Genomic DNA, 72,089 nt, shown 5'->3' on the forward strand with positions numbered 1-72,089 from the left:
TCCGACAGAGCTTCGCCAAGCACGTACGGAGGAGGAGAGGTGTTGGGGAGGGGAGGGGCTGCGCCTTGGCTTGTGTTTTTCTGTGTGCAGCCCTCCCCTCACCCCTCTATATATAGGAGGAGAGGGGCAGGGGAACGGCCCTCTAGGGGAAACCCTAGAGGGGGGCGGCGGCCAAAGGGAGAGGGAAAAAGGGGTGGCTTGCCCCCCAAGCTAGGGGGGCGCCCCCTTTAGGGTTTCCCCTCCCCTTGCCCTAGCCGCATGGGCCTAGGTGGGGAGGCACGCCCAGCCCACTAGGGGCTGGCTCCCTCTCCCACACAGCCCATGTGGCCCCCCGGGAGGGGTGGCCCCACCCGGTGGACCCCCGGAACCCTTCCGGTGGCCCCGGTACAATACCGGTATGCCACCGAAACTTTCCGGTGTCCGTTTAACAACTTTCCTTATATAAATCATTACCTCCGGACCATTCCGGAACTCCTCGTGACATCCGGGATCTCATCCGGGACTCCGAACAACATTCGGTAATCACATACTTGTCTTCCTGATAACCCTAGTGTCACCGAACCTTAAGTGTGTAGACCCTACGGGTTCGGGAGACATGCAGACATGACCGAGACGACCTCAGGTCAATAACCAACAGCGGGATCTGGATACCCATGTTGGCTCCCACATGCTCCTCGATGTTGTCATCGGATGAACCACGATGTCGAGGATTCGATCAAACCCCGTACGCAATTCCCTTTGCCAATCGGTACATTACATGCCCGAGACTCGATCGGTATCCCAATACCTCGTTCAGTCTCGTTACCGGCAAGTCACTTTACTCGTACCTCAATGCATGATCCCGTGATCAAACACTTGGTCACCTTGAGCTCATTATGATGATGCATTAACGAGTGGGCCCAGAGATACCTCTCCATCATACGGAGTGACAAATCCCAGTCTCGATCCGTGTCAACCCAACAGACACTTTCGGAGATACCTGTAATGCACCTTTATAGTCACCAGTTACGTTGTGACGTTTGGTACACCCAAAGCACTCCTACGGTATCCGGGAGTTACACGATCTCATGGTCTAAGGAAGAGATACTTGACATTGGAAAAGCTCTAGCAAATGAACTAACCGACCTTTGTGCTATGCTTAGGATTAGGTCTTGTCCATCACATCATTCTCCTAATGATGTGATCCCGTTATCAACGACATCCAATGTCCATAGCCAGGAAACCATGACTATCTGTTGATCACAACGAGCTAGTTAACTAGAGGCTCACTAGGGACATATTGTGGTCTATGTATTCACACGTGTATAACGATTTCCGGATAAAAGACTATTATCATGAACAAAGAAATATAATAATAACACTTTTATTATTGCCTCTAGGGCATATTTCCAACAGTGTCCTCTCATCAGCCTTCAATGCTGACCCTTGCAGGAGCCATGGTTCATCCTTCGTACGGTAAACTAGAGAAACCTCATTACACGTTTCATTGTCATGCATGGCAGCGGAATTTACTAGATATAGACCACATCCACTACGCTGCAATGGATGGCTACCTTTGCTTCAATATCTACAAGGGTTGGATTAAGAGCAACAGCCAAGTGTGCGGTTCAAGCAAAGAAGTATCGGCCAAGAGGAAGAGGGACAAGGACGAAGTCAAGGACATGGATGAGGACTCCGAGTAAGGTGGCAGTGTCGTTGCTCATGGTGGTTCTAATGCAGTGTCTACCAGAATAGTTGCACAGTTTAATTTCAGGTGTGCTTAATTTAATTTGAGGGGTGTGTTGTGCTGAGCCCCTAGCAGAACTATGTAATGTTTCTTCTCATTACTTTAACTCTTCAATACGTACATACTAGTATTTCTTACATTTCATCTTTTAGTTGGTATAGTACTACCACTCGTTTCTTCACATTATATACGTACAATATATATGGACAACATCATATAGCCAGCAGTTTAGTTGTCAATGAATTTCAGGGTGCTTAGTTTTGTCAAAGAATTTCAGGGTTCTTAGCTTGGATCCAAGGGACTTATTTTAGTCTGACTAAAAATAATCTCTTTAAGAGGCTAAAGTTCCAAGCACCCCTGACTAAAGAGAGGCTAAAACTAGTCTTGAGACTAAATTTTTTTAGTCAGGGGTACCCCTACTAAAATGTGGATTAGTTCTCTCTCTACTCATTTAACTCCTCTCCTTTAACACAGGCGAGTTCTGGATTGGAGGGTTTGGAGGATAATAAATGTTCATTAACTTGATTTTAGCCTTTTTAGTATTTGGATCCAAGCATGGATGAGGCTAGCATGTTTTAGTCCCACTACTTTTAGTCATGGGACTAAAACGTATCCAAGCACCCTCTTAGTTTTATTTGAGGGGTGGGTTCTGCTGGACACCATTATTGTGACTAGCCTTTTTAATAGTACTATATGCATAATTTGGCGACGAGCGCTCTCTATATGTACCACCTTTTTTTAATTTCAAGTTTTGCTCCATGGTGCAATCCATCGATACTACTGTTGAACAAAAGTATAATTTTTTTAAAAGGCTAGAGGGCGGGGCAGTCTAGCTTGGTCGGTTTCACGAGAGGCGAGGGCCTTTGTGATTTGGCGGCTCATTACTGCTGGAAGGCGGGGCCTTGTGATTTGACTGCTCGTATAAATGCACCGACGACCTGATCGAGGAGGAGCAAAGAACCGTGCGGTATACTCAAGTTTTCCACTGGAGTAGTACTGCGATGGAGGAGCACGAAACAAGGCAGCCCAGTGCCATATGGCGATAAAAATGATCTAATTTGCTAGTCGTCTCATTGTTAGCATTGTTCTATTCATTCCCTCAAAAAAACATTGTTCTATTCATGCCTCACAGAGAACGTGACACGTGCGGCAAAACACCCGAAGCAAAAGATGAAACACAGGAGCAAAAGAAGAAGGAAGATTATCAACCCAAATGATCTAATTCGCCGCGGAGTAGTAACTGCTTCTTCATCGCCTCCACGACCTCCATCTCCTTGTGCGTCTCCTCCGCCAACTTCATCATTGTGTCCATGACGCGGCATTTCTCGACGCGAGCCTTCATCATCTATTCCACGGCCATATTACGTACCTTGACAGCAGCCGGGTGCTCGATGCGGATCTTCGCCAACTCTTCCTTCTGTTCCATGGTGAGGGCCTGCAACATCTTCATCGAGGAACTACTATTCTCATGCAGTTTCTTCCAGCCGGTGTTCTTCTCCTTCAACAGGTCGATCTCGTGACAGAGCTTCGCATTGTCCCCCCAAAGTCGCAGGATTTCGCCGGTCGCCTTGTTCTCCGAGGCAATGCTCTTCTTCAGCAGCATCACCAAGCCGGTGGTCAACTTCCCCTGCTGATTGAGCTCAGCGGGCATGTCGTCGAAGCTCTCCTTCAGCAACTCCATCAAGCCTTGGATGAACTCCTTCTGCTTATTGAGCTGATCGGGCATGCCGTCGAGGGATAACGACTCCAGCTCCGCCGGCTCGGCATGTTCGCCTCCGCGGCTAAGGCACTCCTGGGAGCCATCGCCTGCCCGTGAGAGATCTTTTGAGGTCTCTGCGAGGAGGCGAGCCCTCTCTTTTTTTCCATAGCCTTGGTTGCCGCTCCCTTGTTACGAGTAGTTCTCGACCTAGAGCTCTGCTCACCGGCCATGGCAACGACGGACGAAGAAGAAGCACTTATGAGGAGGAAAGGTAGAGTGATTTTTGGTTAGGTAGTTCCCCTTTTTATAACATAAGTACTAGCACTAGTACTAATACCTGCATAGTGGGAACACGTTCAGGTTTGGTACGTACTACTAGTAGGTGTGAGCAGGCTTTCCGATGTGATGGGAACAAGGTAAAGATTAATTGATGGTTTTGGTTTCGAGGCCCGAAATGGCTCCCGATGAGTTTAGCGGAACATAAATTTCAAGTACTACACTACTCAAATGCGTAAATATTATGTTACTATCAAAAATTGGCACAAAATACGAAGGAGACCAATGGAAGTACTACTAGCAACCCACGATTTAACTACTCGCATGCGCGCAGTGGAGTAATAATGTCTTCCTACCGCCCTCACGTCCACTCAATTTGCATGCACTGTATTAATTGACCATCAATGAAGTGAACGACTTTACACGTGTCAAATTATCACATGGGGTGGATCTTGGTAAAAAATTGTGTCCGCCCGTGTACTCGCGCGTGCGTGCAAGGAATGAGTGCGTGCATGGCGTGCGTGCACATCTTCGCTTCGTGCATGTACCGCCAGTATGGTCTAGGGAGGACGAGTACATTCTTCTGGAACCAGCAGCACGTCACTGTGATCAATCCACGCAAGGAGGTCACGAAAACGCCTACACATGTGCCATGTGGCTTCATGAACTGTAAGAGAGACACTGTGTAGCGTGCCATTGGTATTCTAATTTACGTGTTTTGCACATACTCGAAGTACTAGTAAGGTACACGTGCATTGCACGCATCAGATTTTGCAACCAAATTATGAATAAATACCACAATATAGCATGTAAGCTCTGAGTCATATATGCCTGATGTAGCCCTTCGTTTAATTCTTATAGTTCATCTCATTCAAAATCAATTAGTTTTTATAAAAAAGCTAAGAATGCGGGAATAGGAAAAACATGGGATTATAGTGGAATGTCATCTTGAATCCTACAGGATTGTACGAGTGTTTGATTGTGCATAGAACAAATGCAGAATTCTTTGAAAGAGGTTTGAGTGGATGGGATGCTTCCTATGAAATCTAGTGCAAATGAATCATATGGAAAAATTCCTATGGTTTACAGTCCTACCAATCAAACAAATAAGATAGGAAAAATTCCTAATGATTAGAATCCTCCAAAATTCCTTTGAGAATCCTTTGAATCAAAGAAGCCCTCAATCTATTTTATCATTCATGGAATTGTCCATTGTAAAGCATAAAGTAAAAACAAATAATTGCAATTCAACTAGAAAAAAGTTTGGGTGGTTATGTTACGGAAGATTCTACAACAAAAGAGAACCACTGTTGTTTTGAGGTTTGTGCATTATGCTTAAGTTCAACCATGGAGTCTGCTAGATTGTACATGTGGCAAAATCCGGTGGGGGGCTGGTGCGAGGGGCCGAGTGGAGGGAGACTATGAAGGAATGCACAAGTGCGAGAACGATATTTAGAGAGAGGGGGCGAACACGTGCGCTGATGCGCGCAGTGGCAGATCCATGAAAAATAAATGAGCTAGGAGGCCAAGCATTGCTAATCCTTTATGAGGAGGGTCAATTCATGAACTTAAACCATTTTTAGCAGCAATTGTCTAATGATCACATTCATATTAGCCTTGATATATAGTGATGTTAGGGGGGAGGGGGCAGGGCCCTTACTGCCCCCTGTCTTCGCCATTGTGCACGTGTCTGAGAGATGAAGTGGAAGGCATGGATGATGAGAAGGGGACGTTGGATACATAATTAATGTGGGTTTATTAGTTATATATGTTAATCCTATATAGAGAGGTATAGAGTGATCGATGTGGATGTGGGAAAGAGGGTGAGACCTCACTGGATATATCGATTGATCGGTTTGTGTGGAAAACTATGAAAGACCTAGCTATATACACACGTACATAGAGGAACATCGATCGTTGCGCATGCACGCCTGAGAGATAAAGAATGCCCGATATGATGGAGAGGGGGTGTGTGTTGGTGTGTGCCTTCATGGGAGACCGACCTGAAGAAAAAGATTGCATGTATGTGATGGATAATGCCGACTGGTACTGTGTGTGCATGCATGCACGAGAGAAAGCTAGTGGTACAATTATAAAGAGAAGATTACTGTGTGGGTGTAAAAGAATAGCTGGATAGGTGAGGTCACAATCAATGTAAAGTTGAATTCAAATATTTGAATAAGAGATCCTGATGTTTGAAACCCATGCATGCATGAATATAATGGAGATCTGCGCAGTGTGGTTTGGAAACGAGCATGTTGTAATGTATACACATTGAACAAGGTCAGACTGGTTTGAATTTGAGATACCGATGGCATACATCATTTGGCCATGTCGCATCCGTGCATGGACACACTATTCTAATTGGAGATGATGGGCGGCTTTTGCATCACATATCTATATCTATACCCCTATATATATATATTATATTTTATATTTTTTTATTGCGTGCACGTAACTTTAACTTTGAAAGATGGTCGTTGGATGAGGCGAATCCGATGGTCCAAAGATGGCAAATTTGAGCACGACCGGCCATTGGATATCATCTACATTCCACCAGATTTCGCCACATGTATAGTCTAGAAGACTCCATGGTTGAACTAAGCATAATGCACAAACATCAAAACACAAGCACTTCTTATTTGTTCTAGAATCTTCCGTATCAGAATTGCCCAAATGTTTTTCTACATGATTTGCCATTATTTGTTTTTACTTTATGTCTTACGACGCACAATTCCATGAATCTTAAAATAGATTAGCTTTCTTATAAAAACTAGATGATTTTGAATGAAATGAACTATAAGAATTAAATGAACATCTACATCACGCATATATGACTCAAAGCTTGCATGCTATAATGTGGTATTTATTCATAATTTGGTTGCCAAATCCCATTGCACGCGTACCTTACTCTATACCAAATGGTGTTTGTGTGTGTGTTGTGCGTGTTGAGGTGCAAATTGTCTTTTTTTGGGTACACATTAAGCTTATTCTTCCGAAATTTCAAGCAGCGCCTTGTTATGCCGAAAATTCAAGCTAGCGTCTCTGTCTATCGTGCTGCCAAAATCCCGCCTCTTCAACCCGCGCCTTGTTAGCCAGAAATATTTAAGATATATCTTTGTCTCGTTGTGCTGCGACAACTCCCTCCATCTCAACCCGCGCCTTGTTATTCCGAAATTACAACACGCGTGAAAACTCCCACCTCCTGTGAAATCCCGACATGCGAAATGCCTGTGGTACCCCTGAACCGAAAGAACCGCCTGAAATCGGTGGGGGTACTTTCGTAACTTACCCCACATTTCGGACAAGCACGTATCTAAGCCATGTTTCCCCACTGCCATCCCATCCACCCACCTATTCGTACACCGAGGCCGCGAAAACCCGCGACGAAACCTCACACCCTGCTCCGTCCACCACCCAGCCGGAGCCTCTTCCCCGACGACGTCGTCCACAGCAACACCTCGACGTCCCTCATCCACCGTACCGGATGAGGATCCATCGTCGATCTCATCGTCCTGCCGGTTCAGCCACCCCATCCTCCACCTCCAAGGTGCTGCCCCGACGTTCCCCTCGTATTTCGCACCACCTCCATTCCCACATCACCGTCTTCACCTGCACCACCGGAAGAGCATCATCATCACCGTTTCCTCGGATGAAGCTGAGGCCTAATTGGTGCCACCAAAGATGTTGTACACTAATCGCCGCATTTTCTTCTTGATTCGATCTCACAGTGCTGCCGGCGCTCGGTACTGAGCCGACACGGCGCGGCTCCATCCACGGCGGCGTTGCCGGCCACTTTCTCCATGGCGTCGCTCCCTCAGCGGCGGCGTCCACATCAGTAGGACCTGCTGCTGCTTTAGCTCTCGCTCGCGTTGCTGCTCTACTCTTGCTCTCGGTCCCCTGCCTGGTCTGCTCTTGCTATTGCTCTTGCTCACGCTGCTGCTCTCGCTCTTGCTCTTGCTTGCGATGATGCTCCAATTTAGCTACACTGCAGTCCAATGCCGACAGGGTGAAGGAAGAACCAGCCGCAGTGGGGAGGGGGCCTCGCCAGAGAGGTACCCCACTATCTATCCTAGGGTTCAGGATGGGGGCGGTGGTCGCCGGTGGTGGCGGGGCGTTGGCGGGGCGGTGGCCTTGGGATCGCCGAAGAAAAATCTCGGCACGGGGGGGGGGCTAGAGGGATGGCCGGGGCGGCGGCGGACCGGCGGTGGGGAGTATTTTCGGGGCGGCGCACCGCGATCGCGGGCGGCGGGGGGCTGCTGTTTGGCCGGCTTATAGGGGTGGAGGTTGAAGATGAACCGTAGGCCCTTGATTTCGTATCCAACGGCTGCAAAATCGAGTGACTAGAGATGAAAAAGGCAGTCGACCGACATGTAGCCTCACCTTTCTAGTGCGTTCAGTTTCAACAGCAAAATTCAGTTTCGACAGTAAAATTCAGTTTCGACAGTTAAGTACAGTTTCGACAGTTAAGTTCAGTTTCGACAGTTAAGTTCAGTTTCGACAGTTAAGTTCAGAGATGAGCGGCTGATGTATTTTACATCTAGCACTTTGTGGTTATGTATTTTACGTCATGTATTGGAGATGCTATTAGAATTCCACTCAGGTTAACGTTGTTCGTTGTCTCTCTTGTCCTGCTTCAGCCTCGGCGTCGTACAACTCCCCGGAGCTGCTCCAACGGCGAAACCCTCCTTCACAGCGGAGCAGTACCTTGGGCTCCATCTCCAGACGCCTAAGATCTTCTTCCCCTCCTCCGACAGCCAAGTCAGCCAGAGTATCCTCACCAGCCAACCCAATCACGCTGAGATCGACATGGCTTCGCCAAAGAGGTTGTACACTTGTTGCATCTCTTTTTTACTCTACATGTTATATATATTGTCCACTGAGCACTCATAGTAACGGGAAATACGATTATTTTATCCTACTATATGACAAGTAGTGAGGTACCAAGCAACTTAGCTATCCGTGATGGACTCTCTTGAACGTCATCATTATTTATCTCTGCGTGTTTCAGCTATGCATTTGTCGATGGGCCTGGGAGTTAAGCTAGTATGGTAGTGGCCTGGGTCCAAAGTAATAGAAGTAGCACAAAAACATTTTTTTAGTGTAGGATTTTCCTTGCTCAAGCCTGCCTACTAGAATCGCCAGTGCTTGAAAGGAAAAGTGAATGAAAAACATCGGAATTGGAAAGTTTTCTATGGTACTACTTTTCATGAATTTGGTGCAAAGGAATGGAGTAAAGGAAAACTGTAGGATTTGGTCCTTTAGTGTCTCCTTGAAAGAAAAACCGTAGGAATTCTAATTTCCACTTCTCCTCCTTTTCATATTCCTATTCATCAAGCACAAGACTAAGAGATAGTAGCATAATAGCATTATAACCGTGCATTTTCTTGTGGTTTTACTTAACCTCACCATGCTTTTTTGCATCCTGTGATCTTCCAATTGTTGTGAATCAAACACCCAGATTGGCAGAAATCCTGTGTTTTTAAATTCTCTATTTTGCACGTGCATTCCTATCCTATTCCTGTCTATTTCCTATCCCTGCATTGTTAGAATCCTCAAATTCAAACAAGCCCTTACTCAATTACTTCTGTTACAGATATGTATCAAAGAAAACCTTGTGTGGTTTGTCCTGCTCCTGCGGCGCTGTGTTCCACCCCAGCTCAGCTGCTCCAACGACGGAAGGGTTCACCACAGTAGGGATCCGCTCTCAAAACTGTCTTTCGCCGCCTCAGATCCTCTTCCCCGCCGCCGGCAGCCACGACAACTGCATTACCATCATCAACTGAGCAGATGACCTTGAGGACTACATGGGTCCGCAAGAGAGGTCGCACTCTTCCGTGTCTGCTTACGTTATGCATCACTTAATATGATGACATGCTAGATTATCTTCGTGTTCACCTATTAGACTCTGAGTCAGGTCCAAACTAATGCTGAAACTTGAGTTTTTAAATGGTTGTGGGGTGCAAACAAACATTAAAGGAGCCATTATCTGTATATTTTAAATGGTTAATCTCTGGTGTCTTCTATGAGTTTCATGTTGGGTGCAAACAAACATTAAAGGATCCATTATCTGTATTTTTTAACTAAAGCTATTATCTGCCTACTATCATTGGTTTTGGGTCTATCCACAGTTTGCTACCATCACTCTAGATTTGTGCATGCACTCCTTACATAATCTCACTATGTTTTATTCCTATGCATGCCAGTTTTTGTACACAATGGAACTAATCATGTATAGCAAAAGAGACGAGCCTTGCGTGGCAATAAAATTTCATGCAGACGTCGTTCCATGGTGGGCGCAAAGGCAGCCCCCCACCACCCATTTTAGATCATAATCAAGAGGAAGATAACTGTTATGAGGGGGATTCAGAAGGAGAAGAGCACTCCTATTTACCCCATGAGGTCTTCGCTCTAACTTGGCATGCTGATGATGGTAATATCATGTATATGGTGCCTTGCATTGCCTACTGTATACATTAAAGATGTCATCTGCTTAGTTTAGACATGCTTTGTGTCAATGCCATCTGTTTAGTTTCTTTATCATATATGTGAAGCATGCAATGCCATCTTGTCTAGCCAGGCATCATATATGTGAATTTTGCAACGCCACCCTGGTTAGCCAGTCATCTTATATGTGAATTATATCATTCCATCATTTTTTTATTACGTGTTAAATTTGTCTACAATTTTAGTACATTCAATTACTCTTCCTGTGCATCAGCCATTTGGCACGGTCATGGAAAAATCTGTAGTGGAAACAAGGTCTTCAGAGCAGACAATGCTATCTGACGAAGCGCATGTCTTGCTGGTTACCGATAGCTCCTCAGAGGAGGATTCAAAGACAGATGACCAGTCATATTTCCCCCCGAGGTGCATGCCCTAACTTGGCAGGGTTATGTTGCTCATATCGTGCATATGGTATCTTGCATTTCTATGTCATTTTCTTAGTTTAGACATGCTTTGTGTGAATGCCACCTGTTTAGTGTCTAATTACCATATATGTGAATTATGCAATGCCATCTTGTTGCAAGACATTATATATGTGAATTATGCAATGTTATCTCGTTGCAAGGCATTATGTATGTGAATTATGCAATGCCATGTTGTTTAGGCGAGCGTCATATATGTGAATTATATCATGCCGTCCTTTTTTTGTATTTCTCATTGCTTTTTTCGACAATGTTTGTATATTCAACTGCTCTTTCTTAGCATCAGCCATTTGAATTGGTGATGGAGAAATCTAGAGTGAAAACAAGGTCTTCAGAGCAGACAATGCTACCTGCTGAAGTAGATATCTTGCTGGTTACAGATAGCTCTTCAGAGGAGGATTCAGAGGCAGGTGACCAGTCCTATTATCCCCCTGAGGTGTATGCTCAAACTTGGCAGGGTTATATTACTCATATAATGCATATGTTGTATTGCAATGCTTAGTTTTTACATCATATACACAAGATTGAATGCCATCTCCTTAGTTGACACATCATATATGCGATTGCCCTCTGCTCACTTCCTTAGTATATAAATCATATATTTGAATTATGTCATGCCATGATGTTTACGTAGACATCATGTATCTGAATTATGGCATCCCAACCCATTTTCTAAAGACATAATATAGTTATATCACCTCATCCTGTTTACATAGTCATCATATATGAATTATGTCATTCTATCCGTGAATTATATCATGCCATCATGTTTCCATCGACGGCATGTTTGTGATTTATGGCATGCCAACCACTTTAATAGACACATCGTATAGTTATATCATGTCATCATGTTTACATAGTCATCATATTTTGAAGTACGTCATTCTATCCTTTTTAGTTAGCCATCATACATGTGAAATTGTGTCATGCTATCCTGTTTAACTAGACATCATATATGTGAAATTATTTCATGCCCTGTTTTCTCCCTACTATCCATTGCACCTGTCTATCTTACAATGTCTGTACATTCAATTACTTTTCTTGTTTATCAGCCATTTCAATTGGAGGGAGTGATGGCAGTATCTGTGGGAGTAAAAACACGGTCTTCGGAAAAGATCGTGCTACCTGTCGATGCAGTTAGAACCATAGTTGTACTTTCCCAAGAACCAGCCCCACCACACATAACCCACACTCATGCAGATTGTACCCCTACTCAGTTGGACAGAGAACCAGCTACACCCCTTCTAACCCCAACCCCAGTAGATAGACACCTAGTTCCCGTTGACACAGCACCGTCTCCACCACAGAGCACCCAAACACGAGCAATTAGTAAGGCAACAACACATGTATGACTATCTTGATTCTGTCATAAATTTGTCATGGATGTACATGCATGACAAAAAACGCGACCTACTGTGACAAACACGTATCATCACGGAAGTGTATTTTTTTGTAGTGTTCATACCCATAAGTATTGCGTGAGTGTTAGCAATTGTGAAAGACTAAATGATAGTTGAGTATTTGGACTTGCTGAAAGCTCTTATATTGACTCTTTCCGATGTTATGATAAATTGCAATTGCTTCAATGACTGAGATTATAGTGTGCTAGCTTTCAATGAAGTTTCTGATTCATACTTGACATTGTGAATAGATTATTACTTTAGCATAAGAAATCAAATGACAATATATATATGTTGTTCTAAGAATGATCATGATGCCCTCATGTCCATATTTTATTTTATCGACACCTCTATATCTAAACATGTGGACATATTTTCCTATATCGGCTTCCGCTTGAAGACAAGCAAGGTCTAAGCTTGGGGGAGTTGATACGTCCATTTTGCATCATGCTTTTATATCAATATTTATTGCATTATGGGCTGTTATTGAAGGAAATATGCCCTAGAGGCAATAATAAAGTTGTTATATATATTTCCTTATATCATGATAAATGTTTATTATTCATGCTAGAATTGTATTAACTGGAAACTTAGTACATGTGTGAATACATAAACAAACAAAGTGTCACTAGTATGCCTCTACTTGACTAGCTCATTAATCAAAGATGGTTAAGTTTCTTAGCCATGGACAAAGAGTTGTCATTTGATAAGCGGGATCACATCAGTAGAGAATGATGTGATTGACTTGTCCCATCCGTTAGCTTAGCACGATGATCGTTATAGTTTCATTGCTACTTCTTTCTTCATGACTAATACATGTTCCTCGCACTATGAGATTATGCAATTCCCGAATACCGGAGCAACATCTTGTGTGCTATCAAAGTCACAACGTAACTAGGTGATTATAAAAATGCTCTACAGGTGTCGCCGATGATGTTTGCTGAGTTGGCATAGATCAAGATTAGGATTTGTTACTCCGAGTATTGGAGAGGTATCTGTGGGCTCTCTCGGTAATGCACATCACTATAAGCCTTGCAAGAAATGTGACTAATGAGTTAGTTACGGGATGATGCATTACGGAACGAGTAAAGAGACTTGACGGGAACGAGATTGAACTAGTTATTGAGATACCAACGATCGAATCTCGGGCAAGTAACATACCATGACAAAGGGAACAACAACTATCGTTATGCGGTTTGACTGATAAAGATCTTTGTAGAATATGTAACCAATATGAGAATCCAGGTTCCACTATTAGTTATTGACTGGAGATGAGTCTCGGTCACGTCTACATAGTTCTCGAACCCGTAGGGTCCGCACGCTTAACGTTCTTTGACGATTTGTATTATGAGTTTTGTGATTTGATGACCGAAGTTTGTTCGGAGTCCCGGATGAGATCGGGGACATGACGAGGAGTCTCGAAATGCCGAGACGTAAAGTTCGATTTGTTGGAAGGCTATATTCGAACATCGGAAAGGTATCGAATGATTCGGGTATTTTTCGGAGTACCAGAGAGTTACAGGAATTCGTATTGGACCTTAATGGGCCATACGGGAAAGGAGAGAAAGGCCTCAAGTGTGGCCGCGCCCCTTCCCCATGGACTGGTCCGAATTGGACTAGGGAAAGGGGGCGTCCCCTTCCTTCTCCTTCTCCCTTCCCTTTTCCTATTCCATGTGGGAGGTGGAATCGTACTAGGACTAGGGAGTCCTAGTAGAACTCCACACTTTGGGCGCGCCCTATGAGGGCCGGCCACCTCCTCACTCCATCCTTTATATACGTGGCCAGGGGGCACCCCATAGACACACAAGTTGATCATTGTTCTCTTAGCTGTGTGCGGTGCCCCCCTCCACCCTAATCCACTTAGGTCATGTCGTAGCGGTGCTTAGGAGAAGCCATGTTCCGGTAGCATCATCATCACCGTCATCACGCCGTCGTGCGGGCAAAGCTCTCCCTCAACACTCTGCTAGATCATGAGTTCGTGGGACGTCACCGAGCCAAACATGTGCAGATCGCGGAGGTACCATACTTTCGGTACTAGGATCGGTCGATCATGAAGACGTATGACTACATCAACCACGTTGTCATAACGTTTCTGCTTGTGATCTATGAGGGTACATAGACAACACTCTCCCCTCTTGTTGCTATGCATCACCATGATCTTGCGTGTGCGTAGGAATTTTTTTGGAATTACTGCGTTCCCCCAATAGTGGCATCCGAACTAAGTCTATGCGTAGATGTTATATGCACGAGTAGAACACAAAGGAGTTGTGGGCGTTGGTACATACATATTGCTTGTCGTTACTAGTTGATTCTTGATTCAGCGGTATTGTTGGATGAAGCAGCTCAGACCGACATTACGCGTACGCTTATGCGAGACTGGTTCTACCGACGTGCTTCGCACACAGGTGGCTAGTGGGTGTCTGTTTCTCCAACTTTAGTTGAATCAGATTCAATGAACAGGGTTCTTTCTGAAGGTCAAAAAGAAATCACTATACCGCGTTGTGGTTTTGGATGCGTAGGTAAGAACGGTTCTTGCTCAGCCCATAGCAGCCACGTAAAACTTGCAACAATAAAGAGAGGATGTCTAACTTGTTTTTGCAGGGCTTGTTGTGATGTGATATGGTCAAAACGTGATGAGATATAAGTTGTTGTATGAGATGATCATGTTTTGTTGAAGTTATCGACAACTGGCAGAAGCCTTATGGTGGTCTCTTTATTGCATAAGATGCAAGCGCCAAATAATTGCTTTACTTTAACGCTATGCGATAGCAATAGTTGCAAGAGCAATAGTTTGCGAGACGACCTTGTGATGACACGTTGATAGAGATCAAGATGATGGAGATCAAGGTGTCATGCCGGTGAAGATAGAGATCATGCGGTACATTGGAGATGGATATCAAAGGCGCAAGATGATCATGGCCATATCATGTCACATATTTTGATTGCATGTGATGTTTATCCTTTATGCATCTTATTTTGCTTAGTTCGGCGGTAGCATTACAAGATGATCTCCGATACGTCTCCAACGTATCTATAATTTTTTTTGTTCCATGCTATTATATTATCTATTTTCGATGTTAATGGGCTTATTTTACACTTTTATATTATTTTTGGGACTAACCTATTAACCTAAGGCCGAGTCAAATTGCTGTTTTTTTGCCTATTTTAGTGTTTCGCAGAAAAGGAATATCAAACGGAGTCCAAACGGACTGAAACCTTCGGTAGCATGATTTTTGGAACAAACGTGATCGAGAGGACTTGGAGTGGACGTCAAGCAACCAACGAGGTGGCCACGAGGCAGGGGGCGCACCGACCCCTCCCCCTCGTGGGCCCCTCGTGGCTCAACCGACCTACTTCTTCCTCCTATATATGTTCACACACCCCGAAAACATCCAGGAGCACCACGAAACCCTATTTCCACCGTCGCAACCTTCTGTACCATGAGATCCCATCTTGGGGCCATTTCCGGCACTCCGCCGGAGGGGGCATTGATCTAGGAGGGCCTCTACATCAACTCCATGGCCCCTCCGATGATGTGTGAGTAGTTTACTTCAGACCTTCGGGTCCATAGTTATTAGCTAGATGGCTTCTTCTCTCTCTTCGGATCTCAATACAAAGTTCTCCTCGATTCTCTTGGAGATCTATTAGATGTAATCTTCCTTTGCGGTGTGTTTAACGAGATCCGATGAATTGTGGGTTTACGATCAAGATTAACTATGAACAATATTTGAATCTTCTCTGAATTCTTTTATGTATGATTGGTTATCTTTGCAAGTCACTTCGAATTATCAGTTTGGTTTGGCCTACAAGATTGATCTTTCTTGCAATGGGAGAAGTGCTTAGCTTTGGTTTCAATCTTGCGGTGCTCGATCCCAGTGATAGTAGGGGAAACAACACGTATTGTATTGTTGCCATCAACGATAAGAAATGGGGTTTATATCATATTGCATGAGTTTATCCCTCTACATCATGTCATCTTTCTTAAAGCGTTACTCCGTTCTTATGAACTTAATACTCTAGATGCATGTTGGATAGTGGTCAATGTGTGGAGTAATAGTAGTAGATGCAGGCAGGAGTCGTTCTACTTTGTCACGGATGTGATGCATGTATACATGATCATACCTAGATATTCTCATAACTATGCTCAATTCTATCAATTGCTCGACAGTAATTTGTTCACCCACCATAATACTTATGCTATCTTGAGAGAAGCCACTAGTGAAACCTATGGCCCCGGGTCTATTTTCCATCATACAAGTTTCCAATCTATTTTATTTTGCAATCTTTACTTTCAATTTATATCAGAAAAATAACAAAAATATTTATCTTATTATTATTATCTCTATCAGATCTCACTCTTACAAGTGGCCGTGAAGGGATTGACAACACCTTTATCGCGTTGGTTGCGAGGTTCTTACTTGTTTGTGTAGGTACGAGGTGACTCGCGCGTGGTCTCCTACTGGATTGATACCTTGGTTCTCAAAAACTGAGGGAAATACTTACACTGCTTTGCCGTGTCACCCTTTCCTCTTCAAGGGAAAACCAATGCATGCTCAAGGGTAGCTATCTCTCACTAAATTTCAAGGTATAATTGTTCTCCCTGAGTATGCACCGTTGCGAGAGTTCGTCATGCCGAGACACCATGTGGTGATCGGGTGTGATAAGATCTACGTTCACATACAACGGGTGGAAGCCAGTTTTGCACACGCCCAATACTCGGATTAAACTTGACGAGCCTAGCATATGCAGATATGGCTTCAGAACACTGGAGACCCGAAGGTCGGGTGAGGGAGTCCTGGATTAGGGGGTCTCCGGACAGCCGGACTATCTCCATTGGCCGGACTATTGGACTATGAAGATACAAGATTGAAGACTTCATCTCGTGTCCGGATGGGACTCTACTTGGCGTGGAAGGCAAGCTAGGAAATACGGATATGGGTACCTCCTCCTTTGTAACTGACCTTGTGTAACCCTAACCCTCTCTGGTGTCTATATAAACTGAAGGGTTTTAGTCCGTAGGACAACAACGACAACATACAATCATACCATAGGCTAGCTTCTAAGGTTTAGCCTCTCTGATCTCATGGTAGATCTACTGTTGTACTACCCATATCATCAATATTAATCAAGCAGGACGTAGGGTTTTACCTCCATCAAGAGGGCCCGAACCTGGGTAAAACATCGTGTCCCCTGCCTGCTGTTACCATCCGGCCTAGATGCACAGTTCGGGACCCCCTACCCGAGATCCGCCGGTTTTGACACCGACATTGGTGCTTTCATTGAGAGTCCCGCTATGCCGCCACCAGGAAGGATGTCTCATCCCATCTTTAAAGACGGCACTATTGCTGAGGGAGCTTTGGCTATCGGCCAAACTGTCCAGCTAGGTGGTTTTCTTATGACTGCCTGTTCAGCCGCTACGCCGATGATGACTTCTCGGGTCATCGAACTTCACGTCAACTCGGAACTCAACGAGCGGTTAGATCCAATGGAGCTCTCTTCCCTGAATGAGCTCCTGGAGCGCATCGCCGCCCTAGGAGTCACTACAGACTACGATCAGATTGGGCCTAAACCCGATCTGAGAGAGATCAACTCTCCCCAGGTCACCCATCACGTTACAGTGGTGGAGGAACAATGCGGCAACCCTTCATCTATCTTAAGGACTAGCTATGTCCGGATTCCTGATCCCTCCAAGCCGGATACCCGCAGAGGGGAGGACGTCACTCAAGGCCTGAACCCAGAATCAGGCAGCGGGCTAGATTTATCGGAAAACATCAAAGAATCCAAACTTCCGAGTTCAGAAACTACTTGGCCCCTGAGTCTCAGATTGGGTGAGGATTCGGATTCAAGTCCACCCACCCACCCAAACATACGCGATCTATCCCAAATTAGGCAAGAGCCGGAAGAAATAGTACACCATTACTGGGCCAGATTCCTCCTAGTCATGAACAAGATAAAGGACTGCCGCGAGGAAGACGCAATTTCATTCTTCTGCAATAATTGCATGGACAAGGGAATCCTCAACGCCATAAGTCGTCTTGAAATTACACGCTTTGCCGACTTGGTGTCTATAGTACAAAAGTACTGTGCGATGGAAAGCGCCTGGAAAACCGAAATAAAATTTTGGGATAATCCAGCCCTGAGTACAAACCCAGTCTGAAATAAAAGGGTGCATTATCACAATACACCTGGGTTAACTACCAAAAAGCAAAAGCCCTCTACGGGGAAAGGAACCGTACTGGAGGGATGGCTCAACGGAACCTGCAAAATTCATAGTACAGTGGATCCAATACCAATGCACAGCCTTAGAGCATGTTGGATACTCCGGCAGGTGGCCAAGAGTGGTGAGGATCTACTCCTCCCAAAGACAACAGAGCATCATCCCGTGGACAACAATCCGGTGTTAACGGTCTTTGAGACCTTCGCGTCAAATAATAGACGCAAGCAAACACTCTGCGGCATGGCCGAAATCTGCCACATAGCAGAAATAAATCCTTGGAGTGACACGGCTATTACCTTCAATGCCAGTGACGAACCTAAATTCTGAACAGCCCGAGCACCAGCCACACTGGTCCTCAGTCCAATCGTGGACGGCTTTCGACTCACCAAGGTACTCATCGACGGTGGCAGCAGATTAAACCTCATCTATGAGGAAACTCTTCAAAAGATGGAAATAGACTGGAGCCGCATTGAGCAAAGTAGCACAACCTTTAGAGGAATAATCCCCAGTCGGGAAGCATGCTGTGCTGGAAAAATCAGACTAGACGTGGTATTCGGCACGCTGGATAATTACAGGTCCGAAGAAATTACATTCCAAGTTGCCCCGTTCAGCAGCGGATACCACGCTCTATTAGGGCGAGAGGCGTTTACAATCATCCAAGCCATACCCATTACGGGTACATGAAGCTCAAAATGCCCGGGCCCAACGGAATCATCACTCTTGCTAGTGATCCGAACATAGCACTCCGTGCTGAAAATAAGACAACTACATTGGCCCTTGAGGCACTATCCGAAGCCCTAGCGGCCGAGGAACTAACTGCGCTATGCACCACGGTGAACAGGGACGACGTGATACTCGATAAAAGATCCAAGTCCACCTCCTTTAAAACGGCGGACGAAATAGTCAAATTCCAAGTCCATCCAATGGACCCTACAAAAACAGCTTCCATCGGGGCACAATTAAACCCTGATGTCGACGCTGCACTGCGAGAGTTCCTACGCGAGAACTGGGACATTTTTCCCTGGCACCCTTCAGACATGACAGGAATCCCACGCAGGCTAGCCGAGCACATCCTAAATATCCTAAAAGGATTTAAGCCAGTCAAGCAGGCTCTTCGACATTTCTCCGAACCTAAGAGACAAGCCATGGGAGAGGAACTAGCCTAGCTATTGGAGGCCGGATTCATCAGAGACATAAAACATCCGGACTGGCTAGCAAACCTGGTGATGGTACCAAAGAAGGACAAATCCTGGCGCTTGTGCGTCGATTTTAAGGACCTTAACAAGGCCTGCCCAAAGGATCCCTTCCCCCTCCCCCGCATCGATCAAATCATCAATGCTACCGCAGGACACGATTCATTGTGTTTCCTCGACGCATACTCCGGCTACCATCAAATTAAAATGGCAGAGCCAGACCAAGCCGCAACGGCATTCATCACACCATACGGCCCATTCTGCTTCAACACAATGCCCTTCGGGCTCAAAAATGCCGGCGCAACATATCAGCGCATGATTCAGACATGTCTGGCAAACCAGATCGGCAAAACAGTGGAGGCATACGTAGATGACGTGGTCGTTAAAACCAAGCATGTCGAAACTCTAGTAGACGACTTGAGGCTCACATTCGACAACCTCCGAACATATGACATCAAGCTCAATCCGGAAAAATGCATTTTCGGCGTACCAGCCGGAAAGCTCCTGGGATTCATTGTCTCCAGTAGAGGTATTGAAGCTAATCCGGCCAAAATCCGAGCGTTGTCACAGTTGGCTACCCCAACAGACCTCAAACAAATACAAAAATTGACTGGATGTGTGGCGGCTCTAAGCCGCTTTATCTCCCGCTTGGGAGAAAAGGCATTACCCCTTTATCGCCTCCTCCGGCGCACCGAACACTTCGAGTGGACGGATGCCGCCACGGCCGGACTCAACGAAATAAAAGCCATATTGGCAACAAACCCAGTCCTGGCCGCGCCAAACATTGGCGAACCAATGCTATTATACATTGCGGCAACTCATCAAGTAGTAAGCGCAGTGCTCGTCGTCGAGCGAGAAGTGGACGGACACAAATTCCCCCTTCAAAAGCCGGTTTACTATGTGTCCACTGTCCTTACTCCATGCAAATCACGGTACCCGCATTATCAAAAGATAGCGTACGCGGTATTTATGGCATCCCGGAAGCTGCGACACTACTTTCAAGAGTGTTCGATAACGGTAGCCTCGGAAGTACCACTTAACGATATTATAAACAACCGCGACGCGACGGGCCGGATTGCCAAATGGGCCATTGAGCTCCTCCCGTTCGACATAACTTACAAGCCACGGCGAGCTATTAAGTCGCAAGTTTTGGCTGACTTCGTCGCTGAGTGGACGGAAGCCGAACTCCCTAAAGAGTACGACACATATTCAAACTGGATCATGCACTTCGACGGCTCCAAAATGTTGGCTGGTCTGGGGGCTGGCGTCGTTTTGACATCCCCAACAGGAGATACCGTTCAATACATACTACAGATAATGTATACGGACTCCAACAACGCAGCCGAATATGAGGCCCTTCTACATGGTCTCCGGATGGCAGTATCCATGGGCATTCAACGCCTAGAGGTGCGCGGGGATTCGAACCTCGCGATATCCCAAATAAATGGAGACTTTGATGCCAAGGATCCGAAAATGGCAGCTTATCGCAATGCCGTCCTAAAAATGTCAGCTCGGTTCGAGGGGCTCGAATTTCACCATGTGGCTCGGGAAAACAATCAGGCGGCGGATATCCTCGCCCGCATCGGCACAAAACGCGACGTGGTACCTCCCAACATATTTCTAGAATGGCTCTTCAAGCCATCCGTAGCATGGGAAGGGGACACCGGCAACAATAGTCCGGACCCGGCCAAAATACCCGATACCGAACTCTCTGACACAATCGGAGGCTCCGCCACCGAAATAACACATTCAGCCCACGAAATAATGGCCATTATTGCCCTGTGGACAGAACCATTCCTGGCCTACCTAACTAGACAGGAACTTCCGGAGGACCAAAATGAGGCACGCTGCATAGTGCGGCGATCCAAGGCCTACAGGGTCCATGAGGGAGAATTGTACAAAAAAAGCGCTACCGGAGTCCTTCAAAGGTGCATCTCCAAAGAGGAAGGGCGGAACCTTTTGGTAGAAATTCACGCCGGACTCGGCGGTCATCACACCGCAGCCCGAGCTCTTGTAAGCAAGGCCTTCCGTACAGGATTCTATTGGCCAATGGCATGGGCAGATGTATAGGACTTGGTCCAACGTTGCGTCGGTTGCCAACTCTTTTTAAATCAAAGCCACATGCCACCCACCGCCCTCCAAACAATCCCCATTACATGGCCCTTCACGGTCTAGGGGCTTGACATGGTTGGACCCCTTAAAGGGGGAACCAACAAGAAAAAATACTTATTGGTCATGGTGGATAAATTCACCAAATGGACAGAGGCCAAACCGGTTAAAACAGTCGAATCCGGAACGGTGATGATTTCATATCCGGGGTTGTACACCATTACGGCGTCCCCCACAGCATCATCACTAATAACGACACGAACTTCACGGCTGATGAGGTAAAACTCTGGTGCAGCAAAATGGACATCAAGCTCGATTATTCTTTAGTCTATCACCCACATACCAACGGTCAAGTCGAACGAGCAAATGGTCTTATAATGAGCGGCATTAAACCTAGATTAGTGTGCTCCTTAATGGAGTTTGACACGCACTGGGTAGAGGAGCTCGACTCCGTACTCTGGGGCCTGCGGACCATGCCGAATCGTAGTACCGGATATACACCGTTTTTATGGTGTACGGCGCAGAGGCAGTCCTGCCCTGTGACATAATTCATGACTCACCTTGAGTGCGCATGTACGAAGAAAGAGAAGTCGAGCTCGATCGGCAGGGCAGTTTGGACACCTTGGAGGAAGAGCGCGACGTAGCCAAAGGCCGTTCCGCATTTTACCAACAATAGGCTCGCAGATAACAGAGCAGAGAAGTACGGGCCAAAACTTATAACGTTGGCAAACTAGTTCTATGACTGACAGATAAGAAAAAGAACAAGCTCGAGCCCAAATGGGAAGCTCCCTTCATTATCGACCAAGTTCTGACCGGTGGAGCGTACCGACTGTGGGATGTATTGACTAGTCGACTCAAGCCGAATGCATGGAACGCAGCCAGGCTTCAAAGATTCTATGCCTAGCACCGGACTCTATGTCAGTCCCCTCCCTTTGTCCATTTTCTGCATATGCATCATTTGTCTTGTTTCCCTTTCTTTCTTTTATTTCTCTAGGCCTTCAAGGGTCACCTTGTGCCTCACTCATACATTACAGATGCGCTAGCCGCACTCTTCATACCTGGGGGCTTCTTTCACAGAAGCTTAATTATTTACCTGGGCCTCACGCCCAACACATGTGTTATACTTCCGCATGTACCTTTTTTCACCATTATATGCATCGATATGACTTAAGTTTTGGCCAAGCTGGGTTGCCTGGCTCTTGTATTTATGCCCTACGTTCCCGTTAATTCGGCTAGGGCATAAGGGGAGCACCTCTGCGATTGTTACCGCCGGGTCAGCCGGACGTGTACCTCAGACTGGGTGAAGCCGAAAGCTAGCGTTCTTAAGGGAATATTCGGTCGGTGAACAAAAGATGACTTTTATTTATTATCCATATCTGCCCCCAGATGCTTTTTCTGCGCTTCTTGTCGCAGTTCGGACATGCACTTTAGGGCATGCTTACCCAGGGAAAGGAACCCTTAACGAACTATTCTCCCTGGAAGATGTTTCTTACTACCCATGTAATATAACATAACTAGTTGGGCACTTGTCTGATAAAGCACTAATGACCCCTACGCCTGGTCTCCACGCATGCCCCGGTTTTACATAACCGATAGGGTATTCGGATGCACTCCGGACTGTCGGGTCCCGAGGTTGAAGCAAAAAGGTCCGCCACGACAAACGATCTACAATCCGGCTAGAAGGCATTATACATGTCACTTTAAAATTACATAGTCAATTTGACTGGTTGAATTCCTCTTCAATACCATCCAATAAGTTGTCTAGTCTACAGTCCTGTTGGGAATACTTTGCGGCCAATTCTACTTGGCCGTACACTAAGCTCATAGGGATCTCCTTCCCATCAGGCCCCACAGGTCCGACTTCGGCCATGTGGTTCGGGTCAGCCTTCGTGTACCGTGTCTTCACCATTGCCCAGGCTTCCCTGGCACCCTGACGACAGGCCGATATCTTCCATAATCGGAGGCGCCGCCATGCCCCCTTCAGCTTTTCTGCAAGCTCTCCAAGGCCTTCGGGTATGGAGACGGATGGACACAAGGCCTGGGCGACGCCTTGCATCACCTGCCAAACTCGTTCGTGCAGCTACGAGAGCTTGGGAAGAAAATCACCCGTTGAACCGGGCATCTCCTCGGCATGACGACCTGTCAGTATACCTACAGACATAACTCTGTCAGCCAGCTTCCTTGCCGAACTCTTTTTCAAAGTTCGTTCAAGCACTTACTAAATATGTTGCATCGAAGCCACCGATTCTCCTTAACAGAGTCCGACAGTTGGGTACGAACATCTTTTAGTTCAACACCCAGCTTGGTGTTGGCATCTAGGAGATCATTCTTCTCCTGCCTCACCCTCGTAAGCATGCTCTCACTGGCCTTCAGCTGGCGTATCAGTTGTTGCTTATCCGGATTTACTCTAGCGTCATCTGCAATTTTATCGTCAGATCTGCATATACGCCGCATTCTAATATGATACTTATCATTCGAAGGATATGTTACCAGAGGGGGTCTCTTTGGGCTCCCCTGCTGCGGCCAGTGCGGCCTGAAGTTGGGCTTTGCACTCTTCCAGCTCCTGGGATAGTTGAGTATTCTTTTGTGTAAGAACCTGCATAACAAATGATCCTTAAATCAGTTATCCTAACTGTTTCAAGTCTCAGGGGCTACTGATATATATAATCATCAAATTTTCTCACCCGTATGTCTTTTACATACTGCTCCGTGGATCTGGCTAGACCATTTTGAGCGGCATGGAGGTGCGCGTCTCCCGAGTTGAAGGCATCCAATGCCTCTTGGGAGAAACAAGCATCACGAAGAACAGTCCGGCGACGCCTGTGGTTCATGACACTTTCCACCTCGGAATTGGTGGCGGACAGTTTATCCGCATCCTTTGTCGGAGGAGCACCCGGCGCACGCCTCGTATTCATTCCCGCCTCCGAATCCGGCCTTGGAGCCTGGCTTGTGGAGGCGCGATTGGTAGCCTCTCTGGGTATAGTTCGGCGAGCGCTCTTTTTCCTGAAAAGAGGACATGGGCGTTAATACGCCTATGCAAATAATTTCTTGCAATAAAGACAGCGCGCCGTACCGCTGCGCCGGTGTCTCAATCCGGACTGCGGCTCTTTTCAGCCTGCCTGGCCTCGCGGCCCTTGTTGGCCAGTTGCCGTAGGCTCGGCCTTCTGCCTCAAGGACCTCCCTTGCAAAACACGGCTGTTATACGGCGATCAAAAACACGCAAGGACGAATCCCTTTTTGAAGTGCTGGGACTTCGGTCTCAGTCACCTGTGAGGCTGGAACTAGCGCAGGGTAATCGGCCATAATGGCCACCAAAGCATTATCATTGCTTAATTAGTAAAACACCCCATCGATCAGCTCCACACATATGTCCGGATCCTCCTGGGAGGCCGGGTCAAGGGACCGTCCAGGGTCCTCGGGTTGTGGAGGGGAGTTGTTTATCTCCTTTACAGCCTGGCGCAGCTCCTTCGATGAAATCGCTAGAATGGATACTTAACTATGGGAATACGAAATGGATGGGCGATAAAAAGTCTCCGCTTACCCAGCTCGGAGGATTGTACATACGAAGTGGATAAGATCTTTATTAGATCAGCTGCCGATCCCGGGCCTTTGTGGCCGTGGCGGGTGGCGTCATCCTCCCCATTGAAATCCCACATAGGGTGGCCTCTATACTGAAGCGGCTGCACCCCCCACATGATACATATGGCCATGATCTCGATCATGGTCAATCCGGATCGAGCTAAAAAACTTATCCGGCTCATCAGGTAAAGAACGTCCTTGTCATCTTCCTCCAGGGAGCTCCGTGGATGCCAACTCCGGCGCTTCTTCAAAGGGGCGTTGTCGAACTCAGGAAGGCCGATCCGAATAGGATACGAGAGGGAGACGTCTTCTATATAAAACCATTCTGAAGGCCAGTCTTCGGACGTCTTCTTTGGGGTCTCGGAGAGGTATCCGGTCCCGGCAATACGCCACACTTAGGCTCTGCCCACTTGATATGTAGACCCCTTCTAAGAACGGGGCACAAGGAAAAAGAACTTATTCCACAGAGCGAAATGAGCCTCATATCCCAAAAATAACTCGCAAAGGGCTACGAATCCCGCGATATGCAGCATGGAGGCAGGCGTCAGGTTGTGGAACTGGAGGCCGTAGAACTCCAGGAGCCCCCGGAGAAACGGATGAATTGGGAATCCGAGACCTCTTACCAAATAAGGGACAAGGCATACCCGCTCTCCCTTGGAGGGATTGGGATGGCTCTCCGCTTGCTCTCTGCCATTATAGGTGTCAAGCCCGGCTCGAACCGGGACCAGGTACGCTGGGGGAAGAAATCCCTTGGTCTGAAGCATCACTAATTTGCTGTGCGGGACGGAACATCTCTCCCAATCTCTAGGCTTGGAGCTAGGGGGCGAGAGGAGGAGCTGCGTCGACCGGCCATGATGGAATGGATCTCTGTCAGGTGCGCTTCGATGAAGGCTCGCCAAGGGAGGATGGTGTGATTTGGATCTGAATCCTCGTCTTTTTAATAGGCGGCTCATTCATATAGCTAGGGGGGTAAATGTGAAAAAGCCCTGTCTCTTCACATTCACTCGACACGTGGAAAGTGGCCATTATTAGGCGTGGAAGCCAAGGAGTGCAACATTCACAAGAGACCGGACACTATTTCGACAGGTACACAGAATTTGGAGAGGAACGCGCCTTGCAATGCCGAAGACAATACTGCGCGCCGGACTCATCGTCATTGAAGCCTGGTTCCGGGGCTACTGAGGGAGTCCTAGATTAGGGGGTCTCCGGACAGCCAGACTATCTTCATTGGCCGGACTATTGGACTATGAAGATACAAGATTGAAGACTTCGTCTCGTGTCCGGATGGGACTCTACTTGGCGTGGAAGGCAAGCTAGGCAATACGGATATGGATACCTCCTCCTTTGTAACCGACCTTGTGTAACCCTAACCCTCTCCGGTGTCTATATAAACCAAAGGGTTTTAGTCCGTAGGACAACAGCGATAACATACAATCATACCATAGGCTAGCTTCTAGGGTTTAGCCTCTCTGATCTCGTCGTAGATCTACTCTTGTACTACCCATATCATCAATATTAATCAAGCAGGACATAGGGTTTTACTTGCATCAAGAGGGCCCGAACCTGGGTAAAACATCATGTCCCCTGCCTCCTGTTACCATCCGGCCTAGACACATAGTTCGAGACCCCCTACCCGAGATCCACCGGTTTTGACACCGACATCGGGCGTGAATCATATAGTATATATGATCACTAATTTGCTGTGCGGGACGGAACATCTCTCCCAATCTCCAGGCTTGGAGCTAGGGGGGCGAGAGGAGGAGCTGCGTCGACCGGCCATGATGGAATGGATCTTTGTCAGTTGCGCTTCGATTAAGGCTCGCCAAGGGAGGATGGTGTGATTTGGATCTGAATCCTCGTCTTTTTAATAGGCGGCTCATTCATATAGCTAGGGGGGTAAATGTGAAAAAGCCCTGTCTCTTCACATTCACTCGACACGTGGAAAGTGGCCATTATTAGGCGTGGAAGCCAAGGAGTGCAACATTCACAAGAGACCGGACACTATTTCGACAGGTACACAGAATTTGGAGAGGAACGCGCCTTGCAATGCCGAAGACAATACTGCGCGCCGGACTCATCGTCATTGAAGCCTGGTTCCGGGGCTACTGAGGGAGTCCTAGATTAAGGGGTCTCCGGACAGCCAGACTATCTTCATTGGCCGGACTATTGGACTATGAAGATACAAGATTGAAGACTTCGTCTCGTGTCCGGATGGGACTCTACTTGGCGTGGAAGGCAAGCTAGGCAATACGGATATGGATACCTCCTCCTTTGTAACCGACCTTGTGTAACCCTAACCCTCTCCGGTGTCTATATAAACCAAAGGGTTTTAGTCCGTAGGACAACAACGATAACATACAATCATACCATAGGCTAGCTTCTAGGGTTTAGCCTCTCTGATCTCGTCGTAGATCTACTCTTGTACTACCCATATCATCAATATTAATCAAGCAGGACATAGGGTTTTACTTGCATCAAGAGGGCCCGAACCTGGGTAAAACATCATGTCCCCTGCCTCCTGTTACCATCCGGCTTAGACACATAGTTCGAGACCCCCTACCCGAGATCCACCGGTTTTGACACCGACATCGGGCGTGAATCATATAGTATATATGATCACTAATTTGCTGTGCGGGACGGAACATCTCTCCCAATCTCCAGGCTTGGAGCTAGGGGGGCGAGAGGAGGAGCTGCGTCGACCGGCCATGATGGAATGGATCTTTGTCAGTTGCGCTTCGATTAAGGCTCGCCAAGGGAGGATGGTGTGATTTGGATCTGAATCCTCGTCTTTTTAATAGGCGGCTCATTCATATAGCTAGGGGGGTAAATGTGAAAAAGCCCTGTCTCTTCACATTCACTCGACACGTGGAAAGTGGCCATTATTAGGCGTGGAAGCCAAGGAGTGCAACATTCACAAGAGACCGGACACTATTTCGACAGGTACACAGAATTTGGAGAGGAACGCGCCTTGCAATGTCGAAGACAATACTACGCGCCGGACTCATCGTCATTGAAGCCTGGTTCCGGGGCTACTGAGGGAGTCCTAGATTAGGGGGTCTCCGGACAGCCAGACTATCTTCATTGGCCGGACTATTGGACTATGAAGATACAAGATTGAAGACTTCGTCTCGTGTCCGGATGGGACTCTACTTGGCGTGGAAGGCAAGCTAGGCAATACGGATATGGATACCTCCTCCTTTGTAACCGACCTTGTGTAACCCTAACCCTCTCCGGTGTCTATATAAACCAAAGGGTTTTAGTCCGTAGGACAACAACGATAACATACAATCATACCATAGGCTAGCTTCTAGGGTTTAGCCTCTCTGATCTCGTGGTAGATCTACTCTTGTACTACCCATATCATCAATATTAATCAAGCAGGACATAGGGTTTTACTTGCATCAAGAGGGCCCGAACCTGGGTAAAACATCATGTCCCCTGCCTCCTGTTACCATCCGGCCTAGACACATAGTTCGAGACCCCCTACCCGAGATCCACCGGTTTTGACGCCGACATCGGGCGTGAATCATATAGTATATATGATCACTGATTTGCTGTGCGGGACGGAACATCTCTCCCAATCTCCAGGCTTGGATCTAGGGGGGCGAGAGGAGGAGCTGCGTCGACCGGCCATGATGGAATGGATCTTTGTCAGGTGCGCTTCGATTAAGGCTCGCCAAGGGAGGATGGTGTGATTTGGATCTGAATCCTCGTCTTTTTAATAGGCGGCTCATTCATATAGCTAGGGGGTAAATGTGAAAAAGCCCTGTCTCTTCACATTCACTCGACACGTGGAAAGTGGCCATTATTAGGCGTGGAAGCCAAGGAGTGCAACATTCACAAGAGACCGCACACTATTTCGACAGGTACACAGAATTTGGAGAGGAACCCGCCTTGCAATGCCGAAGACAATACTGCGCGCCGGACTCATCGTCATTGAAGCCTGGTTCCGGGGCTACTGAGGGAGTCCTAGATTAGGGGGTCTCCGGACAGCCAGACTATCTCCATTGGCCGGACTATTGGACTATGAAGATACAAGATTGAAGACTTCGTCTCGTGTCCGGATGGGACTCTACTTGGCGTGGAAGGCAAGCTAGGCAATACGCATATGGATACCTCCTCCTTTGTAACCGACCTTGTGTAACCCTAACCCTCTCCGGTGTCTATATAAACTAAAGGGTTTTAGTCCGTAGGACAACAACGATAACATACAATCATACCATAGGCTAGCTTCTAGGGTTTAGCCTCTCTGATCTCGTGGTAGATCTACTCTTGTACTACCCATATCATCAATATTAATCAAGCAGGACGTAGGGTTTTACCAGCATCAAGAGGGCCCGAACCTGGGTAAAACATCATGTCCCCTACCTCCTGTTACCATCCGGCCTAGACACATAGTTCGAGACCCCCTACCCGAGATCTGCTGGTTTTGACACCGACATCGGGCGTGAATCATATAGTATATATGATCAACATAAGGATGTTCACCATTGAAAACTACTCCATCTCACGTGATGATCAGAGATGGTTTAGTTGATTTTGATCACGTGATCATTTAGATGACTAGAGGGATGTCTGTCTAAGTGGGAGTTCTTAAGTAATATGATTAATTGAACTTTAATTTATCATGAACTTAGTCCTGATAGTATTTGCATAACTATGTTGTAGATCAATAGCTCGCTATGTAGCTCCCCGTTTTTTCTGATATGTTCCTAGAGAAAATCTATGTTGAAAGATGATAGTAGCAATGATGCGGACTAGGTCCGTGATCTGAGGATTATCCTCATTGCTGCACAGAAGAATTATGTCCTTGATGCACCGCTAGGTGACAGACCTATTGCAAGAGCAAATGCGGACGTTATGAACTTTTGACATGCTCGGTATGATGTCTTGTTGATAGTTTAGTGCACCATGCTTTACGGCTTAGAACCGGGACTTCAAAAATGTTTTGAACACCACAGAGCATATAAGATGTTCCAAGAGTTGCAATTGGTATCTCATACTCATGCCCGTGTCAAGAGGTATGAGACCTCTAACAGTACTTTGCCTAGAAGATGGAGGAGAATAGCTCAACGAGTGAGCATGTGCTCAGAATGTCTGAGTACTACAATCGCTTGAATCAAGTGGGAGTTAATCTTCCTGATAAGATAGTGATTGACAGAGTTCTCTAGTCACTATCACCAAGTTACTAGAACTTTGTGATGAACTATAATATGCAAGGGATAATGGAAACGATTCCAAAAGCTCTTTGCGATGCTGAAATCAGCGAAGGTAGAAATCAAGAAAAAGCATCAAGTGTTGATGGTTGGCAAGACCACAAGTTTCAAGTAAAAGGGCAAGGGAAAGAAAGGGAACTTCAAGAAGAATGGCAAGCAAGTTGCCACTCCCATGAAGAAGCCCAAAGCTAGACCCAAGCCTAAAACTGAGTGCTTCTACTGCAAAGGAAATGGTCACTGGAAGTGGAACTGCCCTAGATACTTGGCGGATAAGAAGGATGGCAATGTGAACAAAGGTATATTCGGTATACATGTTATTGATGTGTACTTTACTAGTGTTTATAGCAAACCCCTCGGTATTTGATACTAATTCAGTTGCTAAGAGTAGTAACTCGAAACGGGAGTTGCAAAATAGACAAAGACTAGTTGAGGACGAGGTGACGATGTGTGTTGGAAATGATTCCAAGGTTGATAAGATCACCGTCGCACACTCCATTTACCTCGGGATTAGTGTTGAACCTAAAATAAATGTTATTTGGTCTTTGCGTTGAGCATAATATGATTGGATCATGTTTATTGCAATACGGTTATTCATTTAAGTGAAAGAATAATTGTTATTCTATTTACATGAATAAAACCTTCTATGGTCATACACCCAAGGTGAATGGTTTATTGAATCTCGATCGTAGTGATACACATATTCATAATATTGAAGCCAAAAGATGCAAAGTTAATAATGATAGTGCAACCTATTTGTGGCACTAACATTTAGGTCATATTGGTGTAAAGCGCATGAATAAACTCCATGCTGATGGACTTTTGGAATCACTTGATTATGAATCACTTGATGCTTGGGAACCATGCCTCATGGGAAAGATAACTATGACTCCGTTCTCCAGAACAATGGAGCGAGCAACTGACTTACTGCAAATAATACATACTGATGTATGCGATCCAATAAGTGTTGAAGCTCGCGGCAGGTATCATTATTTTCTGACCTTCATAGATGACTCGCGCATATATGGGTATATCTACTTAATGAAACATAAGTCTGAAACATTTGAAAAGTTTAGCGAATTTCAAAGTGAAGTGGAAAATCATCGTAACAAGAAAATAAAATTTCTACGATCTGATCGCGGAGGCAAATATTTGAGTTATGAGTTTGGTCTTCATTTGAAACAATGTGGAATAGTTTCGCAACTCACGCCACCTAGAACACCACAGCATAATGGTCTGTCCGAATGTTGTAATCGTACTTTATTGGATATGGTGCAATCTATGATGTCTCTTATCGATTTACCACTATCGTTTTGGGGTTATGCATTAGAGATAGCTGCATTCACGTTAAATAGGGCACCATCTAAATCCGCTGAGATGACACCGTATGAACTATGGTTTGGCAAGAAACCAAAGCTGTCGTTCCTTAAAGTTTGAGGTTGTGATGCTTATGTGAAAAAGTTTCAAACTGATAAGCTCGAACCAAATTGGAGTAGTCTGTCTTCATAGGATATCCAAAAAAACTGTTGGGTACACCTTCTATCACAGAACCGAAGGCAAGATATTTTGTTGCTAAGGATGGATCCTTTCTAGAGAAGGAGTTTCTCTCGAAAGAAGTGAGTGGGAGGAAATTAGAACTTGATGAGGTAATTGTACCTTCTCCCGAATTGGAAAGTAGTTCATCACAGAAATAAGTTCCAGTGATTCCTACACCAATTAGTGAGGAAGCTAATGATGATGATCATGAAACTTCCGATCAAGTTACTACCGAACCTCGTAGGTCAACCAGAGTATGGTCCGCACCAGAGTGGTACGGTAGTCCTGTTCGGGAAGTCCTGTTACTAGACCATGGCGATGTTGGGGATCGTAGCAAAAATTTAAAATTTTCTACGCATCACCAAGATCAATATATGGAGTCATCTAGCAACGAGAGGGAGAGGAGTGCATCTACATACCCTTGTAGATCGCGAGTGGAAGCATTCAAGAGAACGGGGTTGATGGAGTCGTACTCGTTGTGATCCAAATCGCCGATGATCCTAGCGCCGAACAGACGGCACCTCTGCGTTCAACACACGTACGGAATGTAGACGTCTCCCGCGCCTTGATCCAGCAAGGAGGAGGGAGAGGTTGAGGAAGAGAGCTCCAACAGCAGCACGACGGCGTGGTGGTGGTGGAGCGGCAGTACTCCGGCAGGGCTTCGCCAAGCTCTTAACGGAGGAGGAGAGGTGTTGGGGAGGAGAGGGGCTGTGCCTTTGATGTGTTGTGTAGCCATCCCCTTGCCCCTCTATTTATAGGGTAAGGACGAAGGGGGCCGGCCCCCTCTAGAAGAGATCTAGAGGAGGGCGGCGGCCAAGGGGGTGGCTTGCCCCCCAAGCAAGGAGGGGCGCCCCCTCTAGGGTTCCCCCCCCCCCAACCCTAGGCGCATGGGCCCAAGGGGTGATGCGCCCAGCCCACTTGGGGCTGGTTCCCTTTCCTCTACGGCCCATGAGGCCCTCCGAGAGAAGTGGCCCCTCCAGGTGGACCGCCGGAACCCCTCCGGTGGCCCCGGTACAATACTGATATGCCCCCGAAGCTTTCCGGTGACCGTATGACAACTTCCTATATATAAATCTTCACCTCCGGACCATTCCAGAACTCCTTGTGACGTCCGGGATCTCATCCGGGACTCCGAACAACATTCGGTAATCACATACAAGTCTTCCTAATAACCCTAGCGTCATCGAACCTTAAGTGTGTAGACCCTACGGGTTCGGGAACCATGCAGACATGACCGAGACAACTCTCCGGCCAATAACCAACAGCGGGATCTGGATACCCATTTTGGCTCCCACATGTTCCCCGATGATCTCATCGGATGAACCACGATGTCGAGGATTCAAGCAATCCCGTATACAATTCCCTTTGTCAATCGGTATGTTACTTGCCCGAGATTCGATCGTCGGTATCCCAATACCTCGTTCAATCTCGTTACCGGCAAGTCACTTTACTCGTTCTGTAACACATCATCCCGTGACCAACCCTTAGACACATTGAGCTCATTACGATGATGTCTTACCCAGTGGGCCGAGAGATACCTCTCCGTCATACGAAGTGACAAATCCCAGTCTCGATTCGTGCAAACCCAACAGACACTTTCGGAGATACCCGTAGTGCACCTTTATAGTCATCCAGTTACGTTGGGATGTTTGGCACACCCAAAGTATTCCTACAGTATCCGGGAGTTGCACAATCTCATGGTCTAAGGAAAATATACTTGACATTAGAAAATCATTAGCAGACGAACTACAGATCTTTCGCTATGCTTAGGATTGGTTCTTGTCCATCGCATCGTTCACCTAATAATGTGATCCCGTTATCAACGAAATCCAATGTCCATGGTCAGGAAACCATAACCATCTATTGATCAATGATCTAGTCAACTAGAGGCTCACTAGGGACATGTTGTGCTCTATGTATTCACACATGTATTACGATTTCCGGATAACACAATTATAGCATGAACAATAGACAATTATCATGAACAAGGAAATATAATAATAACCATTTTATTATTGCCTCTAGGGCATATTTCAAACAGTCTCCCACTTGCACTAGAGTCAATAATCTAGTTACATTGTGATGAATCGAACACCCATAGTGTTGTGGTGTTGATCATGTTTTGCTCGAGGAAGAGGTTTAGTAAACGGATCTGCGACATTTAGGTCCGTATGCACTTTACAAATATCTATGTCTCCATTTTGAACATTTTCACGAATGGAGTTGAAGGGACGTTGATATGCCTGGTCTTCCTGTGAAACCCAGGCTCCTTGGCAAGGGCAATTGCTCCAGTGTTGTCACAGAAGAGAGTCATCGGGTCCGACGCATTGGGAATAACTCCTAGGTAGGTAATGAACTCCTTTATCAAGATTTCTTCTTGTGCTGCCTCCGAGGCTGCCATGTACTCCGCTTCACATGTATATCCCGCCATGACGCTTTCCTTGCAACTGCACCAGCTGACTGCCCCACCATTCAAAATATACACGTATCCGGTATGTGACTTAGAGTCATCCAGATCTGTATCGAAGCTAGCATCGACGTAACCCTTTACGACAAGCTCTTCGTCACCTCCATAAACGAGAAACATATCCTTAGTCCTCTGCAGGTACTTCAGGATATTCTTGACCACTGTCCAGTGTTCCATGCCGGGATTACTTTGGTACCTTCCTACCAAACTTATGGCAAGGTTTACATCTGGTCTGGTACACAGCATGGCATACATAATAGATCCTATGGACGAGGCATAGGGGACGACACTCATATTTTCTCTATCTTCTGTCGTGGTCGGGCATTGAGCCGTGCTCAATCTCATACCTTGCAATACAGGCAAGAACCCCTTCTTGGACTGATCCATATTGAACTTCTTCAATATCTTGTCAAGGTACGTACTTTGTGAAAGACCAATGAGGCGTCTCGATCTATCTCTATAGATCTTGATGCCTAATATATAAGAAGCTTCTCCAAGGTTCTTCATTGAAAAACACTTGTTCAAGTAGGCCTTTATGCTTTCCAAGAATTCTATATCATTTCCCATCAATAGTATGTCATCCACATATAATATGAGAAATGCTACAGAGCTCCCACTCACTTGCTTGTAAACACAGGCTTCTCCATAAGTCTGCGTAAACCCAAATGCTTTGATCATCACATCAAATCGAATGTTCCAACTCCGATGCTTGCACCAGCCCATAGATTGACCGTTGGAGCTTGCACACCTTGTCAGCATTCTTAGGATCGACAAAACCTTCCGGCTGCATCATATACAATTCTTCCTTAAGGAAACAATTAAGGAATGTCGTTTTGACATCCATTTGCCATATCTCATAATCAAAGAATGCGGCAATTGCTAACATGATTTGGACGCACTTCAGCTTCGCTACGGGTGAGAAAGTCTCATCGTAGTCAACCCCATGAACTTGTCGATAACCCTTAGCCACAAGCCGAGCCTTATAGATGGTCACATTACCATCCGCGTATGTCTTCTTCTTAAAGATCCATTTATTTTCTATGGCTCGCCGATCATCGGGCAAGTCAGTCAAAGTCCATACTTCGTTTTCATACATGGATCCTATCTCGGATTTCATGGCTTCCAGCCATTTGTCGGAATCTTGGCCCGCCATTGCTTCTTCATAGTTCAAAGGTTCACCATTGTCTAACAACATGATATCCAGGACAGGGTTGCCGTACCACTCTGGTGTGGAACCTGTCCTTGTGGACCTAGGAAGTTCAGTAGCAACCTGATCTGAAGTTTCATGATCATCATCATTAACTTCCTCTCTAGTTGGTGCAGGCACCTCAGAAACATTTTCTTGAGCTGCGCCACTCTCTGGTTCAAGAGGTAATACTTCATCAAATTCTACTTTCCTCCCACTTACTTCTTTCGAGAGAAACTCTTTCTCTAGAAAGGATCCATTCTTGGCAACAAAGATCTTGCCTTCGGATCTGAGGTAGAAGGTATACCCAATAGTTTCTTTAGGGTATCCTATGAAGACGCATTTTTCCGATTTGGGTTCGACCTTTTCAGGTTGAAGTTTCTTGACATAAGCATCGCATCCCCAAACTTTCAGAAACGACAGCTTAGGTTTCTTACCAAACCACAATTCATACGGTGTCGTCTCAATGGATTTCAACAGAGCCCTATTTAAAGTGAATGCGGCAGTTCTATAGCATAACCCCAAAATGATAGCGGTAGATCGGTAAGAGAGATCATAGATTGCACCATATCCAATAGGGTGCGATTACGATGTTCGGACACACCATTACGTTGTGGTGTTCCAGGCGGCATGAGTTGTGAAACTATTCCACATTTCCTTAGGTGCGTGCCAAATTCGTGACTCAAATATTCTCCCCCACGATATGATCGTAAGAATTTGATTTTCCTGTCACGTTGATTCTCAAACTCACTCTGAAATTCATTGAACTTTTCAAAGGTCTCAGACATGTGTTTCATAAAGTAGACATACCCATATCTACTCAAGTCATTAGTGAGGGTGAGAACATAACGATAGCCACCACGAGCCTCTACACTCATTGGACCGCACACATCAGTATGTATGATTTCCAATAAGTTGGTTGCTCGCTCCATTGTTCTGGAAAACGGAGTCTTGGTCATTTTGCCCATGAGGCATGGTTTGCACGTGTCAAATGATTCATAATCAAGAGACTCCAAAAGTCCATCCGCATGGAGTTTCTTCATGCGTTTGACACCAATGTGACCAAGGCGGAAGTGCCTCAAGTATGTGGGACTAGCATTATCAACCTTACACCTTTTGGCATTCACACTATGAATATGTGTAACATCACATTCGAGATTAAATAAGAATAAACCATTGACCAGCGGGGCATGACCATAAAACATGTCTCCCATATAAATAGAACAACCATTATTCTCAGATTTAAATGAGTTGCCATCTCGCATTAAACGAGATCCAGATACAATGTTCATGCTCAAAGATGGTACTAAATAACAATTATTGAGGTTTAAAACTAATCCCATAGGTAAATGTAGAGGTAGCGTGCTGACGGCGATCACATCGACCTTGGAACCATTCCCGACGCGCATCGTCACCTCGTCCTTCGCTAGCCTTCGTTTATTCTGCAGTTCCTGTTTTGAGTTACAAATATGAGAAACTACACCGGTATCAAATACCCAGGAGCTACTACGAGCGCTGGTTAGGTACACATCAATAACATGTATATCACATATACCTTTGGTATTGTCGGCCTTCTTATCCGCTAAGTACTTGGGGCAGTTCCGCTTCCAGTGACCGTTTCCCTTGCAATAAAAGCACTCAGTCTCAGGCTTGGGTCCATTCTTTGGCCTCTTCCCGGTAGCTTGCTTACCGGGCGTGGCAACTCCCTTGCCGTCCTTCTTTAAGTACTTTTTACCCTTGCCTTTCTTGAACTTAGTGGTTTTATTCACCATCAACCCTTGATGTTCCTTTTTGATTTCCACCTCCGCTGATTTCAGCATTGAATATACCTCGGGAATGGTCTTTTCCATCCCCTGCATATTGAAGTTCATCACAAAGCTCTTGTAGCTAGGTGGGAGCGACTGAAGGATTCTGTCAACGACCGCATCATCCAGGAGATTAACTCCCAGCTGAGACAAGCGGTTGTGCAACCCAGACATTTTGAGTATGTGCTCGCGGACGGAACTATTCTCCTCCATCTTACAACTGTAGAACTTGTCAGAGACTTCATATCTCTCGACCCGGGCATGAGCTTGGAAAACCATTTTCATCCCTTGGAACATCTCATATGCTCCATGTTGCTCAAAATGCTTTTGGAGCCCCGGTTCTAAGCTGTAAAGCATGCCGCACTGAACCAGGGAGTAATCATCACTACGGGTCTGCCAAGTGTTCATAACGTCTTGTTCTGCAGGGAAAACAGGTGCTTCACCTAGCGGTGCATCAAGGACATATGCTTTCCTGGCAGCTATGAGGATAATCCTCAGGTTACGGACCCAGTCCGTGTAGTTGATGCCATCGTCTTTCAGCTTGGTTTTCTCTAGGAACGCGTTGAAGTTGAGGGCAACATTAGCGTGGGCCATTTGATCTACGAGACATATTGCAAAGATTTTTAGACTATGTTCATGATAATTTAGTTCATCTAATCAAATTATTTAATGAACTCCCACTCAGATAGACATCCCTCTAGTCATCTGAGTGATGCATGATCCGAGTCAACTAGGCTATGAACGATCATCACATGAGACGGACTAGTCATCATCGGTGAACATTTTCATGTTGATCGTATCTTCTATACGATTCATGTTCGACCTTTCGGTCTTCCGTGTTCCGAGGCCATGTCTGTACATGCTAGGCTCGTCAAGTCAACCTAAGTGTATTGCGTGTGTAAATCTGGCTTACTCCCGTTGTATGCGAACGTTAGAACCTATACCACCCGATCATCATGTGGTGCTTCGGAACAACGGACCTTAGCAACGGTGCACAGTTAGGGGGAACACTTTCTTGAAATTATTGCGAGGGATCATCTTATTTAGGCTACCATCGTTCTAAGCAAATAAGATTTAAAACATGATAAACATCACATGAAATCAAATAGTGACATGATATGGCCAAGATCATTTTGCTCCTTTTGATCTCCATCTTCGGGGTGCCATGATCATCATCGTCACGGGCATGACACCATGACCTCCATCATCATGATCTCCATCATCGTGTCTTCATGAAGTTGACTCGCCAACTATTACTTCTACTACTATGGCTAACGGTTAGCGATAAAGTAAAGTAATTACATGACGTTTATGTTGACACGCAGGTCATAAATAAATTCAGACAACTCCTATGGATCCTGCCGGTTGTCATACTCATCGACATGCAAGTCATGATTCCTATTACAAGAACATGATCAATCTCATACATCACATATATCATTCATCACATCCTTTTGGCCATATCACACCACACGGCATATGCTGCAAAAACAAGTTAGACGTCCTCTAATTATTGTTGCAAGTTTTACGTGGCTGCTATAGGTTTCTAGCAAGAATGTTTCTTATCTACGCCAAAACCACAACTTGATATGCCAATTTCTATTTACCCTTCATAAGGACCCTTTTCATAAAATCCGATCCGACTAAAGTGGGAGAGACAGACACCCGCTAGCCACCTTACGCAACTAGAGCATGTCAGTCAGTGGAACCAGTCTCATGTAGGCATACGTGTAAGGTCGGTCCGGGCCGCTTCATCCCACGATGCCGCCGAATAAAGATGAAACTAGTAACGGCAAGTAAATTGACAAAATCAACACCCACAACAACTTGTGTTCTACTCGTGCATAGAAACTACGCATAGACCTAGCTCATGATGCCACTGTTGGGGATCGTAGCAGGAATTTAAAATTTTCTACGCATCACCAAGATCAATCTATGGAGTCATCTAGCAACGAGAGGGAGAGGAGTGCATCTACATACCCTTGTAGATCGCGAGCGGAAGCGTTCAAGAGAACAGGGTTGACGGAGTCGTACTCGTCGTGATCCAAATCACCAATGATCCTAGCGCCGAACGGACGTCACCTCCGCGTTCAACACACGTACGGAACGGAGATGTCTCCCACGCCTTGATCCAGCAAGGAGGAGGGAGAGGTTGAGGAAGAGAGCTCCAACAGCAGCACGACGGCGTGGTGGTGGTGGAGCGGCAGTACTCCGGCAGGGCTTCGCCAAGCTCTTAATAGAGGAGGAGAGGTGTTGGGGAGGGGAGGGGCTACGCCTTTGATGTGTTGTGCAGCCCTCCCCTTGCCCCTCTATTTATAGGGGAAGGAGGAAGGGGGCCGGCCCCCTCTAGATGAGATCTAGAGGGGGGGCAGCGGCCAAGGGGGTGGCTTGCCCCCCAAGGAAGGGGGGGCGCCCGCTCTAGGGTTCCCCCCCCAACCCTAGGCACATGGGCCCAAGGGGGGATGCGCCCAGCCCACTTGGGGCTGGTTCCCTTTCCTCTATGGCCCATGAGGCCCTCCGAGAGAGGTGGCCCCTCCCGGTGGACCCCCGGAACCCCTCTGGTGGCCCTGGTACAATACTGATATGCCCCCGAACCTTTCCGGTGACCGTATAACAACTTCCTATATATAAATCTTCACCTCTGGACCATTCCGGAACTCCTTGTGACGTCAGGGATCTCATCCGGGACTCTGAACAACATTCGGTAATCACATACAAGTCTTCCTAATAACGTGTCATCGAACCTTAATTGTGTAGACCCTAAACGTTCGGGAACCATGCAGACATGACCGACACAACTCTCCGGCCAATAACCAACAGCGGGATCTAGATACCCATGTTGGCTCCCACATGTTCCACGATGATCTCATCGGATGAACCACGATGTCGAGGATTCAAGCAATCTCGTATACAATTCCCTTGGTCAATTGGTACGTTACTTGCCCGAGATTTGATTGTTGGTATCCCAATACCTCATTCAATCTCGTTACCGGCAAGTCACTTTACTCATTCCATAACACATCATCCCATGACCAACCCTTAGTCACATTGAGCTCATTACGATGATGTCTTACCGAGTGGGCCCATAGATACCTCTCCGTCATACGGAGTGACAAATCCCAGTCTCGATTCGTGCTAACCCAACAGACACTTTTGGAGATACCCATAGTGCACCTTTGTAGTCGCCCAATTACATTGTGATGTTTGGCACACCCAAAGTATTCCTACGGTATCCGGGAGTTGCACAATCTCATGCTCTAAGGAAAAGATACTTGACATTAGAAAAGCTTTAGCAGACGAACTACACGATCTTGCGGTATGCTTAGTATTGGGTCTTCTCCATCACATCATTCTCCTAATGATGTGATCTTGTTATCACTGACATCCAATGTCCATGATCAGGAAACCGTAACAATCTATTGATCAACGAGCTAGTCAACTAGAGGCTCACTAGGGACATGTTGTGGTCTATGTATTCACACATGTATTACGATTTCCGGATAACACAATTATAGCATGAACAATAGACAATTATCATGAACAAGGAAATATAATAATAACCATTTTATTATTGCCTCTAGGGCATATTTCCAATAGGCAAACCTACAAATTATGAGGAAATGATGATGAGCCCAGATTCCGCAAAATGGCTTGAGGCCATGAAATCTGAGATGGGATCCATGTATGAGAACAAAGTATGGACTTTGATTGACTTGCCCGATGATCGGTGAGTCATTGAGAATAAATGGATCTTCAAGAGGAAGACAGACGATGATAGTAGTGTTACTATCTACAAAGCTCGAATTGTTGCAAAATGTTTTTGACAAGATCAAGGTGTTGACTACGATGAGATTTTCTCACTCGTATCGATGCTTAAAAGTCTGTCTGAATCATGTTAGAAGTTGCCGCATTTTATGAAATCTGACAAATGGATGTCAGAACTGGATTCCTTAATGGATTTCTTATAGAAGAGTTGTATATGATGCAACCAGAAGGTTTTGTCAATCCTAAAGGTGCTAACAAAGTGAGCAAGCTCCAGCGATCCATCTATGGACTGGTGTAAGCATCTCAGAGTTGGAATATATGCTTTGATAAAGTGATCAAACCATATGGTTTTATACAGACTTGCGGTGAAGCCTGTATTTACAAGAAAGTGAGTGGGAGCACTACAACATTTCTGATAAGTATATGTGAATGACATATTGTTGATCGGAAAGAATGTAGAATTTTCTAGAAAGCATATAGGAGTGTTTGAAAGTAGTTTTTCAAAGAAACACCTCAGTGAAGCTACTTACATATTGAGCATCAAGATCTATAGATATAGATCAAGACGCTTGATATATTTTCAATGAGTACATACCTTAACAAGATTTTGAAGTAGTTCAAAATAGAACAGTCAAAGAAGGAGTTCTTGCCTATGTTTCAAGGTGTGAAGTTGAGTAAAGACTCAAAACCCGACCACGACAGAGAGAAGAAAAAGAATGAAAAGTCATTCCCTATGCCTCAGTCATAGGTTCTATAAAATATGCTATTTTGTGTACCAGACCTATTGTGTACCTCACCATAAGATTGGCAAGAGGGTTCAATAGTGATCCAGGAGTGGATCACTGGACAGCGGTCAAAAATATCCTTAGTGGAACAAGGAAATGTTTCTCGGTTATGGAGGTGACCAAGAGTTCGTCGTGAAGAGTTACGTCGATGCAAGATTTAACACCAATCTAGATGACTCTAAGTCTCGATCTAGATACATATTAAAATTGTGAGCAATTAGCTAGAGTAGCTCCGTGCAAAGTATTGTAGACATAGAAAGTTTGCAAAATACATACGGCTCTGAATGTGGCAGACCCGTTGACTAAATTTCTCTCACAAGGAAAACATGATCACTCTTTGGGTGTTAATCACGTAGCTATGTGAACTAGATTATCAACTCTAGTAAACCCTCTGGGTGTTAGTCACATGGAGATGTGAACTAATCACATAAAGATGTGAACAATTCGTGTTAAATCACACGATGATGTGAACTAGATTATTGACTCTAGTGCAAGTGGGAGACTGAAGGAAATATGCCCTAGAGGCAATAATAAAGTTGTTATTTATATTTCCTTATATCATGATAAATGTTTATTATTCATGCTAGAATTGTATTAACCGGAAACTTAGTACATGTGTGAATACACAAACAAACAGAGTGTCACTAGTATGCCTCTACTTGACTAGCTCGTTAATCAAAGATTGTTAAGTTTCCTAGCCATGGACAAAGAGTTGTCATTTGATAAGCGGGATCACATCATTAGAGAATGATGTGATTGACTTGACCCATCCGTTATCTTAGCACGATAATTGTTACAGTATCATTGCTACTGCTTTCTTCATGACTTATACATGTTCCTCGGACTATGAGATTATGCAACTCCCGAATACCAGAGGAACACACCTTGTGTGCTATCAAACGTCACAACATAACTAGGTGATTATAAAGATGCTCTATAGGTGTCTCCAATGGTGTTTGTTGAGTTGGCATAGATCAAGATTAGGATTTGTCACTCCGAGTATCGGAGAGGTATCTCTGGGCCCTCTCGGTAATGCACATCACTATAAGCCTTGAAAGCAATGTGACTAATGAGTTAGTTACGGGATGATGCATTACGGAACGAGTAAAGAGACTTGCCGGTAACGAGATTGAACTAGGTATTGAGATACCGACGATTGAATCTAGGGCAAGTAACGTACCGATGACAAAGGGAACAACATATATCGTTATGCGATTTGACCGATAATGATCTTCGTAGAATATGTAGGAACCAATATGAGCATCCAAGTTCCACTATTGGTTATTGATGGGAGATGAGTCTCAGTCATGTCTAGTTCTCGAACCCGTAGGGTCCGCACGCTTAACGTTCTGTGACAATTTGTATTATGAGTTATGTGATTTGATGACCGAAGTTTGTTCGGAGTCTCAAATGAGATCGGGGACATGAAGAGGAGTCTCGAAATGGTCGAGACGTAAAGATCGATATATTGGAAGGCTATATTCGGACATAAGAAAGGTTCTGAATGATTCGGGTATTTTTCGGAGTACCAGTGAGTTATGGGAATTCGTATTGGGCCTTAATGGGCCATACAGGAAAGGAGAGAAAGGCCTCAAGGGTGGCCGCGCCCCTTCCCCATGGACTGGTCCGAATTGGACAAGGGAAAGGGGGCGCCCCATTCCTTCTCATTCTCCCTTCCCTTTTGCCTATTCCATGTGGGAGGTGGAATCCTACTAGGACTAGGGAGTCCTAGTAGGACTCCACACTTTGGGCGCGCCCTATGAGGGCCGGCCTCCTCCTCCCTCCATCCTTTATATACGTGGCCAAGGGGCACCCCATAGACACACAAGTTGATTATTGATCTCCTAGTCTTGTGCGGTGCCCCCTCAATCATAATCCACCTCGGTCATATCGTAGTGGTGCTTAGGCGCAGCCGTGTTTCGGTAGCATCATCATCACCGTCATTACGCCATCGTGCTAACAAAGCTCTCCCTCGACACTCTGCTAGATCATGAGTTCGTGGGACATCACCGAGCCAAACGTGTGTAGATCACGTAGGTGTTGTACTTTCGGTACTAGGATTGGTCGATTGTGAAGACGTACGACTACATCAACCGCGTTGTCATAACGCTTCGGCTTGCAGTCTACGAGGGTACGTAGACAACACTCTCCCCTCTCGTTGCTATGCATCACCATGATCTTGTGTGTGCATAGGAAGTTTTTTGAAATTACTGCGTTCCCCAACAGTTATTACACATTATGTCACAATACTTATGCCTTTTCTCTCTTATTTTACAAGGTTTACATGAAGAGGGAGAATGCCAGCAGGTGGAATTCTGGCTGGAAAAGGAGAAATTATTAGAGACCTATTCTGCACAACTCCAAAAGTCCTAAAACTCCACAAAAGTTAGTTTTGGAATATATTAAAAATATTGGGTGAAGAAAGCACCAGAGGGGAGCCAGCCACCGTCCACGAGGGTGGGGGCGCGCCCTACCCTCCTGGGCGCGGCCCCATGCCTCGTGGGCCACCTGGCAGGCTCCCGATGCCCATCTTCTCGTATAAGGTGTATTTTGCCCTGACAAAATAAGAAGGAAGCTTTCGGGATGAAGCATCGCTGTCTCGAGGCAGAACCTTGCCAGAACCAATCTAGGGCTCCGGCGAAGCTGTTCTGCCGGGGAAACATCCCTCCGGGAGGGAGAAATCGTCATCATCGTCATCACCATCGATCCTCTCATCGAGACGGGTTCAATCTTCATCAACATCTTTACCAGTACCATCTCCTCTCAAACCCTAGTTCATCTCGTGTACCCGATCTTTGTCTCAAAACCTCAGATTGGTACCTGTGGGTTGCTAGCAGTGTTGATTACTCCTTGTAGTTGACGCTAGTTGGTTTATTCGGTGGAAGATCATATGTTCATATCCTTTATGCATATTAATACCCCTCTGATTATGAACATGAATATGATTTGTGAGTAGTTACGTTTGTTCCTGAGGACATAGGATAAGTCTTGCTATAAGTAGTTATGTGAATTTGGTATTTGTTCGATATGTAGATGAGATGTATGTTGTCTTTCCTCTAGTGGTGTTATGTGAACGTAGACTACATGAAACTTCACCATTGTTTGGGCCTATAGGAAGGCATTGCGAAGTAATAAGTAGATGATGGGTTGCTAGAGTGATGTGACGCCCCCGATTCAATCATACACTAATCATACACACAAATGTGTATGATCAAGATCAAGGACTCAAGGGAGGATATCACAACACAACTCTAGATACAAATTAAAATAATACAAGCTTTATATTACAAGCCAGGGGCCTCGAGGGCTCGAATGCACAAGAGTCAGTGGAAGCAACAATATCTGAGTATAGACATAATTTAACCAAGTTCTGCCTTAAGAAGGCTAGCGCAAACATCAATGATCGAAAAGGCATGGCCTGCTGCCTGGGAGCCTCCTAACTACTCCAGGTCGTCGGTGGCCATCATGTAGTACTAGGCACCACTGGTGTCGTCTGGCTCCTGGGTAGTAGTAGTCATCAGTGGTGTTTTCTGGCTCCTAGGATCCATCATTTGGTCGCAACAATCGGGTATGGGAGAAAAAGAGGTAGCAAAGCAACCGTGAGTACTCATCCAAAGTACTCGTAAGAATTACATCAGCTCTAAACTAAGTATGGATCTGTATCAAAGGAATGGGCTGTATCTGTGGACTATACTGCAAAATGCCAGAAGAGAAGGGGAAAGCCTAGCCTATCGAAGACTAGCATCTTCAAGCAGCTCCAAGCATCTTGCAGCATTAGAAGAGATAAGAGTGGCATATTATAATTAGTAAGTATGTTGTAACATTGCCCAGAGATCACTTCCTCGACTCCTGCAAGGAAACAATCTCGGAGCCATCATATCCATTACATGCCTCAGCATCCAGTATACAGTTCTAGTTGTATCGATCGGGATACAACTCCGAGCATCCGTCACCATATGACAGTCTACTGATAGATGTTTTCTTCCCTGCAGGGGTGCACCAACTTACCCAAGATGCTCGATCAATTCCATCTGGACACACTATCAGGTCATGACCGGCCTCGGCCGATCAACACACCGCAGTCCTACCTAGGCTCAACAGAGAGGCCAGCACGCTGGTCTACATCCTAAATGCGAAGGGGTCATGGGCCATCGCCATTTGCGATACTCCACATTGCGTACGCGGCCGGTGAGCAGACCTAGCCTCCGTTATACAAGGCGAGGCATTCCAGTCCAACCCGGTGTGTGCCGCTCCATAACTAACATCCGTTGAGCTTTCGACTGATACATACGACACAGTGTGCCCATACTTATTGCCACGTGGTGGTTTGTGGAAAAAAGTCCAGAGGCCTACTCGGATCAAATATCCAAACCGTTAGTGTCTTGATAGTGTGGTAACGATCAATGATCCACGATATGTGGTCCCATCGCCCCGTCTCACGGACTTGCGGCAAGGGCTAAGAATGCTCGGCCATGCCACGTGGAAAAACTTGCGGGTACCCTCGAGGTCAACCCGTCTCCACATCACTCGCGGGTACCCCTCAGGGTCAACCCTCCTTTCGAAGTAACAGTTGTAAAGTCCAAGTATCCGTGTGTCCAAACACCAAGAGAAAACCCCGAGGAAACACCCTTGGCAGATTCCACTCGATGTAATCATCAAGGTGAACGTAGGTGGAACCACCCTCGAGGTTCACACTTGAGGGGTTGCACGACAGACTCGTATCGGAAGTGGTTAAGGAGGAATCGCCCTCGATGACCACGACCAAATAGCTACACTACAGGGTTAACAGCAGATGTGCTGTCAAGGTACCACCCTCGGCACTCGATAGTAACTTTGTAGAGTCGTACAACTAAGGGGGGTGATGTGCGGTGTCGGGGCCTGGACGTTGATCATGTTGATCGAGTCATCAAACATAAAGCGTGGCAACTGCGACAAGGTGGGGGTCATTGAGGGATCTCTAACCAACCTATACCAAGCAGTTTAGAATAAGCAGGTAAGGTATGAAAGCAGGTATGAAAAACAGGCTATGCATCAGAGTAGGATCATATAGAAAACAGTAGCAGTTCTAATGCAAGCATGAGAGGGAAAGAAATGGGCGATATCGAAATTCTCAAGGGGGGTTTGCTTGCCTGGAAGATCTGTTGAAAAAGAAGAAGTGTCATCGACGTAGTCGATCACAGGGGCATCATCGGTCTCGGGGTCTACCGGAGAGAAGAGGGGGAAGAAACAGTAAATATAAGAAAACAGATGCAACACTAAGCATGACATGATGACATGCAGAACTAGGGGTATTCAAATGCAGTACTACACGTTGCAGACGGAGAGGGTAAACATCCGAGGATAAATTCTCGATGTTAGGCGGATTCCAGACAGGTGAAAGAGAGGGGACGGTTCATCTTCATCATGCTAGGGGCATTTGACATATGAACGGACCGCGTATTCGGATTCGTTGGATTTTTCTGAGCAACTTTCATGTAGAAAACATTTTTATCCGAGCAACGGTTTAATTACTATTATTTTCTAAAGTTTTAAAAGTTTTCTGAAATTAATTAAATTAACAAAAATTCATTATGACGTCAGCATTGCATGGGGATGACGTTACCAGTCAACAGACTCGCTGACCAGGGTCAAACCTGACCTATGGGTCCAATGGGACCCACATGTCAGCCTATTTAGTCTAATAGTAATTTACTAAACTATTAGGCTAATTAGAGGGGTGGGCCGCAGTGTCAGTTACTAACTAATTACTAATTAATTAATTGATTATTTAAAAACCTATTTGATTAGCACGGGGTCCACATGTCAGTGGCACTGGGTTGCCAAGTTAGCACGTTGACTCGGTCAACCCAGTCAATGGGGCCTGCGGAGCCCGCTGGCAGTGACCAAGGGGTGGCCCAGGTGTGCCACATTGGCAGCGGCTGGCGTCTCACTGCCAGCAACGCCTAAACACGGAGGAGCCGCTTGGGCCGCGTCGGGATAGCATTTTACGGCGCCGTTTGGCGCATGGCTAGGTCCGTTCGAACGGCCACTCAACGGCACTTCGTTTACGGTGGTGGCACGGCCGGGCTTGGCCAGATTCAGCGCCGGCGATTAGCGGAGGCAGTGGCCCATACGGGAGCTCGAAGAAAACGGTGCTACGGCGAGCTAGCAAGAAAATTGAGAGGCTGGGGAGGATCTACAGGGAACGGTGAGTGCAACCGGCACTAGCCCATGACCATTTGGTCATCGGAGACTCGTCAGCGATGAGCTCCATGGCGCTGCATTTGGGTGCTTCGGCGGCAACTAGCTAGGGCGCGCGAGGGAACAAACGGTGAGGAATAGGAGGTAGAGGAGCTCACTGAGCGACACACGGAGGCCGGTGAAAGGTTTAGTAGCAGCAGCAGTTAATGGAGACGACGGAGTTCGCCGGCGACATAGGCAAAAGGGGGCGGCTCGATCCGCTCCCCGCAGTGGCTCCTGGCTCGCACTCACGGACGGGGATGGGGTAGACAACTACGGCAGAGACGATGGGCACGATGGCGAGGAGAACGGGGCTCGGTGGCCACGAGGACGGGCGAGGCATAGCGGCGACCGCGTCGGCCTCCTCTCCAAAGTGAAGGAGTGGGAGAGGGGGAAGGGGTTAGCGGGCGAGGGATAGGCGCAAGTGGTGGGGTGGGGAGAGACGATCGATGCGACGAGGAGGGGGATCATTATCCCCTCGTCGGCGAGGCGCGGGGCGATGAGCGGGTTCGACGGCGACCACTCGTGCGGGTCGGTCAAACAGGAGGAAGGGGAAGATGACAGGGGAGGGGAAGTGGGCCGTCTAGGATGGGCCGACGACCGGCTGGGCCGTTTGGCCCAGTGGGGCAGGGGCTTTCTCTCTCCCCCTCTTCTTTTCCCTTTTCTTTTGTTTTTAATAAAATCTTTTGTTTACTTAACAGACATTGAAAGGGAATTATTTGGTCAACTATTTCACTTAGGAAAAATATTGGAGGTGTCCCATTAAATCCCTGGTGATTATAGACAGTGCCACAAATATTTTGGAGACCAGGAGAATTCTTTTGGTATTTTTCATAATAGGATAGCATTTAAAAATACTGAATTGGTGCTGTTATAATTACTAATGCTCATCTTTGCACAAAAGTGATGTTGTGTTCCTTAACAAATAATTGTTATGGAATTTTTGACAAATGATGAACATTTTTCCAGCACCTTTTTAGCAATTTCAAACTTCACCTGAATTTGAATTGACTGGAATTTCAAATGGGATATTGAACAAAGGTGATTAAGCATTGTTTGGAAAAATGATTAGCTTAATCATAGAGGGTTACTGTAGCATGACACTGGGGGTGTTACAAATCTTCTCCACTACAAGAAATCTCGTCCCGAGATTTAAGGGGTGGTGTAAGGGGGACAGAGTTGGTTACGAAATTCTAACGAGTCTTCACCGTCTTGGTTTACTTTCTCGAAGAAGTTGATCCCTTTCGTTGATGCCTTCATTTCGCTCCATCAGGGCATCATGATGAAGTCACCATCCTCTCTTCGGGATCTACACCATACTTACAAAAGGATGAGAGGGTAAACTCTATAAGGACGGCTTATAAGAAGATTGTGCATCGGATGATTAACCCAGGGGAAGAAGCATAAAGTGTCTCTCGAGTTGTTTCCATGAAACACCTCGAGAGCATTATAGGGGGTACGAAAGTTTCAAACGGGTAACCAATCGTTCGATACCTGAACAAGAGTGTGAAGAGGGTTCATAGCAGCGGAAAAAGTATTGTGTCTGATACCAGAATAGGTCATCTCTAGGACGGTGGCTCATGAATTACATACGAAGGCAAGTGGAAAGTATACTTCGGAATCAAGGATGTACAGGAGAGTCAGGTTTTGATCCTATGGAACTGTGGGTTATGGGCCCACCATGTGGTTCAAAAGTAGGAAGGATGCTGACATATTGCATGGTCATGGTAGCAAGGCATGTCAGAGGATAGCCTGTCAGTTATGTTGGCAACGACGTTGGTACCAAGGGCGAGGGACAAAGAGAACTATTTTCCTGCTCATTAAAACGAGGCGGACCAATAGGCAAAGTTCTTATCCACCGGTGGCTATTGGAATGTCAACAGCAATAATAACAGGGTCTTACTAACAAATTACACCGAGGTGTTTACATAAGCAGGGAACTATTACTGCTTAGTCTCATAAATCACAAGAAACATTAAACCTACCAATGGAGAGGGAAACGAAATCTTCAGAGTAAACAAAACAATGGAAAGGAAAATTTGTTTACCCTCAAGAATTGGAAGTATATCCTTCCCAAGGAAAAGTGGAGGATGGTATACATGATAGGACAGCAAGTTCAAAAGCATTTAGTTAAAGGGATGAGGGGAGAATCATGATATTACCCATACAATGGTATTTGGATAATTGATCAATAATCATGTAGCATTGGGCTTCCACTATTCTCAATGATATTCAGAGTACCATAGTCATGCTCCGAGGTAGCGATAACATGGTGTTTCAAGTAAGGGTTGGATTGAAAGATCACAAGAGATAAAAAGGAACACTTCCAAGATTATCTCACAACGTAAGGATTAACCAAACACAACTAGGTCTGTGTTGGCAGAAAGACAAGGATGTCATCGATGATATCACAAATCATCGAGGGGCAGGGATGGTATTTCTAGCCATGAATTCAATGGACATTTCCGAGGGAGACAAAATAGTGTTGGTGATCACGACACATTTATCGAGGGATTTAAAGAAGAAGAAATCTATCAGTGATGACATCTAGTCAAAGGGAGGATGAAGCAAGAGATTATTTAAGCCACGGATACTACACAAACTTGAAATCAAGCTTGTTGTTCAAGGGGAAATGATATGACAAGGAGGATTGATGTAAGCTTAGCTCATCGTCGAAAATTGTGCTCCGGGAAGAAGGACCACATAGCACAGTTAAAATATGGCACGATAATGATATTGCCCATCAAGCTAGGAATGACTTGAAGGATTATTATACTCGTAAGCAACAAAAATTACTTAAGAGTTATTGAATCAGAGTGTGGAATCGATTCACCTATCAGTGTACTCGGTTGACAAACAACCCAGAACCCATGAAGTGACTAAGATGTAGTGCAATGCATGACATCCTCGAGATACTAGAGGGTAATACTCGAAGATAGGGCATAATAGAGTTTGGACATGTGTATTCATCTACAGAAGACCAGTACTTTAATGTCCGAGAAATGAGATCAAAGAAGAACAATATGGTCGGAACCACGTTTGCAATAGACCAAATCCCAAATATAAAAATTATACCAAGGGGACAATTAATTTTAGGAGAAGCTTCCATGATAAGATCTACATCGTTTGCATGGGCATGAACATAAAGTTCAAGGTCGACTCCCACTTCTCCAATACATAACCTTTCATTTACTTCTCACTTTGAAAATGGCATTGGTGTTGAATGTTTTAATTGGTGAAATATCAGATGAGTATGTGATGACCCACAAGTGTAGGGGATCTATCGTAGCTTTTCGATAAGTAAGAGTGTCGAACCCAATGAGGAGCAGAAGAAAATGATAAGCAGTTTTTAGTAAGGTATTCTCTACAAGCACTGAAATTATCGGTAACAGATAGTTTTGTGATAAGGTAATTTGTAACGAGTAGCAAGTAATAAAAGTAAATAAGGTGCATCAAGGTGGCCCAATCCTTTTTGTAGCAAAGGACAAGCCTGGACAAACTCTTATATGAAGGAAAGCGCTCCTGAGGACACATTATCGTCAAGCTAGTTTTCATCACGTTCATATGATTCGCGTTCGGTACTTTGATAATTTGATATGTGGGTGGACCGGCGCTTGGGTCTGTCCTTACTTGGACAAGCATCCCACTTATGATTAACCCTCATTGCTAGCATCCGCAACTGCAACATAAGTATTAAGGTAAACCTAACCATAGCATGAAACATATGGATCCAAATCAGCCCCTTACGAAGCAACGCATAAACTAGGATTTAAGCTTCTGTCACTCTGGCAACCCATCATCTACTTATTACTTCCCAATGCCTCCCTCTAGGCCCAAACAATGGTGAAGTGTCATGTAGTCGACGTTCACATGACACCACTAGAGGGATGACAACATACACATCTCATCAAAATATCGAACGAATACCAAATTCACATGACTACATATAGCAAGACTTCTCCCATGTCCTCAGGAACGAACATAACTACATATAGCAAGAATTCACGTGAAGTTTCAGGACTTTTTGAGCTGTGCAGAATAGGTCTCTAATATTTGCTCCTTTTCCAACCCCGAATCCCAGCTGCTGGCATTCTCCCTCTTCATGTAAACCTTGTAAAATAAGAGAGAATAGGCATAAGTATTATGACATAATGTGTAATAACAGCCCATAATGCAATAAATATCGATATAAAAGCATGATGCAAAATGGACGTATCAACTCCCCCAAGCTTAGACCTCACTTGTCCTCAAGCGAAAGCCAAAATCGAAAAATGTGTCCACATGTTTGGAGATAGAGGTGTGGATAAAAATGAAATACGGACATGAGGGCATCATGATCATTCTTAGAACATCAATATATATATATATATTGTCATATGATCTCTTATGCTAAAGTAATAATTCAATCACAATTTCAAGTATGAATCATAAACTTCATTGAGAACCAACAAACTCTAATCTCAGTCATTGAGGCAATTGCAATTTATCATAACATAGGAAAGATTCAATATAACATCCTTTCAGCAAGTCCACATACTCAACTATCATTCAGTCTTTCACAATTGCTGACACTCGCGCGATATTTATGGTTATGAAGTTTTAATCGGACACAGAGAAAGATAGGGGCTTATAGTTTTGCCTCCCAACGTTTTACCTCAAGGGTAATGTCAACAGTAATAGTTCATGAAAACTCACATCCTATTTGGTATATATATCTGGATCTTTCCAACACATTGTGCTTTCCAAAGGATAAAACAAAAAAGGGAAAGGTGTATATCACTATGACTCTTTACATGAAGTATAAGACAAGAATAAAAGATAGGCCCTTCGCAGAGGGAAACAGAGGTTGTCATGCGCTTTTATGGTTGGATGCACGAAATCTTAATGCAAAAGAACGTCACTTTATATGGACCTTTATTATGCAGCACGTCGCTTTTATTTCTTCCAGATCACAAGATCGTATAAAGCTTATTTTCTCCACACTAATAAGTCATACATATTTAGAGAGCAATTTTTATTGCTTGCATCAATGACAACTTACTTGAAGGATCTTACTCAATCCATAGGTAGATATGGTGGACTCTCATGGCAAAATTGGGTTTAGGGATATTTGGAAGCATAAGTGGTATCTCTACTTGGTGCGAAGAAATTGGCTAGCATGAGAGGGCAAGGCAAGCTCAATATGTTGGATAATCCATGACAATATAATTTATCTTAGATGTAAGAGAACATAACCCATTACGTTGTCTTCCTTGTCCAACGTCAACTCTTTAGCATGTCATATTTTAATAAGTGCTTACAATCATAAAAGATGTCCAAGATAGTATATTTATATTGTTGGGATCTACGGTAGGGTGCGTCGACTGCATATTAAATTTTCCTACGCGTAGCACAACCAAGAACATGCTACGGGAGATGGATCACAGTTCGTTACCACTAGACGCGCAGTGTCGTGCAGCAGAAGAAGAGTTGGGGCAGCGCGTCTGTGTGGATCGTCTCCTCCTCGTCCGGTCTCCCTCGTACAACCGGTGGTCGGTTCCCACGTACAGGTTAGCCAGAGAGGCGCAAGTGCACCACCTCTAATGGTATCCGCGCATGCAGGAGGAACGTCGTGCGGCGGACTGCTAGGTCCGATCACACAACCGGCGGCGAGTGGAGGTGTCTATTCGCAACACATGCAAACCCTAGTGACAGTGTCGAGGCGATCAGCTGCGTGAGTGTGCAGCACCTCCACTACATATAGGCGTCCGTCGCGGTCTCAACACTTGGGCCTCGCACGGACCCTAAAGCCCATAAGTCTACTCGGCCACAATCCAAATACAGTTCGGATCACATCCGACCAGTGTCCTCGGATCCGACCTCATAGGTTCCTTCCCTTAAGCACGCGACCCCTTAGGTTCAAGTCGGCTTGGTCGCAGTTCGGATCACCTTCGAACTGCACGGTTGGTAGCGGCCTCTAGCAAGGCATGCCGAACACTAAGCAGACTATGAAGCTAGTTAGCGAACATGTACATCACACTTCCATTCCTTTTGCCACACGATATATGTTGTCGAGCTCAAGGTGAGTCTGTCATCCTTGTGCTAGCCCGACCTCTTTCTCGTTCCAATGATGCCGACCACAAACTGGATTATCTCATAATCCTTGTCGCATGGCCATGCTTATCCTGGTCGGATCACATGAGGGGCCTAGAGTATATCTCTCCTGATCGGAGGGGCAAATCCCATCTTGCTCGACCACGTCTCGCAGCATGGTTATGGACAAACCCGAAACCTACCTTTATAACTACCCAGTTACGGAGTAGCGTTTGGTCGGCCCAAAGAAAGTCTGTCACCATCCCGAGTACATGCGTCAGCTCAGGTCTTAGGACATAGAACATATGTTGTACTAGAGACTCACAGATGACATATCACTGCGTTTCATAGTTGGGTTTGTCCGACTCGGACATTATCTCGACTTGGATCCGACTACGTCGAATCTGACCAAATCCTTCCAAGTCCATATTATCCGGTTAGCATCCAATGCTCCATGGCTAGTGAGACCAAGCCATCGACCGTGTCATACGATAGTCTAGTTGGCTACGCGTCCACACAGCCCTTTCGACTAGGGACCTTTTAGGACAGTCATCATACAATGCATAGTCCCACAAACAAGTCACGTACTTGCTAATACACATCATTGATAATGTCCAAGGACTATCTTTATTCACAAACACATAGGAAATATCATCATACACGATTGCCTCTAGGGCATATCCCCAACATATATGTGAACCTCTCTTTCTTTATTACTTCCTATTAATTGCAACGATGACCAAAACTATGTTTGTCAACTCTCAACAACTTTTATTCATCATACTCTTTATATGTGAGCTCATTATTCTTCATAAGATCCATATGATCTCTTTATTTCTTTTTATTTCTTCTCTTTTATTTTATTCCCTCAAGATCATAGCAAAATAATCAAGCCCTTGACTCAACACTAATCTTTATTATATAGCTCACAGACTTGATTACGTAGGATGATCATAAAGCAAAGCTCACAACTAGATCATACTAAAAATTTATTCTACTAGATCAAGATATTATCAAAAGGATCAAACTAAGAAAACGGTAGAGATAAAAGTGATGGTGATACGATACCGGGACACTCCCCCAAGCTTGGCAGTTGCCAAGGGGAGTGCCCATACCCGATGCTCAGTTCTTCTTTGTTGGTTAATAAGGTGTTGGTGATGATGGGTAGTCGCACATCGAGCGTAAGAGATCCTCCAATTTGCGGATAATGCCCTTGAGTGCGATGATATGCTCCTTCAACAAAATATTTTCACTTGTGAGATACTTGTTTTGAATACGAGCTAATTCAATCATCTTGAAAGCCTCAATCTTCGTTGGGGTAAAGAGATTGTGGTGAGGTGGAAGGATGTCTTCTTCTACTACTGCCGGATCTTGATCCCCATGGCCTTCTTGATACCATCATCCTTGTTGATCTCTCTGGGTTGTTCTCTCTTCAGCTCTATCTTCATTAGCCAAGCATCGTTGCCCTCATAGTTGGAGGAGGAGGTAGACGACATGATGCTTGGCCTTGACAACCCTGGCAGAAAATAGCTCGAAACAAGAACATGAGATTCTTGTGTGATGCAGTGGTCAAAACCTTCGGGAGGTTATATAATGAATTTTTACCGACCAAAAGAAGTATTGTGCAAGAAAACAGAGTCCTAAGAGCACACGAGGTGCCCACGAGGCAGGGGGGCGCGCCCTCCACCCTCGTGGAAGCCCCATGTCCTTTCCGTTCTGCTTCTTATTTTTCCTATTTTTTATATATTCCAAAACGGAGAAATGTTACCATTAGAACTATTCTGGAGTCGGTTTACTTACCGTACCATGTACCTATTCCTTTTCGGAGTCTGAAACGTTCTGGAAAGTGCCCCTTATGTATTCCTCTGGGGTTACGGTTTCAATAATATTAGTTTCAACATTTATGGGATTACCTGAGATATAATGTTTGATTCTTTAACCGTTCACCACCTTCGGATTTGTGCCTTCGAAATTGTTGATTTTTATGGCACCGGAACGATAGACCTCCTCGATAACGTAAGGACCTTCCCATTTAGAGAGAAGTTTGACTGCAAAAAATCTTAAACAAGAGTTGTATAACAATACATAATCACCTATAGATTGAACTCACGTTTTTGTATCTGTTTATCATGCCATCTTTTAACTTTCTCTTCAAACAGCTTGGCATTTTCATAAGCCTGGGTTCTCCATTCATCAAGTGAGCTAATGTCAAAAAGCCTCTTCTCACCGGCTAGTTAGAAGTCATAGTTGAGATATTTAATATCCCAATATGCCTTATATTCTAATTCAAGAGGTAAGTGGCATGCTTTACCATAAACCATTTTATACGGAGACATACCCATAGGATTTTTGTATGCAGTTCTATAAGCCCATAATGCATCATCAAGTTTCTTGGACCAATTCTTTCCAGATCTATTAACAGTCTTTTGCAAAATTAATTTAAGCTCTCTATTGCTAAGTTCTACTTGACCACTAGACTCTGGATGTTATGGAGATGCAATTCTATGATTAACATCATACTTAGCAATCATTTTACGAAAGGCACCATGAATAAAATGTGAAGCACCATCATTCATTAAATATCTAGGGACTCCAAACCTCGGAAAATAAACTTCTTTAAGCATCTTAATAGAGGTGTTATGATCAGCACTACTAGTTGGAATAGATTCTACCCACTTAGTAACGTAGTCAACAACAACTAAAATATGTGTACACCCATTAGAGGAAGGAAACAGTCCCATATAATCGAAGCCCCAAACATCAAATGGTTCAATAACAAGTGAATAATTCATAGGCATTTCTTGACGTCTACTAATATTACCAATTCGTTGACATTCATCGCAAGACAAAACAAACTTACGAGCATCCTTGAAGAGAGTAGGCCAATAAAAACCGGATTGCAATACCTTGTGTGCAGTTCTATCTCCAGCATGGTGTCCTCCATAAGCTTCGGAGTGACATTTGCGTAATATCTGTTCCTGTTCATGCTCAGGTACACAACGTCTAATAACACCATCTACTCCTTCTTTATAAAGATGTGGGTCATCCCAGAACTAATGTCTTAAATCATAGAAGAACTTTTTCTTTTGCTGCTATGTGAAACTAGGTGATGTAAATTTAGCAACAATATAATTAGCATAATCAGCATACCATGGAGAAGTACGAGAAGCATTTATGACAGCTAATTGTTCATCAGGAAAGCTATCATCAATAGGTAGTGGGTCATCAAGAACATTCTCTAACCTAGACAAGTTATCTGCAACGGGGTTCTCATCTCCCTTTCTATCAATAATATGCAAATCAAATTCTTGTAGCAGGAGAACCCATCTAATAAGCCTAAGTTTAGCATCTTTCTTTTCCATAAGATATTTAATAGCAGCATGATCAGTGTGAAAAGTTACTTTAGAATCAACAATATAAGGTCTGAACTTATCACAAGCAAATACAACTGCTAAGAATTCTTTTTCAGTAGTAGCATAATTTCTTTGGGCGCTGTCTAGAGTTTTACTAGCATATTGGATAACATTTAATTTCTTATCAACTCTTTGTGCTAGAACAACACCTACATCATAATCACTAGCATCACACATAATTTCAAAGGGTAAATTCCAATCAGGTGGCTGAACAATAGGTGCAGAAATCAAGGCTTTCTTAAGTATTTCAAATGCTTCTACACAATCATCATCAAAGACAAAAGGGATATATTTTTGTAATAGGTTAGTCAGAGGCCGAGAAATTTTTGAGAAGTCCTTAGTGAACCTCCTATAAAAACCTGCATGACCAAGGAATCTTCTTATACCTTTGATGTCCTTAGGACATGGCATCTTTTCAATAGCACCAACTTTAGCTTTGTCAACTTCAATAACTCTTTCAGAAATTTAATGCCCCAGGACAATACCTTCATTAACCATAAAGTGGCACTTCTCCCAATTCAAGACAAGGTTAGTTTCCTCACATCTCTGCAAAACTCAATCAAGGTTGCTCAAGCAATCATCAAAAGAGGATCCATAAACAGAGAAATCATCCATGAAAACTTCACAGATCTTTTCACAAAAGTCAGAAAATATAGCCATCATGAATCTTTGAAAGGTAGCATGTGCATTACATAGACCAAAAGGCATACGTCTATAAGCAAAGGTACCGAAAGGGTCAGTAAAAGTAGTCTTTTCTTGATCATCAACTGACACAGGTATCTGAGAGAAACCAGAATAACCATCTAGAAAGCAAAAGTGTGTATGTTTAGATAATCTTTCGAGCATTTGATCAATGAAAGGCAAAGGGTAATGATCCTTTTTAGCAGCTTTATTTAATTTACGGAAATCAATTACCATCCTATAACCTGTAAAAATTCTTTGCGGAATCAATTCATCTTTCTCATTAGGAACAACAGTAATACCTCCTTTCTTAGGGACACAATGGACATGGCTTACACACTGACTATTGGCAACGGGATAAATTATACCATCCTCAAGGAGCTTTAATATTTCCTTTCTTACCATGTCTTTCATCTTAGGATTTAGCCGTCGTTGGTAATAAATAACTGGTTTGGCATCTTTCTCCAAATTTATTTTGTGTTGACATAGAGTAGGACTAATGCCCTTAAGATCATCAAGAGTATATCCAACAGCATCACGGTGCTTCTTCAGAGTTTTCAATAATCTCTCTTCTTCATGCTCTGAAAGGTTAGCACTAATAATAACAGGATATATCTTCTTTTCATCAAGATAAGCATATTTAAGAGTATCAGGCAATGGTTTAAGCTCAAACACGGGATCACCCTTGGGTGGAGGAGGATCCCCTAGGATTTCAACAGGCAAGTTGTGTTTCAGAATAGGTCCCTGTTCAAAGAATACTTCATCTATTTCCCTTCTTTCATTCATGAACATATCATTTTCATGGTCTAGCAAATATTTTTCTAAAGGATCAGTAGGAGCCACAACAATAGAAGCAACACAAGTAATTTCATCTTTACTAGGCAATTCTTTATCATGGGGTTGTCTATGAAATTTAGCAAAATTAAACTCATGAGACATGTCCCCTAAACCAACAGAAACAATATTCTTATTGCAGTCTATCCTAGCATTAATAGTATTCAAGAAGGGTCTACCATATATAATGGGACAAAAGTCATCTTGTGGGGAACCGAGAACAAGAAAATCAGCAGGATATTTAACTTTCCCACACAAGACTTCAACATCTCTAACAATCCCAATCAGTGAAATAGTATCTCTATTGGCAAGTTTAATGGTAACATTCATATCTTCTATCTCAGCAGGTGCAATATCATGCATAATTTCTTGGTATGTAGCGACCCGACCCGAATGGATCAAGTCTCTACGCTTAAGTGTCATTCCTGGATCGGTATGCTGACACACACAGTACTCGAGGATTTATAACAGAGGTAAATCACATGTAAAAGTAACGTAAATACTATTACCTCAATCCAAAATAGCGAACGTAACAAGGTTGTGGATTCCCATCAACACCAACGGAAAAGTTGAGTGTAGAAATCATAACCCTAACTTATCACTTACTCGTCATAAGAAATCCTGCAACATGAGACGTTTCAGCCACAAAGGGTCAGTACATCGAATGTACTGGCAAATTCACACCATAGAGAATGATGAACAAAGGCTATCACTACATGCATATTTGGCTGGTGGAAAAGCTCTATGGTTATAGTTTTTGCGAAAAGCCAATTTTTCCCTACTACAAAGAAATAAATTTTATTTAACTATCATGGTGGTTGTTGAACATTGAGAATGGTTGACAGCATTCTCAATCCCAATTAAATAACATCAGTAAACCCAACAAACTTAATTTAAAGTAACGTGATGAGATCAACAGGATAATCCAAGTACTAGAGACTCAAGATGTCCATAACCGGGGATACGGCTAATCATGATTAGTTTGTACACTCTGCAGAGGTTTGCGCACTTTTCCCCACAAGACCCGATCTCCTCCATTGGATTTCTCGCACTACAAGGTGTTTGAGAAACGGATGACCGAGACATAGTCTTTCAGAAGCGTTTGCACCTTACGATGGGTAGACCGTTCCACCTACAACCCCTACATCTGCTAGTCTACCACTGTAAGAGTTCACACGACTTAATCAACTATGCTAGAGCCTATAATAGCTTGTGGCTGCACACGGAAGTTTCTAGTATGAATAATCTTATGATCCCTTTGAGCCTGGTTGGCGGTCCATAAAAAAACAGGCAATCCTGGTCTACCCAGGTGCCTAGACAGGCAATCCTGGAATACCCAGGTACCTCAATCCACCCAGATGTGTGTTTAAGTTGCCACCTTAAGTAAACCATTAATTAACAAACTCACATCTGTCGTGAATACTCTCAAAACCCAATCCACGTCTACGCGCATAGCATGGCACTATAAGCATAATGTAATAGTAAGTCCCAAGGTTTGAATGCAGGGCAATAGGTTCCTACATCATCAACTACTTCCCAATACCCACATGTTATCAATCCTACTCATGCAATGTTTGAGGGTGAAACTAATGCATAAAAACTGGGTATGAAAGGAATATGATCAAAGTGTGAACTTGCCTGCAATGTTGATGAAGATGATTCGCACTCCAAACTCTTGATAGCTCTACTTGTCACACTCCGGTCAATCTATCGTAAGCAAGCAATAGTAACCACACATAAGCAATCACTCAAAAGATCAGAAAGATCGAGGAAGCCAATTCGGAAAACATCAAAACCAAGCAAATAACTATTGCAACATAAAAAAAATTCTAACAGTACCAAAATTATATGAATTTGGCCTTATCAGAAAGTTTAGGTCAAGAGCTTCGATTTGCAAAAAGAATCAACTCAAACGGAGCTACGAAACTCAAGTTATGATCAAACGAAGTTTGAATTCAAATCTGAGCTAATTTAAATTTTAAACTTTTCAAAAACATGTTTGAGTTTGATTAGACGAGATCATAACGAAGAAGTGGGGGTTGGTTTCGTTGGATCTGGACAAACGAGTAAAAAGTTATGGCTATTTGAAAAATCAAGGCCAAGCTGTTTTACGGAAGAAAAAATAGCTACGGGCTAGGGTCTAATGTATAAATACGTAGACTAATTAATAATCTAATTATTTTATCATATTAGTCTAAAAATAATAAACTACGGAGGTATGAGAAGAAAAAAAAACAAAGAAAGATATCTTTATAAGGCAGAGAAAAGATAACTTTGGAGAGAGGAGACAATTTCCAGAAGTCGCGCCAGAGAGGAGAAATATATTTTTCTTAAATGAATCTAGTCAAACCAAAATATTGATTTAATCCGAATCGGATGATTTTTGAAGGCTCTATGGATCTATATTTATTGGTGGAAAAGAGGCTTAGGGGTCAAAGGCTAGGCAATGTGGGACTAAACATAGACGAAAATATACAAAACACAGATGAAAAGAGACGGATGGGCCTAAAGGCCTTCGGCCGGCCGCACGCGCGGTGCGGCTGCGGTTTTTTTCTAAAACAAAATCGGCGTAAGAGAAAAAAATGAAAAGGCTGGCTGGGCCTGGCCCATTTAAGAGAGAGAAAAAACAATGGGGTGCCAGAAGCGACTATATTGCACATGTAGGCGATAAATAAATATGGGCCGCACGTACAGTTTTTTTAAATAGAAATAGAAGGAAAACCGAATAACAAAAATAAAATAAAAAATTTATATAGGTATATTATATATCACAATTTTCAGTAAAAGATTTTCTACGACAGGAGCATTTTTCTACCATTAAATAAAATACACACAAATTCTAATAATTCCAATAGTGCTCCTGCTCTAATAAGATCCACCAAAAAAACATTTTAAAAATATCAAAATGATTTCAAATTTATTTCTCTCCAATTTTCTGTTGTAGGGAATCATGTTACCCTAATTTTCATATATTTTATTTTTGGAGAAAAATAATATGAATAAAACTCAAATAACTCCAAATTGAAAATAAATTCAAAAGAACTTTTGAATTTAATTCTTTGAAAATCCCAACTCATATTTCATATAATTTGAAGAAATCATTGAGCTGCATGAAGTTTATGAATTGAAATATTTCCAAATGAAATTCAATTATTTTCAAATACCCTTTCATTTAATTTAAATGGAAGAAGTCATATCATCTTCGCTCAAGGGTTTTGTATTTGAAAATAATTTGAATTCATGGAGATCAGAAAGCAAATATGAAAGTTTAGGAAAGTCCTTTTATTCCCTCTCATTTAACTTTCAAAAAGTTTTGAATTCACTCACTTTCAGACAATCAATCAAATCTATCTATTTATTATAACATTCCAAAATTTAGAATTTTGGGATGTTACAAACCTACCACCCTTAAAATAGAATCTCGTCCTCGAGATTCAGAGAGGCTAGAAAGATATCGGTTAGGTTCGGGGTCTCTTCAAAATTTCATCAATCATCTCCGGGGTCTGGGGTGCTACCACCCTTAGAAACATCGTTACAGCCCCATCAATACTCATATACTCCATCCTTATTCTTGACAGGGCCGGTCTTCTCAGATCTTCAGGATAATTCCTTATCTGGCTCTTCCGGCAGCGGCATAACCTTTTCCTCAATTCTTCTGTACTTTCATCCTGGTAAGGTTATTCCGAGACTGGGTCTTCCTAGCTGACGGGTCTGGCGCCAATACTAATCAACTATCGATATCTCATGGTGGTCAACAATTTATGGTTTCTCCTGCAGGAAATGGGTCTGGTTGATCCTCACTGTATAACCTACGGTTGGCAAAAAGCTGCCGTGTACAAGGGAAAAATTCTTATACCATTCTAAGGTTTAACAAGGTTTAATATCGTCATCTCTCTACTATAGGCAAGTCACTCAGATTTACCATCCCATATAGCAAGGCGAATAATAAGAGTAAGTCGGTATGGTGATCAATCCATCCCGCACCCAAATCATTACCCTGTATATGCTTTAGTGAATCTCGCATTCTAACACTCGGTCATCCTCACAAGCATTGCAGAATTTCTCTTGTCGACGAACCAAGTTCGGATAAATACATAGATTCTGCAAGCCAAACAACCATCTATCGTTCCTTCACAACTCTCAGGTTTTGCGTAACTCCTATAAGATCGTCTGTCGATAAAATCGTAACTTCTTTCAGGGTTCTTCCTTCAGCAAGAATGTGCTTGCTTCTTGGCAGGTCCTGGGCCTGTGGGTTATGGCCCATCTCATCACTTGTAGTCCTTGAACTTATCATCGGGCAACTGATCATTGTTCCAACTTCCTAGTATTCTTAAATCCATCCAATTGTACTGTCTTACTTCCTTCTATTAGCACCAAACCAAGACGTGAGTACTCAGACTTGTCATGGGGTTGCCATTTCTCCATATTACCAACATCATACCTCCTTTATATCCAATAGTACTTCATCTCTTCATCCTCGTGGGATATCCCACATACCGAGGTAAAAACTTATACTTATGAAGTCCATACTCTACTTCGTGGAACATCATTATCCTTTCCAGGGTCAAGCGTCCTTACAGGGGAATATTGGCCATCTCTGTATGGCACTTCTTCAACTGGGAAATGTGAAACACATCATGAACTCTTGACAGTCCTTCGGGTGACTCCAACTTGTTGGCCACTTCTCCCATACGCTCCAAAACTCGGTATGGTCCTACAAATCTCGGGGCTAACTTTCCCTTAACTCCAATTCGTTTAACTCCTCGCAGAGGGGACACACGAAGACATGCTCTGTCTCCAATTTCATAGACTACCTCCTTGCGTTTTTTAGTCTGCATAACTCTTCTGCCTGGACTGAGCTACCTCCAGTCTATCTCGAATCAACTTAACATTCTCTTCTGACTCCTTGATTACATTTGGTCCAAACAATTGACGGTCTCCAACTTTATCCTACATACTCTTTGGGTATCACACATATCGAGACAAAACTCATATTCATTTTGTCCGAAATCCACTCAGTGGAGTATCCTTATCTTTTCCAGGGGTCAACGGTTCTTATAGGGTACTACCACCCTTAAAATGCACAAATCTTCCCTAGACCATATTTCTCATATCCTCAGAAATGATCAAAATCTTTCTTCATAGAGTAACAACTCATAAAATCCATATCAGTACCAACGATGCTAACTTTATTCACTCTCAATTGATTACAATCTCTCGCTTTTCCATTACATGTCTCAACTCAACACCTCGATATAAAAGAAAATGTTCTCACTTCTACTACTCAATTTCTTTTGTTGCAAACTCACTATCTAGCACAAGTCTCCTTCTCCTTGGGGCATTCTCTGGCAAAGTGCCCTGCTCCATTACAACTAAAACATATTACTTCTGACAAGTATCGAGGTTTCCTTTTTGGGCAATTATTGAGGTAGTGCCCTGACTCCTTGCACCTGTAACAGGTGATATGACTCAGGTCCTTCCAGGAATCCAATCTGCTTCTCTTCCTGGACCTTTCCATGCCAATCATGGCTTCTATTTCTTGTGGGTCATATTCTACTTCCTCTGTCGGGAATTCTACTAGATCCCCATTCAAACAATTTTGGGATATTGTGTCCTTCTTCTCCACATGAATAGCATGACTTGGTGCAAGGTTTAATTGGTTCTTCTTTGGGTGTGTCCCCCACCTTTTCCTTCATCAAAGTTTCTTCTAAAATTTCCATGAGGGCTCCTTTCATTACTTATTTCTTCTGCTAGATGGTTCATTGTACCATGGGGTAAATGTGACACTGAGCAGGATAGTGGGTAGTCCCTTCACACAAGAAACAAGTAATCTGCCTAATTGGGCATTCTTCAACTGGGTGACTTCCTTCACAATTAGGGCATTCATCCTTGTGTTCTTTATGGGTGTGTCCTATTTCTCCACAAATCTTGCAGGCATAAGGTTTCTTCATATCCTTTCCATAAGGCTTCAACTTCTGGGACACAAGCCGAGACTTTGGCAGAGTCAACTTAAATTCTTTCCAAGTGGTTACTCCTTGCCGTCCATTGATGGTTTGGTACATCCTCCACCAAGTAGAAGCACCTATTTCAAAGCACTGAAAAGCATGCTGGGTCATATCCTTTTCGACTACAGGGTTATTCTCCATGTGATCCCCCATGTTCTGAATCCATCGGTCCGTCTCCAATTGACTCATCGGTCTAGAAAATATAAGCTCATCTCCATTCATCCTCTATTGGGTCCAAGGGTTTTGGGGTGAGATGAGAGGGAGGGAGAGGGATGCACAAAACAAACAATGGTTTTGAAAAGACATATTTTATCTGTGGCTATCGTAAAAACATCAAACAAATGACAGCTCACAAACATCTCATCTAACGTAGGTATATAACAGGGTTTTGGTCTTCTAAAGGTCAATAAATCTTTAACGTCTCCAAACTCTTCAAGCCTTGTTCATGCCTCCAATGGCTTATTTCGATCGTGCTTGTCCTTCTCAAGTTCTTTTGCCAGATCATCTCTGTTGACGCGAAGTCTCTCATGATGTCCTTTATTATTATGGAGTTGCGTCCCAAACTTTTAGGTTTCATCATCCTTGGCATGAACCATGGTCCTACTATCCTTCAGTTCCTGACAAATCTCCAGTATCTCGATGTTGTAGCTCCTCCAGCTTGGCTACTTTCAGCTTCTGGTTCCTGAGTTCTTCATGAAATGCTTCCTTGTCTAATATGGCTTCCTGGAGCTCCATCTTAAAATTCTTGATGTACTACTCCAGATTCTGGCGATACACTAGCTAAGGTTAAAACTTCATCTTATTGTTAGGTGCTCCATCATCCTTCTACCATCCAATCCTTTCGAAGAAATTCATGCTTAGCTCAGCTCGGTGACCATAGTATCAGTGGCGATGACATCACGGATAACCGTGTTTCTGCCCTTGTCATTGCCATGAGCTATCTTCCATAGTTGATATCTCCTACCTTAGGGTTTTCTTAACAAAACTTTGAGTTCTCAACTCTCCATGTTCCGATCTTTCTCCCATACACCTTGATCTCGGGTATTGATAGCTTCCATAGTCTGCCAAGTTCCATAAGGGGTAGCCTTCCTAGGTCATACAAATCTGGGAATTCTTCCGAGCCTTCAAATTCTACTTGTCTTCGGTCTTCAACCATTGTAGTTTCCATTATTCAGATGCACGGAAAATACTCTTCATTCCAAAGTGGTCTTAGTTATCCGATATCTTGTACTTCTTGGAGTGGTCTCATCAGTCGAATCTTCGTCGGGTCAAAAGGGGAAAGGGGTATGGTCTCACTAAAAGGGAATATTTGAATAAGCTCACAAGAGAAGAGAGGTAAAAGATCTTTTTGAAAGGGAAAGTTGAAGAGAAAAATCTTTGCTATGGGCTTGCCAGTTTCTAGGGTCGCGTCCTACAGTCAACATGTGCTCTGATACCATCTTTTAGCGACCCGACCCGAATGGATCAAGTCTCTATGCTTAAGTGGCATTCCTGGATCGGTATGCTGACACACACAGTACTCGAGGATTTATAACAGAGGTAAATCACATGTAAAAGTAACGTAAATACTATTACCTCAATCCAAAATAGCAGAAGTAACAAGGTTGTGGATTCCCATCAACACCAATGGCAAAGTTGAGTGTAGAAATCGTAACCCTAACGTATCACTTACTCGTCGTAAGAAATCTTGCAACATGAGACGTTGCAGCCACAAAGGGTCAGTACATTGAATGTACTCGCAAATTTACACCATAGAGAATGATGAACAAAGGCTATCACTACATGCATATTTGGCTGGTGGAAAAGCTCTATGGTTATAGTTTTTGCGAAAAGCCAATTTTTCCCTACTACAAAGGAGTAAATTTTATTTAACTATCATGGTGGTTGTTGAACATTTAGAATGGTTGACAGCATTCTCAATCCCAATTAAATAACATCATTAAACCCAACAAACTTAATTTAAAGTAACGTGATGAGATCAACAGGATAATCCAAGTACCAGAGACTCAAGATGTCCATAATCGGGGACATGACTAATCATGATTAGTTTGTACACTCTGCAGAGGTTTGCGCACTTTTCCCCACAAGAACCGATCTCCTCCGTTGGATTTCTCGCACTATAAGGTGTTTGAGAAACGGATGACCGAGACATAGTCTTTCAGAAGCGTTTGCACCTTATGATGGGTAGACCGTTCCACCTACAACTCCTACATCTGCTAGTCTACCACTGTAAGAGTTCACACGACTTAATCAACTATGCTAGAGCCCATAATAGCTTGTGGCTGCACACGGAAGTTTCTAGCATGAATAATCTTATGATCCCTTTGAGCCTGGGTGGCGGTCCATAAAAAAAACAGGCAATCCTGGTCTACCCAGGTGCCTAGACAGGCAATCCTGGAATACCCAGGTACCTCAATGCACCCAGATGTGTGTTTAAGTTGCTACCTTAAGTAAACCATTAATTAAGAAACTCGCATCTGTCGTGAATACTCTCAAAACCCAATCCACGTCTACGCGCATAGCATGGCACTATAAGCATAACGTAATAGTAACTCCCAAGGTTTGAATGCAGGGCAATAGGTTCCTACCTCATCAACTACTTCCCAATACCCACATGTTATCAATCCTACTCATGCAATGTTTGAGGGTGAAACTAATGCATAAAAACTGGGTATGAAAGGAATATGATCAAAGTGTGAACTTGCCTGCAATGTTGATGAAGATGATTCGCACTCAAAACTCTTGATAGCTCTACTCGTCACACTCCGGTCAATCTACCGTAAGCAAGCAATAGTAACCACACATAAGCAATCACTCAGAAGATCAGAAAGATCGAGGAAGACAATTCAGAAAACATCAAAACCAAGAAAATAACTCTTGCAACATAAAACAATTTCTAACAGTACCAAAATTATATGAATTTGGCCTTATCAGAAAGTTTAGGTCAGGAGCTTCGATTTGCAAAAAGAATCAACTCAAACGAAGCTACGAAACTCAAATTATGATCAAACAAAGTTTGAATTCAAATCTGATCTAATTTAAATTTTAAACTTTTCAAAAACATGTTTGAGTTGGATTACTGGATAGAGGAGATCATAACGAAGCAGTGGGCGTTGGTTTCGTTGGATTTGGACAAACGAGTAAAAAGTTATGACTATTTGAAAAATCAAGGCCAAGCTGTTTTACAGAAGAAAAAATAGCGACGGGCTAGGGTCTAATGTATAAATACGTAGACTAATTGATAATCTAATTATTTTATCATATTAGTCTAAAAATAATAAACTACGGAGGTATAAGAAGAATAAAAAACAAAGAAAAATACCTTTATAAGGTAGAGAAAAGATAACTTTGGAGAGAGGAGACAATTTCCAGAAGTCGCGCCGGAGAGGAGAAATATATTTTTCTTAAATGAATCTAGTCAAACCAAAATATTGATTTAACCAGAATCGGATGATTTTTGGAGGCTCTATGGATCTATATTTATTGGTGGAAAAGAGGCTTAGAGGTTAAAGGCTAGGCAATGTGGGACTAAACATAGACGAAAATATACGAAACACAGATGAAAAGAGACCTCGCATCCATGGGCCCAAAGGACTTCGGCCGGCCGCACGCGCACGTTGCGGCTGCGGTTTTTTTTTAAAAAATTCAGCCTTAAAAAATAAAATAATAAAAGGCTGACTGGGCCTGGCCCATTTAAGAGAGAAAAAAAACAATGGGCGCCAGAAGCTACTATATTGCACATGTCGGCGATAAATAAATATGGGCCGCATGTACGGTATTTTTAAATAGAAATAGAAGGAAAACCTAATAACAAAAATAAAATAAAAATTTTATATAGGCATATTATATATAAATACTTGCAGAAAAAGATTTTCTACAACATGAACATTTTTCTACCATTAAATAGCATACACACAAATTCTAATAATTCCAATAGTGCTCCTGCTCTAATAAGATCCAACAAAAAACATTTTAAAAATATCAAAATGATTTCAAATTTATTTCTCTCCAATTTTCTGTTGTAGGGAATCATGTTACCCTAATTTTCATATATTTTATTTTTGGAGAAAAATAATTTGAATAAAACTCAAATAACTCCAAATTGAAAATAAATTCAAAAGAACTTTTGAATTTAATTCTTTGAAACTCCTAACTCATATTTCATATAATTTGAAGAAGTCATTTTATCTTCTCTCATGAAAATCATTGAGCTGCATGAAGTTTATGAATTGTAATATTTCCAAATGAAATTCAATTATTTTCAAATACCCTTTCATTTAATTTAAATGGAAGAAGTCATATCATCTTCGCTCAAGGGTTTTGTATTTGAAAATAATTTGAATTCATGGAGATCAGAAAGCAAATATGAAAGTTTGGGAAAGTCCTTTTATTCCCTCTCATTTAACTTTCAAAAAGTTTTGAATTCACTCACTTTCAGACAATCAATCAAATCTATCTATTTATTATAACATTCTAAAATTTAGAATTTTGGGATGTTACATGGTATAAGGAATCGGGTATTGCACTTGCACTTGCACTAGCACCCATATCACATAAGCCATGATAACAATGATCTCCTATTTTAATAGAAATAACATGCATGCCTACAATAGGTCTATGTTTATTTTTAGCATCAGGTCTAGCAATTCTAGCAGCTTCATTGCAGAAGTAAATAACATGCCCATCAATATTATCGGCCAAGAGATCTTTAACCATAGCAATACTAGGTTCAACTTTAATTTGCTCAGGGGGTTTAGGTGTCTTAATATTACTTTTGTTAACTGCAGTTGAAGCTTTAGCATGATTCTTCATTCTAACAAGGAAAGGTGGTTTCTTAATAAAAGCAGCAGGAACAACAGGATTATCATAAGTGATAGTCTTTTCTTCAACTTTAATAGGTGCAACCGCTTTTACTTCAATGGGAGGATTATATTTAAACCACTTCTCATTAGAGAGATCAACATGAATAGCAAAGGATTCATAGAAAGAAGCTACTATCTCAGAGTCAAGTCCATATTTAGTGCTAAATTCATGGAAAGCATCGGTGTCCATAAAAGATTTAACACAATCAAACTTAGGTGTTATGCCTGACTCCTTACCTTCGTCGAGGACCCAATCTTTAGAGTTGCGTTTAATTCTTTCCAATAAATCCCATTTGAAGTCAACAGTCTTCATCATAAAAGATCCAGTACAAGAAGTATCAAGCATGGAGCGATTACTAAGAGAAGGCCGAGCATAATTTTTTTGAATAATCATTTCTCTTGAGAGCTCATGATTGGGGCATGAATATAACATTGACTTAAGCCTCCCCCAAGCTTGAGCGATGGTTTCTCCGTCGCGAGGCCAAAAATTATAAATATAATTATGATCACGATGAGCAAGATGCATAGGATAAAACTTCTGATGAAATTCAAATTTCAATCACTTGTAGTCCCATGATCCCATATCATCACATAGCCTATACCATGTCAATGCCTCTCCCTTCAAAGATAAAGGGAAGACCTTCTTCTTGATAACATCATCGGGCATACCTGCAAGCTTAAATAACCCACAAACTTCATCCACATAGATTAAGTGTACATCGGGATGCAATGTTCCATCTCCTGCAAAAGGATTAGCTAGCAGTTTCTCTATCATACCCGAAGGAATTTCAAAGTACACATTTTCAGTAGGTTCAGTATGCTGAGGAGCAACTCTTTGATCCACTGGTCGGAGTGAAGATACCCCAAACAAGCCCCTCAAAGGATTATGTTCCATAGTAACAAGTGACAATAAATTTTAGCACACTATATAAGTTTTTCCTTACCAAAGGCGCTTCACTCCCCGGCAACGGCGCCAGAAAAGAGTCTTGATGACCCACAAGTGTAGGGGATCTATCATAGCTTTTCGATAAGTAAGAGTGCTGAACCCAACGAGGAGCAGAAGGAAATGATAAACAGTTTTCAGTAAGGTATTCTCTGCAAGCATTGAAATTATCGGTAACAGATAGTTTTGTGATAAGGTAATTTGTAACGAGTAGCAAGTAATAAAAGTAAATAAGGTGCAGCAAAGTGGCCAAATCCTTTTTGTAGCAAAGGACTAGTCTGGACAAACTCTTATATGAAGGAAAGCGCTCCTGAGGACACATGGGAATTATTGTCAAGCTAGTTTTCATCACGTTCATATGACTCACGTTCGGTACTTCGATAATTTGATATGTGGGTGGACCGGTGCTTGGGTACTGTCCTTACTTGGAGAAGCATCCCACTTATGATTAACCCCCATTGCAAGCATCTGCAACTACAACAGAAGTATTAAGGTAAACCTAACCATAGCATGAAACATATGGATCCAAATTAGCCCCTTACGAAGCAACGCATAAACTAGGGTTTTAAGCTTCTGTCACTCTAGCAACCCATCATCTACTTATTACTTCCCAATGCCTCCCTTTAGGCCCAAACAATGGTGAAGTGTCATGTAGTCGACGTTCACATGACACCACTAGAGGGATGACAACATACACATCTCATCAAAATATCGAACGAATACCAAATTCACATGACTACGTATAGCAAGACTTCTCCCATGTCCTCAGGAACGAACATAACTACTCACAAAGCATATTCATGTTCATAATCAGAGGGGTATTAATATGCATAATGGATCTGAACATATGATCTTCCACCAACTAAACCAACTAGCATCAACTACTTGGAGTAATCAACACTACTAGCAACCCACAGGTACCAATCTGAGGTTTGGATACCAAGATTGGATACAATAGATGAACTAGGGTTTGAGACGAGATGGTGCTAGTGAAGATGTTGATGGAGATTGACCCCCACCCGATGAGAGGATCATTGGTGATGACGATGGTGATGATTTCCCCCTCCCGAAGTGAAGTTTCCCCGGCAGAACAGCTCTGCCAGAGCCCTAGATTGGTTCCTCCAAGGTTCCGCCTCGTGGCGGTGAAGTTTCTTCCCCAAAGCTTGCTTATTATT

Source organism: Triticum aestivum, chromosome 3A, assembly GCF_018294505.1.
Source record: "Triticum aestivum cultivar Chinese Spring chromosome 3A, IWGSC CS RefSeq v2.1, whole genome shotgun sequence".
Lineage (NCBI taxonomy): Eukaryota > Viridiplantae > Streptophyta > Magnoliopsida > Poales > Poaceae > Triticum > Triticum aestivum.